The sequence below is a fragment of the Crocuta crocuta genome, unplaced genomic scaffold, assembly GCF_008692635.1.
Source record: "Crocuta crocuta isolate KB4526 unplaced genomic scaffold, BGI_CrCroc_1.0 scaffold42, whole genome shotgun sequence".
Classification (NCBI taxonomy): domain Eukaryota; kingdom Metazoa; phylum Chordata; class Mammalia; order Carnivora; family Hyaenidae; genus Crocuta; species Crocuta crocuta.
In genome coordinates, this window is record NW_027528744.1 from 2,384,087 (window position 1) to 2,456,175 (window position 72,089).

The window sequence follows — 72,089 nt, forward strand, 5'->3', positions numbered from 1 at the left end:
TCAGAAAACACAAAAAACAAAAGTCTAGGACCAGACAGCTACATAGGTGAATTCTACCGAACATTAAAGAAGAGTCAATACCCATTCTTCTCAAACAATTCCAAAAAAAAAGAGGAAAAAAAAACTTTCAAATTTATTCTATGAGGATAGCATTACCCTAATACTCAAACCAGGTAAGAACACCACACAAAATAAGAGAACTATAGGTCAATATCTCTGATGAACGTAAGATACAAAAATCCTCAACAAAGTATTACAAATCAAATCTAACATTAAAAAGATCATTCACCAGAATCAAGGGGTATATATACCCAGGATACAAGGGTGGTTCAATATCTGTATATTAATCAACATGATACCTAATGTCCATAAGACAACGGATAAAAACATGTATCACTATAGATGCATAAAAACCGTTTTACGAAGTACAACATCCATTCATGATTAAAAAAAAGAAAACCTCAACAAAGTAGGTTCAGAGGGAACATACCTCAACATAATAAAGGCCACATATGAAATGCTCACAGTGAACATCATACTCAATGAGGAAAAAACTGAGAACCTTTCCTCTAAAGTCAAGAACAAGACAAGGATGTCCACTCTCACAACCTTTTTAAAAAAATGTTTTGTTTGTTTGCTTGTTTATTGAGAGAGAGAGAGAGGGACAGAGAGAGAGAAGGGACAGAGAGAGAGAGGAGAGAGAGAGAATCCCAAGGAGATTCCATGCTGTCATTGGTTTCTATCCCATAAACCATGAGATCATGACCTGAGCCAAAATCAAGAGTCAGAAGCTTAACCAACTGAATCACCCAGGTGCCCCTCACAACTTTTACTCAACATAGTACTGGAAGTCCTAGCCACAGCAATCAGACAATAACAACAAAAAGGCATTTGAAATAGTCAAGAAGTAAAACTTTCACTATCTGCAGGTGATATGATTCTATATATATAAAACCCTAAAGAATCCACCAAAAAATTATTAGAACTAACAAATGAATTCAGTAAAGGAACAGGATACCAAATCAATATACAGAAATCTGTTGCATTTCTAGAGATTAATAATGAAGCAGCAGAAAGAGAAATTAGGAAAACAATCCCACTTACAATTGCAACAAAAAATAATAAAATACCCAGGAATAAACTTAACCAGTAATCACACTACTGGGTATTTACCTGAAAATTCAAATTCAAAAACACTAATTCAATAGGATGCATGCACCCCTATGTTTACTGCAGCAATATTTACAACAGCCAAATTAAAAATCAGCTCAAGTGTCCACTGACTAGATGGATATTATCTGTCCATGGACAAATTAAGAAGTGTGTATACACACACACAGGAATATTATTCAATCATGGAAAGAATGAAATTATGCCATTTGCAACAACATGGATGGAGCGAGAGAGTACAATGCTAGGTGAAATAAGTCAATTAGAGAGATTTCACTCATATGTGGAATTTAACCAAAAAAAAAAAAGAGCAATGGAAAAAAGTAGGAAACAAACCGGGAAACAGTCTCTTAACTACAGAGAACAAAATGATGTTTAGCAAATTGGACATGGGTAGGGGGAACTGGTGAAATAGATGATGAGTACTAAAAAGTATACTTATTATGATGATCACTGAGTAATGTCCACAATTGTTGAATCACCATCTTGTATATCTGAAATATAACACTATATGTTAACTATACTGGAATTAAAATACAAAACCTTAAAAAATAGTATGCCTTTGAATCTAACACATAATATCACTGTGTCATTAACATCACAGTGTTGTAAATTGCTGCTGCACTGAAAAAAAGGGCACTATATGTATTTTAGGTAAGACTGTACATGATCATTATTTTAAAGAAAGAGCACTTTTTTGGCATTTAGAAAAACGAATTGGTAAGTTTAAGGAGTGGAGTGAAACCATCACACAGTGATTCTCAATATAGATGAGACACATTTCCCTGGAGTGACATAAAGGAAACTTTATGTCCAGGAATTGGTTACTTTATGTCCAGGAATTGGCCAATTCATCCCTTATTTCCTTTTTATTCCAACCCCTATTTCCAATTACATTTTCCTATCTTCATAATAGTAGATAAGAAAATAATATTTTTCTTAACTGGTATTTCTTGAAACAAGGGGTAGACATATGTCAGTTTAGGCCATTAAGCATAAATATCACTCTACCCAAGACTTCTGGGAAGGATTTCTCTGTTAAAGGTACATAGTGTTAATGCTTCCCCCCACCCATTCTATCTGCCTCTAATAATGAGGTAATTACTGAAGTAACATGACCACTGTGTGTCTATAATCTCCAAGAAAACTGCTGACAGCTGATAGCTTTCAGTTGTCCATAGCAGCCCTTCTCCAGGATTCTTAGACTGAAAACAAAATGAAAACTATTTATTAAAGTTACTGGATGTTGAGTTCATTGTTCTTTGCATTCAAATGGAGATGTTTCTAAATATGAAAGTGGGACTTCAAAATATAAGAAATTCCCATCTGTGAGTGTTCTGATACATTCCTTTCCATACCAGTGAGGTAACCCACTGTTATTGATGGGAGCATATTCTGTCTTTCAGTAGTGTTGGAATATGGGGGGGGGGGGACAGGAAGAAGGCTCAGCAGTAATTTGTTGAAAGGCTATTAAAATAATTCAGGTAAAACGGAAAAGAACAACTCTGTAGCATTAGCAGTGAGAATGCAAACAATGGAAATGTAGAGAAAAAATGATGTTCAGTCATCTTTGGGAAATAGATGCTGAAACTCTTGGAAGAAAACAGATACTCAATGCTGTTATGAAAATCGTTGTTATTTAGGTCAGGAACATTTAGCTGACAATCCATGGTCTAAATAACTTACAAATGATTCCACAATTTAATTTTAAAATATTAGAAAAATTGAGTAGATTGACACTTATAGACACTCACCTACCAATACAGAGTTTTAGAACTGGTTATAAACATGGAAACATCCAGTTCGCTTGCCATAAATACAACATTTATAATAAAATGGGAGTATCCTCTCTAATCTATCTGGATAAAAGAGATATTATTTGTTCTCACCATCACCCTATTTGATCTAGGAAACATATAAACTAGTTTCATACATCTATTCATATATTTACTTAACAAATAAGCTTATAGTCAGAGAGTAAATACAAATACTAATCACATTATCGCCCAATATAAAATTAAAACTATGTTAATCATGAAGGAGCCAATTTAGAAATACAGTGCTATAAAATAAAAGTGTATATTATTAAGTAATTTGACCTCTGTAAGAGGGGAGATCGCGCATCACTGAGAAATTTTTAAAAAATGGCCAAGATGTGAAAGTTAGGTAAGAGTTATAGAGCTGCGGTGGGATGCAGATAATTTTAGGCATAGAAAACATACTTGCAAATACCTTGCAGTGGAAAGGAACAGGGAAATAAAAGAAATACAGAAAGCCACTAGGATTGCCTGGCAATAAAGGCGAGAGAAGTTAGTAATGACCAGGATTATTGGTTCAGGATTTAGGGAGCCTGTGAGAGAATTTGTGCTTATCTTATACCATTGGGGAAACCACTAAAGATTTATATACATGAAACTGTGGATAACTTAATCAAGATTGAATTCCCCTGTGTTCCTGCCCTTCATTATTCTTAACTTGTGAATAACAACTCTATCAAAATATTATTAAGTTTATTAAGAGCTCCTACTATTTATTAACTATATACAAATATATTCAAGACTTATATAAGGAGGAACAAAAATAATTATTTCAATGAACATATTGATAAGTTACAGGAATCAATTAAGCATATAAAATAAGTGTTAGCAATATTAAAAGGTTAAAAATAAAGTTAAAAAGGGAACTAACAATAAAAGATATCCAAACCCAAACTGAAATGAGGAATAAAGTCAAGATTATCACACCAACACATCAGAAGATATAGACGGGTAAAACCAGAATGAATTAATTGAAGAAATAGGGATATCTACTTCTATATTCTGATCCTAAATAGCAGAAGCATTGCTTCTTTGCACCTTTGGTTTGGTGAGCTAAAACTGAAAAGATTTCAATTAAATTTTAATTGAAAGTCTTATATCACAACATTTCAGTGAGCTCTATTCTAAGAAGGAACTACTACAAATGCCCAACTTCTACACAAGCTTAAGTGTAATGGAAGATAAGATTTTGGAAAATGATAAAGAAAATGGAAAGAAATGAAGTCCCAGTTATAGTAGATGTATCATGAACATGAATTATTATTTAAGTGACAGTGTTTTTATTCATGAAACATTATTTAAGAAATGTGAATTACTATCTCTTTAATCAATAGATCCTAATTTTAAAAATGTACAGATCATATTCTTATAAAAAGTACACATGGAATTTGGGTGAAAAATGTCTGAAATATTTGGTTGTTTGTCCATACTCTCTATACTTAGAGTCTAGTTTTTAATGGGAATGTTTGTCCATACTCTCTTTCATGAAAATGGTGAGAAATAGTCCTGTAACAAATGATAACTACACTTAGAGTCTGATTTTAAGATACATCTAAATTGAGATACATCCCTCAATAAAGGTTAAGACTATCTGTTAAAATACTATTGCATTGTATCAAATTACTTACTGACTACCAGAAGACTCTTTACGTCTCTATATATGCACACACACACAAAAAATAGTTCAATTTATTTACCATTTTCTATGTGACATTATCTCCTATAATTTTAATAACTGTACTTTAAAGTATGATTTCCAGAGGCACCTGGGTGGTTCAGTCAGATAAGCGTCTGACTTCGGCTCAGGTCACGATCTCACGGTTCGTGGGTCCAGCCCCATGTGAGGCTCTGTGCGGACAGCTCAGATCCTGGAGCCTGTTTCTGATTCTGTGTCTCCCTCTCTTTCTGCCCCTCCCCCACTCATGCTCTGTCTCTCTCTGTCTCAAAAATAAACTATAAAAAAAAAAACTAAAAAAAAGTATGATTTTCATTTTACAGAAGGAAATGAGACTTAGAAAGGAGAAATACTTGTCCATGTTTACAGACCTGGTAAGCCTTTCACACAAATGAATTTGCTTAAAGCTTATTTTTAAGTTGTTTTTGAACTATTGCTTTAACGGGGCCCTGATTTGACATGGTCTGAATCATGATGAGTAAATTTCTCTTTAAATACTAGCTGCTACTGTAAATCAAGAAACAATATTCAGAAAGTGGTCATTTAAAAGAAAATCCTACTTTGTAACTAAGTTTTTGGTTGTAATTAAGGTTATAATTTCATTCTGCAATGCCATCATAATATTGGAAGATTGGATACTTATAGAAGGACACTTTGAAATATGAATTTTAAGAAGTACCCTAAGTTGGCATTAATGTTTTCAGATAAGTGTATCATAATGGAAGTTGTCTTAATTATAGACATAGAACCCAAATTTTCCAAGAGAGCTCTAAAGGTGCAAATGCTAGGCAGCCTCAAGCTATCCTCATGAGGTCAAACAGAAGGCAGAACCTAATTAGCTAATTATTCCTTGGCGGGCATCTAGTACACTAAGAAATTAAATACATATGTATTGAGTATGTGTGGAAGGCTCCAGGTCCTGAAGTACATCCAGATATGACCAAGTTTTGCAAAGAAGACCTTGTCTCAACTATAAACTATTCAACTACTACCAGTCATAATCCCTTTGAACAGGCACATACATGCACGCCCACCTACACATCTACACAAGTATGCCTGCACATGTACACACACCTCTGTCCCCAACCCTTGTTCTCTGCACCCATTTACCTGTCTCCTATAGGTCCGTATGTCCAGGTGATTTCTGGTTCTCACAAAAGAATCTCATATTCTATTCCCACAACAAGGGAGTGATTGAGACCAGAATTAGCTGCATTTTAAATCCTAGCGAAGCAGCAGTGATAACTAGCCCACTTGCCTCAGTTTCTCACAGCAATCCCAAGTTAGAAGTGCAAATATGGGGATCCTTTGTGCTGCTGTCTTTATTACTGCTCATCAAAATGTATGAGACTTCCCTGAAAGATTCAGGTAACTGAGGGACTACTCTAATTCAATAAATCATTTATATTAAGAGCCCTTAACGTCAAATTATAGTCATTGGTTTAGCTTGTAGGAGGACAATTTATAGGTCAAATTTGTTTTGTAAGTTAATTTGTTTTACAGTTTCTTACCCAGCTTCAGTATTTACCCAAAAGATCTGAATCTTTTAGTGTTGTGTGAAGTTTTTCTTTTTTTTTTTTTTTAAAGAACTTTTAGAGTATGTTTGGAAGTATTAGTTGAAATAATGAGCCCTGGATCAGAAACATTAATTTAAATTTTACTAATAAAGAAACAAAACCCGAAACTACTTTTACAAGATTAATCATGTAACATTACTAGAATTTAGAAGACTTCTTCTAAGAGGGTACTGTTGTATATTAATAATCTAAATAATTCACAAGTCTGTCACAGACTTTAGAATATATAACACATTAAGGAATTCACTACTATTTGAAATATTTATCAAAACCATATACTCTAATGGATAAATTAATAAAACTGTTCATGGTGATATATCTTATTAAAATGGTCAATAGATAAGAGAAACAGTTATTTACAAAGATATCCCCCTCTCCATTTCCAAAACTCTTTTATTCAAATGTTTTAATTGGGCAGAGAAAAAGCTGTCAGTAAAGAATGCCCATCAAAAGCTTTCTAATGTTGAAAAAGCATAGTATGGGCATTAAACTTCAACATAAATATCTAAATGAAAATAAACTGACAATCCTTTCAACTTCTCCAATCAAAACTGAGTGCTTTATTCTTTGCCAATAGTAGCTATACCGTACAGACAGAAAATTTAATCAGGCAAAAATAATCTTTAATTCCATAGTTCCTGGACTTTTCACTGCATTTTTCTAAACATGTATAGAATGTATTCTCTCAAACTTACCAAATTCTATATTTCTGAATATATGTAAAGAGAAATTACTCAATTCCTTTTATGAGGTTACAAAAATGTTGATATCAAAACCTGAAAAGGGGGTGCCTGGCTGACTCAGTGTCTTGATCTCAGGGGCCTGAACCTGAGAAGGAGCACAAATCAATCAAGATCTTTTTGTTTTTTAATTTTGTATTTACTTTCATTTAAGCAAATTTAAGTCATGAAATTAGAAAATTGCTGAATAAAATGTAAGCAAATAAATTCATTATGTCGATCAATATGGTAAAAGCATGTGACAAAATTCTACCCCATCCCTACTAAAAATAATTAACAAACTAGGAATGGATAGCATCCTTAACATGTAAAAGTGTGTCTGTAGAAACATCCAGAGCAAATATTTTACTTATTTGCCATCATTCTCTTAAAATCAGGTAAAATAATACTGTGTGCTGCAGGTTCCAGAATATCTAAGAGAAGTTTAAACTATTACTTTTTGGGCGCTTGGGTGGCTTAGTCAGTAAGCATCCTACTTTGCCTCAGGTCATGATCTTATGGTTCATGGGTTCCAGCCCCGTGTTGGGCTCTGTGCTGACAGCTTGGAGCCTTAAGCCTGCTTCGGATTCTGTGCCTCCCTCTCTACCTGCCTCTCCCCACTCGCACTCTCTCTGTTTCTTTCTCTCTCAAAAATAAACAAACATTATTTTTTTTTTAATTTTACTTTATGGGTAGCTAAGTATATACAGTAAGACATTTTTAGCCAGGGTGAATATGTATGTGTTCATATACAAATATTAAGTATATATATTAAAGCATATAGTATGATATATGTAATATGTATATACGTTTGTTGAAGTATGTTATAAAAGATATACTAAGTGTAGTACTTATCCATATTTTTTGTATAGTACAACCTGTAAATTGCCATTCACACAGAAAATTCAAATCTCTGCATTTGAGATAATGAACAATTGTTTAAAGCTAAGTGTTGATAATGAACAATTGTGCTTAAAGGGATAGTTGATACAATTTAAAAGTATAAAGCTGTTGAATTTCCCTGGAACAAATATTGATTGATGAGGAACAATAGGCAAGTGATGTATAGAAGATAAATTCATTTATTTTTATTTTTCCTCTTCTGATTTGTTCTGATATATGGTTTATGTACCACCTGTCCAAGATTTCCTGAAAGGCTAACAAACTTCTTTGTCTCTTTATGGCTTATGAAGTAGTCCCTGCACCAAAAAACTCATCATGTATTTTTTCTTCTCATCCTACTCAACCTTCTACCTTAGTTGCATTGCTTTGGGTCATACCTCCCAGGTAAGTATTAGTGCTTAAATTTTACTTCATGCTGAGTTTTCTAGGAAGCCAAAACTACCTCAGTTAGTACCAGAAATAGCTTGACAATTTTGGAAGTTTTGGACAAAACAAAAAGAAGGAGGCTATATATAAATTGTTACTTTAATCTGTGGTCTGAAAAGTGAAGGGCATCAACAGCAGTTTTAAAGAGGCTCTTATCTCACAGCAATGTGGGGGCAACATAGTGAAAATCAAGCACAGAATATGCTTTTGAGTTTAAGTGAATATCAGAGGAGTCTAAACACTCACCCTAAGATATTCCTATGTCCACATCAGATCTTAATAGGAAAACAGGTGAACTTGACACTAGGCATTACACACATAGGTAAATAAGACTAAGACTATTGAGTGTTCAGATCCTTATAAATTTCCCAGGCTAACAAAAGAAATTTTCTTTTACTTGATACAACAGAGAAGTCTTTCCCCACATGAAAACTGTTTAAATACCTCAAGTTATATGTTATCTTGGACAATGGTGTTTGTCCTCATGATCTGCCTATGCCTTCCCTCATTACCATCATTAGATATATAATAATTAGCTTTATATCACAACATATTTTAAGTAGAGAAATATAGTTAGTGCCTAAATAGAAATAGTTATGTAATCAAATAATTGAAATAGTTAATATAAACAAGGAGTCCTTTGAAGTGAATGTATACAATAGTATCTTGAAGGTTTTAGACCAAGCAAAGTAAAATAAAAGGAAGAGTTCATTGACATGAAAGAATTCTTATGTAATTTGTACCAAAAATACCTAGAGCTGGTTTTATTATACTGCTAGGATGGACACGATAACTACTTCAGATTAAAGTAAATTCATTTCATGCAGTAATGGCCTAGTAACTTGAATGCACATATAAAATAAAGAATGTTGACAAAGGTAACTACAGAGGTGAATATAAAAGACAATATAAATGCTATATTTTTTTTGCAATGCACTTTTTTCTCCAAACTGATTTTTTCAAAACAACTAGATAGTTACAAATCTATGTTGATGGGCTTACCATTTAGGAAAATGTAATCTCATTCATACATAAAAGCAAAAAGATGGAAGAGAAAAGGGAAATGTAGATGTACAATTTTTCCCACTGCTGTGATTCAGTTGGTTTTAATATGAACTAGACTATAATGTATTTAAATTAATAAACTTTATTTTTAATACAGTTTGATTTACCAAACAAGTGAGAAGTAAGAGAGTTTCTCTTACCCCTCCCATATACAATTTCTCCTATTACTAACATTTTGCATTAGTGTACTGCAGTTGCTAAAAGTGATGAATCAATATGGATATATTATTAACTATAGTAAACAATTCATTTTAGTATTCACATTTTGTGTCATACACATCTATGAGTTTTGACAAACACATAATGTCAGGGATCCACCATTATAGTAACACACAAAATAGTTTTACTGACCTAACATTCCCTAACATTTAACCTTTTGTCCCTGAACCTCTGGCAACCACTGATCTTGACAATGTCTTCATAGTTGTTCCTCTTTTACAGGTCATATAACTATAATGGAGATCATATAGACTTTCTCAGTTTGGCTTCTTAAACTTAATATGCATTTAAATGTCCTCCATGCCTTTCATGGCTCGATACCTCCTTTCCTTTTACAGGTGGACAATATTCCATTATATGAGTATACCACAGAATGTTTATCTGTTCACCTACTGGAAAACATTTTGGTTATTTCCAATTCCAGGCCATTATAAATAATGGTGTTATCAACATCTGTATTCAAAAAGCAAAAGATGAAGTAATACTTCACAATTCATTATGTGAAAAAAGTATTACTCAAATACCAAATCCAGACCAAGAGAGCACAAGAAAACTATAGACCAATATATAGCTTCCCCCCAATAATTAGAGAATTAAAAGGATTATAGGACTACTATAAAAATCAGATGCTAACAGATTGGACAACTCAGAATAAAGTAATTCCTAGAAACATATAATCTTTTTTTAAAATTTTTAAAATTTATTTCTGAGAGAGAGAGACAGTGTGAGCAGGGGAGGGTCAGAGAGAAAGGGAGATACAGAATCTGAAACAGGCTCCAGGCTCTGAGCTAGCTGTCAGCACAGAGCCCGATGCAGGGCTTAAACCCACTAACCCTGAGGTTGTGACCTGAACTGAAGTTGAATGCTCAACAGACTGAGCCACCCAGGTGCCCTGAAGCATATAATCTTCTAAAACCAAATATGGAAGAAATAAAAAACTTAAACAGACCAATTACTTGTAGCAAAATTGAATCAGTAATCAAAACACTCTGAACAAACAAAAGCCCAGGCCCAGATGAATTCAGAGGTAAATTTAAACAACACTTAAAAAAGAGTTAATACCTATTTTCATCCCAATATTCAAAAAAATGTAAGATGTGGGAAAACTTCAAATTTCATTCTATGAGTTCAGCATTACCCTGATACCTAAATAAAAGAGACACTACAAAAAAAGGTAGCTATAGGCCAATATATCAGATGAATATAAATTAAAGTATCCTCAATAAAATATTTTTTAAAAAACCATTAAATACTACATTAAAAGGGTCATTCACCATGATCAAGTGCAAGGGAATGCAAGGATGGTTTGTTATTTGCAAATCAATAAATGTGAAACACCATACCAGCAAAATGGAGGATAATAATCATATAAACATCTCAATGGACACAGAAAAGACATTTGACAAAGACAGCATCCATTCATCATAAAAAATTCTCAACAAAGTGGATCTCGAAGGAATATACTTCTATATAATAAAGGCTATATATGACAAACCCACAGCTAACATCATATTCATTGGTGAAAAATCAGGAGCTTTTTCTCTAAAATCAGGAACAAGACAGGGATGTCCATTCTTGCCACTTTTAATCAACAACTACTGGAAGTTCTAGCCCTAGCAATTAGACAACAAAATTAATAAAAAGCATAAAAATTGGTAAAGAAGAAGTAAAATGTTCACTATTTTCAGATGACATAACATGATATATGGAAAACCCTGAAGACTCCACCAAAAACTTGTTAGAATAAATGAATTCAGGAAAGTTGCACAATACAAAGTTAATGACCAGAAATATATTGCAGTTTATATATTAATGAAAAGGTAGGAGAAAGAGAAACTAAGAAAACAACCCCATTTACAATCCTGCCAAAAAGAATAAAATATCTAAAAATAAACTTAGTCAAGGAGATGAAAAACTTGTACTCTGGAAACAATAAAACACTGATGAAAAAAGTGGCTATAACACAAACAAATAAAAAGACATTTCATGCTTATGGATTGGAAGAATTAATGTTAAAATGCCCATACACCCTAAGAAATATACAGATTTAATGCAATCCAGTTTTCAAACCACTATAACAAATAATCTTACATTTTGTGTGGAACCACAAAAGACCCTGAATAGACAATCTTAAGAAAGACAAACAGAGCTGGAGTTATCACAATTACAGATTTCAGCATACAGCACAAAACAATAGCAATTAAAATAGTATGATATTGGCACAAAAACAGATACAGAGATGAAGAGAACAAACAGAGAACCCAGAAAGAAACTCAGTTAATATATGGTAAAAGAGACCAGAATATACAATGGGGAAAAGAAAGTCTCTTCAATAAATGGTTGTGGGGAAATTGAAACTGAACCACTTTCTTACAAAATATACAAAAATAAACTCAAAATAGATTAAACACCTAAATGTGAGACATGAAAGCATAAAACTTCTAGTTGAGAACATAGGTCATAGTCTCTTTGACATTAGTCTTAGCAAGCAACATTTTTCTATATATGTCTTCTGAAACAAGAAGGAAAAAAAAAGCCAAAACAAACTATTGGAACTACATTAAACTTAAAAAAAATAAAATAAAAAAAGACAACCCCCCAAAAATAATGAAAACAAACCAAAAAACCCTTTCTGCACAGTGAAGGAAACGGATAGAATGAAAGGACTATCTACTGAATGGGAGAAGATATTCACAAATATTTCCCGTAAAGGGTTAATATCTCAAATATGGGAAGAACTTATAACACACACATATACATACACACTTACACAAACACCACCACCACAACCACCAATAACAACAAAGTAATAATCTGATTTAAATATGGGCAGAGGACCTGAATAGATGTCTTCCCAAAGAAGACATACAGATGATCAATACACACACACACACACACACACACACACACACACACGAAAAGATGCTCAATATCATTCATTATTAGGTAAATGCAAATCAAAACCACAATGAGTCTATCACCTTACTCCTGTCAGAATTGCTAGTGTCAATAAGACAAGAAATAACAAGAGTTGGTAGAGATATGCATAAAAAGGAACCCTCATGCACTGTCATTAGGGATGTAAATTGGTTTAGTCACTATGAAAAACAATATGGAAGTTCCTCAAAAATTAAAAATATAAATATAATATAATCCAGTAAATTCAGAAATTCAGGGCTGGCTACCGACCCAAAGGAAATGAAAATATTAATTTGAAAACATATGTACTCCTTATTTACTTAAGTATTATTTATAATAGTCAAGATATGGAAGCAACCCAAGTGTACAATGCTTATGAATGAAGATGTAGTATATATACATACATACATGTATACACACACACACACACACACACACACACACACACAATGGAGTATTACTCAGCCATAAAAAAGAATGAGATCTTGCCATTTCCAATGAAATGGATGAACATAGACAGTATTATGCTAAGTAAAATAACTCAGATAGAGAAAGGGAAATACCATATGATTTCATTTATACATACAATCTAAAACAAAACACAAGTGAACAAACAACGAGCAGAAATAGACCTATAAATACAAAGAACTAATAGGTGCCACAGGAAAACGAAGGAGCATGGACAAAATGCGTGAAGGGGAGTGAGGTACAGGGTTTCAGATATGGAATAGGTAAATCACAGGGATAAAAATTACAGCACAGGGAATACAATACAATCCCTGGTATTGTAATAATTTTGCATGGTAACAGATGGCAGCTAAACTTGTGGTAATCATAGCATAATGTATAATCACTATACTATACATCTGAAAATAATGTAACATTGTGTGTCAACCAAACTTCAGTTACAAAATTTTTGACGAGTGCCTAGGTAAATCAATGAAAAAAATAATTTTTTCAATGTACACTGTGAAGCCAATTGTATAGTCACATGTAAATGAAAGTTGCCATCTTTCATAATAGTATATACAAAAATTAACTCACAATGGATCAAAGATCTAAATGTAGAGGTTAAAATCATAAAACTCTCAGAATATAACATCTGTATACACATTTATAAATTTTGATCAAGCAGTGGATTCTTAAATAGGACACCAAAAATAAAAGCAACCAAGAAATAAATAGATAAATTTGGTTTCATAAGATTTTAATACTTTTATTCTTCAGAGTACACTCCAATGGATGTGAAAATAAAATTCACACAATAGAAAATAGTTTCAAGTCCTTTATATGATAAGTCTAGTATCCAAAATATGTAAATAACTATTAGAATCACAGGAGAAAGTTCAATAGCTCTACTATAAAATGGACAAAATATTTTAACATATTTTTTCAAAGAAGATGTGAAAATGGATGATAAATATACTCATCATTAAGGGTAATGCAAATCAAAACCATGGTGAGATACCACTTTGTAAATACTACAGTGTTTACAATCAAAGGGACAAACAATAACAAGTGTTGGCAATCATGGAAAAATAGGAACTTTCATAAATTGCTGGTCAGAAAATAAAATATTGCAGCTACTTGGACACTGCTCATAAAGCTAAACATAAAATTACCATATGACCCCCAGAATTTCTACTCCTACTTACGTATCCAAGAAAAGTGAAAACACATGTCCATATACAGACTAGTTTAATGTTTATAACACTAGAATTCATAAAAGCCAGAGAAGTGAACACAACCCAAAGGGACATCAACTGATAAAAGAATAAATAAAATGTAGTATCTCCATACAATAAAATATTTCTTAGTCAAAAGAAAAAATAATAATCCAGGCTACAACATGATGGCCCTCTAAAACACTATGCTAAGTGAAAGAAGCCAGATACATAAGACCACATATTGCATATTTTTTGTATGAAATGTTTAAAATAGGTAAATCCGTAGGTATAGAAAGGAGATTATTGGTACAAAGGCCTGGAGGGATGAGTAGTAAATGCTAATAGGTATGGGATTCATTTTTGAGGTGATAAAAATATTCTGGAATTTGATAGCTGTGACAACTACACACTTTGTGAATATGCTATAATCCACTGAACTGTATGCTTTAAAAGGGTGAATATTTTAGTATGTGAATTATATTTCAGTTTAAAAATACTTCAGGTATTGGTGCCATTACTAAGGAAGTCAGTAAGAATGCAGTTCTGGGGATGTATACATAAGCAATCACGGAAGCAATGGATTATTTTGAAATTAACTCAATAAAGGGAAACAAATAATGCCAAAGTTGGGAAAATTATGGTTTACAATCATTCCCTTCTCTTGGCTAAATTAGCAGAGTCATTCTTGAATGAGAAATAAATGAATCCTCTTCATCTACTCTATATAATTGTTTATATTAAAATATTTAATAAAACAAAATAACCTGTCTTCAATGCTGAGTGACAAGAACACAGCTTGGTCCTATCTTTCCAAAATCTTACAGCCTAAAAGGTAAGGCAGATTGTGTTTAACACAAACATTTTACACCCTTTGCATAACTGTTTGCGTCATTATTCTGCCATTTATAGCAACGTTCTGAGTCTGTCATGAAGTAAATGTGTACTTTGCATTAATCAGTTTCCATAACAGTATTTATCTCAAAGCTCAGAATGGAGGAGAAATAAGCCACCAGAGAAATTCGTCAATAACTAATGTTTAGATGGTTTGTGATGGTTACATTGATACAAAGAATATAACATTGTGGAAAAGTCTCCCCATGAATTGTGGGGATCAGGAGCTGAATTCCAGTACTGAGAAACACTTGAAAGGGAACACGTTCAAAATGATCCCCAGAATATGGAAGTCAATGGCTCAAAGATAAGACTCAAAGACAAGACAGCAAGAGGCTGACACAACTATTTGAATCTGCGTACAAGGTCAATATGAGCTCACTATTAAATTGGATTCTCTGAAACTACTAGTGCTGAGATACATGAAGAATCACATCTCATTCACTATTTGTCACTCCTTCTTCATCTGTGAGGCTTGTCACAAAGTGACCAGTCAATAACTATTTATTGAATAAATAAAATGACCTCAGCAGTGATACCGGGATATGAGGGCAAAAAACTAAGTCCACCACTAAACTATCTTTACATAGACAGTCCTTTGAATAATATTGGTAGTGTTCATGAAGCCAATAAATATAGTTTAGAAAACTATTCCTTAATTTTTGCAATTTACTATTAAGAATCAAGTCATTCAATGATCCTTCAATGTGGCCTGAGGCTTCACTGTAATTCTAGAAGTATTAGACAAAGCTAAGGCAAACAATCTGGCCAAGATTCCTCCTTCCACAGAGCATTCTAAATGCTGCTCACCTGCATGCATCGATTATTAACAGAATGGCACCAAAGTAAAATTCACCCTATTGTGTTATGCCCGATTCCTTACATTTCCAATATTATACCAACTGTCAGTAGTCAAATAGTTACTTGGGTATTTATTAAAATATTTCTATCACATTGATGGTGTCATTTGTGTTTTGAAAACCTAACACCCCGTATATTGTGATTTTCTTAGATTAACATTTGTTGAGTAGAGCCCCTAGGGTATGAAGCTATTAGATAATGAGCCATAGTTCAACAAAGTCAGGAAGGGAAAGTGAGATAGAGAAGGTTTTTTATTTTGTTTTGTATTGTTTTTGGACACAGGTCCAAGTGGTATTCCATGGCATGCCTCAAAAGGCCACATGGGGAGAGCAAGAAAGAGGGCAGGCAGAGTGAGCCTCAGGACCCAGAATTCATGCCTTTATGGGGATCCTGGGATTTTTCCTGGGTTAGAGACATATTGGTCAATTCAATTTAAAACATGCTGGGTTTTACTAAATTTCACAGTGATCTTATTTAAGCTGTACACAAAGGGAAGGAGATGGGAGACAATTTATGCAGTAGAAACTGTTTGTGTTCAGAGTGTTATAGAAGTCATACCAGGAATTTCTATTTCCCTGTGATTCTGCTGGTTGTTATCTAGGGCATGCACTTGAGGGAGGGGTAGTTAGTGTCAGTTCGAGGTTTCTGCAGACTCTTTAGTCACACAAGATGGATGCTGAGACACCAATACTATCCAGTGGTTTAGCTAGACTCTCACAATGTAGACGCTTTTTTCAGTTGTGGCAGCCGTCTAAATAACAAGAGAAGATGATCTATATGAAAGTGCAATTTGCAGTTCATCTAAATTTTACTACCACAACATCAGTTTCTTAGTATTTTTTTGTTTGAATCACAAAGGTCAAGGACACAGTTAAAATGCATTGCTCAATTATTATTAAGACGCTCCTTGGTATTTTGATCAAACTTCTTTGACTAAGTGATTAAACTGATATGAGAAAATCCATGGACGTTATGGCTACCAAGCAAATGATATCCTGGTTTCTATGTGCAGTGTAACATCCATAATAAACAGGAGATAATAAAATTGTGATTACTATAGTTCTTGGAAAGAATTTATTCCTCTAATAAAATGTTTACAGACCAAGAAATTAAATAATTCTCTTTGATATATTAAAATTATTTCTACCTTGAAAATTACCACATATTTATGTATTTATTCAACAAATTTGTATTGTGTCTATGAGTGACAGGCACTTAGTGGCATATATACGAGAGAAAAAACTGTGAATCTATTATCCAGAATAGTGTATTTTCAACAATGTTTAACATTGAACACCATGGATGTTAAGAAATGATTAACAGATTTTGGAAGAAGCACTGTAAAAGAAAATCTCATATTTTTCCTATGTTTTCCATACTGTACTAGTATTTTACAAGGCATGTAGGTAAACAAAAATGTTTTAATATTTTCGTTTTTAATGTCTTATCTCCTGACTAACCAACACTGTCAGAAACCTAAGCACGTTTGACCCAATCCTTCCCTAGGCTTGCTTTCCTTATGTTAGAACTTGGGTGATAGCTTTCAGGAAGTTCTCTATATCTCCACTCAAAATTAAATGCTATAAATACTGCAATTTTTTTTTTTTTATGAAATAGTATGTTGGTTGAAGATAGCTATAGTAATGTTACCAGAGCACTAATCAAGTTTTCTTTTGTATTATCTCTCCATTAATATGTTGAAAATCTATCACAGCACAAATAACTCAAATAATTCAAAGGCAGTTCATGAGTTACAGTTTTTGCTATAAAAGTATAGTGTCATGAATATAGTACAAATCAATAAAAATCTTCAAAAAACTAATGGTTTACTGATTAAAGAAAGCTTTCAGTGAATCCTTTGCAAAGATAAAAAAAATCACTAACATTTGGGATCCCTAGGTGGCTCAGTGGGTTGAACAGCCAACTCTTGATTTCAGCTCAGGTCATGATCCCAGGGTCATGGGATCAAGCCCTGCATTGAGATTCTCTCTCTCTCTCTCTGTCTCTGTCTCTGTCTCTGCCTCTCCCCCTTTCAGTACCCCTCTCCCACTCATGCACACTTTCTCTCTAAAACATTATTTTTAATCACAGACATTTAATCAAGTATATAAACAGGGACTTTCTTATATTAGGTTTTCTTAATATGATATATGCTCACAAGTTTCCCAAAACCTTATGACTCTGTATATAGTGTTATTGTTTATGTTGTCAACTTCCCTGGGTAAAAGACAAATAGCTAGTAAAACATTACTTCTGGGTGTGTCTCTGATGGGGTTTCTGATGAGATTAACATTTGAATTAGAGAAATAAGCAAAGGGCCCTCTCCAATTTGCATGGGCATCATCTAATTCCTTGAGGGCTCAAAGAGAAGAAAAAGGTAGAGAAATGGTGAATTCTCCCACAATCTCTCTATTTTAACTGGGACATCCATCTTCTCCTGCCCTTGGACATCAATGATTTTCAAGCCTTTGGACTCAGACTGGATTTACGCCATCTCCTCCACTCCCCTTAGTTCTTAGCACTTCGAACTCAGACTTAATTGCAATACCTGTTTTCCTGGTTCTCAGCTTGCAAAGGGAATATTATGGGACTTCTCAGCCTTCATAATCATATAAACCAATTATGATAAATCACTTTCTTTCAGCGATTTATATGTGTGTATATGTGTATATATGTACACACACACACACACATATAGGCATATCTCAATTTTTTTGTGCTTCATTTAACAGCATTTACAGATATTGCATTTTAACAAACTAAAGGTATGTGTCAGCCCTCCATTAAACAATCTTTGGTGCTGTTTTTCCAACAGCATTTGCTCACTTCATGTTTCTGTGTCACATTTTGATAATTCTCGCAATATTTCAAACTATTTTATTTGTTATAATCATCTGTGATCAATGATTATGACTCAGTGAAAGCTCAGATTGTTGTGCCCAAATTGCGAGTCCCCAGAGACCACCAAGGAGCCAACCCTGATGCAAGTACAAAAGGGTCTTTATTACAAGCTCGAGCAGGGGCTCACCCGTTAACCGGTGCAGCGGCAGCAGGATGAAGCCCCGAACAATAGCAAGCAGGGTTTTTATGGGGTAAGGGATGGGGGTGTTACAGTGCACACGCTGTACACATAGCATCATCACATAAGCACTAATCATAATTGTACAGCACCCATGGTAACAGTTTTGACCATTCAGTATCTGTGAGGTGTTCGTTTTACTTTTGGTGGGACCCAATCATGACCTTTGAGAACCCTTTGAAAATGACCAATTATGAGGTGAGTTCAAAGGACCCACATGGGGTTTTAGGCAAGTGGTGAGTGATTAGCTAGTTTGTACAAAGCAACTATCTATAATCCTCAGTTCCTAAAACCACAGGAATGTTTTTAACTTCTTTTGATTGGCTGATCAAGGGTGGTCCCAGGGTGGCTTCAGCCTTGAGCAATCTGAGGCTTTCCTGGAACTGGGGCTACGTGCAGCCCGAGGTTGCTCTTAATGGAGGCCTTAATCTCAAAATGACATTACTTAGGCTCCTCAAGATGATGGTATTTTTTTTTGCAGTAAGCTATTTTATTTATTTTTAATGTTTTTATTTATTTTTGAGAGAGACAGAGAGAGAGAGAACGCGTGCATAAGCAGGGGAGTGGCAGAGAGAGAGGGAAACAGAATATCAACCAGCCTCTAGGCTCTGAGCTGTCAGCGCAGAGCCTCACAGGAAGCTTGAATTCATGAATTGCGAGATCATGACCTGAGCTGAAGTCAATGCTTAACGGACTGAGTCACCCAGACACCCCAACAATAAAGTATTTTTAAATTAAGGTATGTATATTGTTTTTTGGACATAATGCTATTACATACTTAAGAGACTACAGTACAGTATAAACTTAAATTTTATATGTTCTGGGAAACTAAAACTTTATGTAACTTGCTTTATTATGATATTTGCTTTATTGCAATGGTCTGGAACTGAACCTGTAATATCTCCAAGGTATGCCTATACATCCTGTTGGTTCCATTTCTATACAGAACCCAGACTAATACATAGTCCAAAGAAATTGTACTAGAAGCGTACTCAAGTTCCTTCCAATTCTAAAATTTGATGTTACATCATGATGCAACAGCCACTTCCTTTACGTTAGGAGCTTCTAATCAATACCTACAGCATAAAGGTACCAATCACTAAAATTAATCATCTATTTGCCTCTTGAGGTGGTGTAAGCTATGTGTAGCATACATTTCTAGTCTCTGTCATGTGCAGAGTCACATGCAAACTCTAAACAGAGTTTTTCTAAGTGTTCAGATATTCAGAGGACTTCAGTAACATGAGGTCTGTCAATGCTACCTGGACTGCAATTTTGTCATCAATATTCCAGCCTGCTTTTTGAGGATTTCACAATAAACCAAAGCTATTTTCTCTCATCTCATTAAAAGCGATTACAAAACTAAAGTTTAACTTGAAGGGTAAATATACTCTTCTTTTAAAGAGAAAACAATATTATATTCTAATTATTGAGATACTTATCATGTTTGCTATCCCTATTGATTTTTTTTACATCATTTTGTCAAAAAAACTTGTCAGTCATGACCCAGTGGAAGATGAAGTCTAAACATGAAATTAAAAGTTCATAGGTACAGGGCGCCTGGGTGGCTTAGTCGGTTAAGCGTCCGACTTTCGCTTAGGTCATGATCTCGCGGTTCGTGGGTTCGGGCCCCGCGTCGGGCTCTGTGCTAACTGCCAGCTCAGAGCCTGGAGCCTGTTTCAGTCTGTGACTCCCTCTCTCTCTGACCCTCCCCTGCTCATGCTCTCTCTCTCTCTCTCCTAGAAATAAATAAAACATAAAAAAAAAAAGTCCATAGGTACTTTTGGGATGCTATAGCACTCAACCTGATGTAGATTGACAGCCTTGGATAACTGGAAGCACATTCACATTAGAAAGTTTCTGAAAGATTCTGACCACTGAAATTACCTGAGAAGTTACTGCAAAAAGTAACTCTACATGATTCAGGATAATTACCTGATTCATATCAATGGAGCTAGCATGGAATCACTTTAGAAGACAAAATGTTATAACTGTCTGTGCTGAAATCATATTATATTCCACCTACTCGAGAGATTGGCATGGTTATTGACTATCTCAATACTAGTATCAGTGTTCTCCCAAATACCATGGCATTTAAGATTTCATAATTGAACTGTTTTCTATTGCTTATATTTCTGTCAAAGTGCTTTCTACTCCTAGAGTTCTCAGCATGCTCTCCCAGCCTAAAATCTTCTGCTGTCTACATATCCTTCACGTACCTTCTGATTTTACTTCTCCGCCCATACCTGCAAGTGAGATTGTACTCTCTTATTTGTCTTCCCCTTTCTCCTCATTAGCAGCAAAATCACAGCACTTGCAGTACCTTACTGCACTTATTAGGCACCTGCCTTCCTTTTTATAATGGCAGTCTCCCAATCTATAAAAGCAACAAACGCTTTTTAGTAACCCAAACCTACCTTAAAAGCTGGACATGACGAACATGTAAGTAATTTTTTTAAGTTTATTTAACTTGAGAGAGAGAGAGAGAGAGAGAGAGCGAGCACGCAGGGTAGAGGGAGAGAGAATCCAAGTAGGCTCCACTGCTGTCAGTACAGAGCTCAATGCAGTGCTCAAACTCACAAACCAGAAGATTATAACCTAAGCCAAAATCAAAACTGAGAGGCTTGACTGAGCCACTCAGGACCTCCCTGAGTGTTTCTGAATCACATTATTCTATACATGGGAAAACTGAGTCTTGAAAAGATGTAAATAACTTTTCTAAAGCCATTCAGCTGATCTGTCTGCAGAACACAGAGTCCCCATTCTTCTAAGTTTATCAGTCTTCTACATTACTATAAAACATTAGGGAATGCAAGTGGTCTATGTAGATCCTAGTTATTTTACTTATTCCTTTTTTTCTCTCTTTTATAGAATAACATTCTGGACAGACTTGCTCTTTAAATTCCTGAAAACCAAAACTTTCAAGCCCCTGTAAATATACTCTTTGGTTTGCTCATATCCACACTCTGGAATTTTGCCTATGCTCTCAGAGCTAAGAAATCTCCCTGTTCTAATTGCCTGAGTATCTGCCCCACCTCCATTAACCATATAATCCCAAAGCAGCCAGAAAGCAAAAGTTCACTTACTACGTATTTTATCTTTATTGATACACAGTGTGATTATACCTCTGGAGAGGTAATGCTCCAGAAATATTAGGCATGTTCATTTGAGATCCATGAGCCATTTCAGATGATAAAAAAAGTACCACGTTATGGAATTTGAACCAGCCCATTAACTTTGCATTGCATAAAACTATCAGGTTAGGTTTTTTAATTGAACAGGCTTGAACTTTCTTAGTGGCTATTTCTTCCTTTCTATATTAAAATCTCATTCTTATTGCCTCTGAGTATACAAACATGCATATACATATACAAACACTGCACTTAATTAAAACCAGAAAGCCCATTTACTTAATTAGTTAGTGTGAATAAAGCACCCTTTGGAAAAGATACTACCAACTTTTGCCCCTCTAGGAAAGCTATAAAACAAACAGAGAATCTCTGAGTTTCTTTGACTCTCTATAAATTGTGTTCAGAAATATGCCAACATTTACATACATACATACTTCAGATGCCACAACAGGATATTTAAACAAGTTCACAGCAACTGTAATCAGAAAACATTGCTATTTTCAAGAAAATAAAAACTAGAAAACTACTCGATTCTTCTTTTCAAATTTTCTCTGTAGTTTAATAAAACCTATAGAGCAATGAACATGTTTCTAAATACTTCACATGAACTATTTTATGCCAGTTTTTTCAAGACCATTATCGGTGAGTATTATAGTTGCCTTCACATACAGTTGAGGAAACCTAGGCATGTATAGATTACATAATTTTGTCAAGTCTTCATACCTAGTAAATGGTAGTGCTTGCATCTGCATCCAGGAAATCTTGACTCCAAAGTCTATGCAATTAATCATTGAACTATAAAAACCTGTTAATCAAAACAAGTGCAAATTGTATATCTTACCTGAAAACATATTTGCCTAGTTACTCTCAGATACTTGTGAATATTCTAGGTGTCTGTCACTGTTCATAAGTGAAACTTTTGAAATTTATAATTTGATTGGATATTATGTAACACATCTAAAATCTTTAGTCTGAGGTGCCTGGGTGTCTCAGTTGCTTGGGTATCTCACTCTTGAGTTTGGCTCAGGTCATGATCCCAGGGTAGTGGGATCATGCCACATGTTGGGCTCCATGCTTAACGTGGAGCCTGATTAGGATTCTCTCTGTCCCTCTGCTCCTCTCCTTCACTCATGCATTTTTTCTCTCTCTCTCTAAAATAAAAAATAACAATTAATAAATAAAATGAAATATTTAGTCTGTTATACATTGATTTCTACTTTCTCATCTGTATTAAGGTAAACTGCTTCCTAAAATTACTCCAATAATCTCTTGTATTACTCATTTCCTTGCCTGCTTTTTTTAAGTTTTTATTTTAATTCTGGCTAACATACAGGGTTATATTAGTTTCAGTTATTCAATATAGTGATTCACCAATTTCTTACATCACTCAGTGCTCACCACAACCAAAGCCCTCCTTAATTCTCATCACTTAAGGTTTCACTCATTTCCCAAACCTCTCCTGATTAGAAACCATCAGTTTGTTCCCTGTAGTTAAGAGTCTGTTTCCTGGTTTGACTCTTTTTTTTAACCCTTTGCTAATTTGTTTCAATTCTTAGATTCCGCATAGGAATGAAATCATGTGGTATTTGTCTTTCTGACTTATTTTGCTTTGTATTATACTCTCTGTCTCCATTCATATCCTGGAAAATATATACCACATCTCCTTTACCCATTCATCAATGGACACTTGGGCTGCTTCCATATCATGGCTATTGCAAATAGTGCTGCAATAAATATAAGAATACATGCATGCCTTTGTATTAGTGTTTCAATATCCTTTGAGTAAATACTCTGTAGTGCTGTTAAGGAATCCATTGTTTTTGTGTGTCTTTCTTCAATACTTTAATACTATGAACGTTTTGTAATTTCCTCCAAATTTGGAAATTGGTGCACTAGGTATATGAGAAAATCATATATAGGGACCCGCTGAGCTGAAGCTATATGTTAAATTTGTTATGACCACTCTTAGGAATTTATTAACTACAATATTATTCAAAGATTAAGCAGGATACTGGATTTTCTAGTTCATCATGCATTAAGGACAGAAACCAGAAAGAAAATGATAAGTAAAAGTAACCATTCAGTATTAAAGAAGAAAGCCTAGACACACAAAAACTTACATGGATGTGTGTTAATGCTTAAATGTTATATGTTTAATGATGAATATTCCAGGAATGCAAATTATTAGTAAAAGGATAAAATGTGTTCAATCTTAGTTTAGAAAAGAATATATTGTATAAAGCCATATACTATGCAAAAATGTCTTTTAAATTGAATGGCTTTTTGGGGCACCTGGGTGGCTGTCCGTTGGGCATCTGACTTCGGTTCAGGTCATGATCTCACGGTTTGTGGGTTCAAGCCCCGCATAGGGCTCTGTGCTGACAGCCAGCTCAGAGCCTGGAGCCTGTTTCAGATTCTGTGTCTCCCTCTCTCTCTGACCCTCCTGTGCTCACGCTGTCTCTCTCTCTCTCTCTCTCTCAGAAATAAGTAAAACATTAAAAAAATTTAAATTGAATGACCTTTTGAAAATAAATATTTTAACTTTGAAGAGAAAGTTTTTTGTAAATACTAAATATACGACATATGTAAAATAAATTTATCTAGATAAGACAGTTTTATAGTTCCATATGGTCAGATAAATTGCTGTTTCTGTGTTGTATATTGATTATAAATGAATTTTATAAACACAGCACTCTGCCTTTTAAATATTATTATTTTTTAATGTTTCATTTGTTTTTTAGAGAAAGAAAGAGGCAGAGTATGAGCAGGAAGGAGCTAAGAGATGGGGAGACACAGAATCCAAAGAAAGCTCTGAACTGTCAGTACAGAACCCCACTGGGGCTTGAACTCGTGAACCGCGAGATCATGACCTGAAAAGAAGTTGGACACTCAACCGACTGAGCCACACAGGTGCCCCAGTTTAATTATTTTTATTTCCCTCATAGACTGTAAAATTATTCAGTGTATATAAGCACAGCTATCACAACTTTTATGGCCTTCTCTTCTACTACCATGACTTTCATCCATTCTATCACCTGAAGTCAAACTGATCTAATTTGCAAGTTATTCATTTGGAACACGTTTTTGTTACATTCTTAAGTACTATGATCTTCTTTGCTCATTTATCTAACAGGTTTTGATTACTTTCTTAAACTCTCCAGGAATGTTGTCATAAATACTAGGGGTAAAAGGAGGACCCAAATTCTAATGGCTATGAATTAAGCATCTACTGTGATAAAACTTTCCGATGAAATGTTGAGGATTTATATGTTATGAAAACACCTTAGTATTAGAAATATATGAAAGTGGCACAAGAAACCCTGAATGATATCATCTTCTACCACTGAACAATTTCTACTGGATAAAAATCTGATTCTACTATTAACAAATACAAAATTAAAGCAAGCATTCAATCTTTGGAAATTGTCAAGTAATTAAGTTAATTTATAGCATGTTATTAAAATATGGACACATGAATAAATATTTCAGTCACTTTAATTGCTAATGTGGAAATGCTATAAAAGTACAAGGATGCTCCCTAAATGTCCAGGCAATAAAAATACACAAAAACAAAAGGCAGGGGAATGATAAAAGGCAAGATGAAGAGGAAAGGAACTCAGGTAAGAAGACTGAGTGAAAAAATTTGAGAAAGGAACAGGAGAATAGAATGAGTCAAAGACAATCTGAGTGGAGAGGAATTATTAGCTTTAGGTAAAGGTAAATTCCAAGATATTCATTTTGACTATTTACAATTCCATTTTGGGTGGGTTTAAACAAATGGCAAATGTCCACCATAGAACCTTGAGTATTTTAATATTTTAGATCTAATAAGGTCAGGGAATAGTAAACTTATCTTAATTTTTGTTTGTTTGAAAAATGTATTATTAGTATACAAGTGTAACTTAGACATATACTAATGTGGTTTTTCTCATATGCACTTCAGGGTACATAACTTTCTCCTTTGTTACTTAAAATCACCTGAGTGTTAAGAGGATGCATTTTAAAAACTATGATGCAAATAATAATAGCAATACCAATAACAAAATAACCTGTTTAAATAATTCTTAAAATTACTCTGTGCCGCTTATTGTCTTTAATGCTTTGCATATGTAATGGATACTATCAATCAGCATATTCAATATCTATTTCAACTTCCTCCTTGGGTGCTTCCCTGTATGCTGGGAAGTTAAAAATTCTATTTTCAGAATCTCTTGTAGTCAGGATTCCAGATTTGATTTAGCATCCATCCATCATATGTTGTCATACATATTTGAATTTGGAACCGTGCAAAGTGGAAAGAGATGCAGAATATGAGGCTTATTTTGTTGATGTCAACAGCAATATGGCCCTATGTTTAATGACCATTTGATTTGGAGACTCCCTTAGTAAAACTAGCAGTTTCTTGTAGTGGCAGAGGAGAATTAATTTGTGGTTATCAATGCCCAGATTTTGAGCCCTGGAGCTGACTTCTGCAGTGTGATTCTAAAGATTAAGAGTTGTTCTGAAGTTTGGCCAGAAGCCAGTTCTTTCAACGATATTTTTAGTCAGTGAATATCTGGCAACAAATCATTTTCTTTGTAGGTTTGGGGAAGTTGTTTGTGTTGTCTGCAACTAACCCCTATCCAAATACATCATATCAAGAAAACAAGAGTTAAGATGTATTCTCTGACAACCAAAGCAGGATTTTTAAGTTCACAGCAAAATAGTAAGCTTGACAGTTAGACTTTCTGAAGATAAAAAAAAAAATACTATTCGGATTTTTTTTAACTCTCCAATATAAGATGGGGTTTAGAACATAACCCAAATATGGCATTATGTTATGCTGAAAATCTTAAACTTAAGGAGTCTGAAACAATGGCAGAATCAGGAGGCCACTCTGACTTCCCTGATTCACCCTTTTTCCAATGAAAGCAAGATTATAAATTTCCCAAGTAAAAGGTACACTCCTTGTACCAGGTGGAAATAAAACATTCTGCTCACCAGAGAAAGGGAATTTGGGGACCAAAAAATCTGTATAGACAAATTTTGTTAAATTAACTTTTCTCTTCCTAGTTACTTCTTCACCATTTACTGCCCCAAACCCAAACTCCTTTGTTGTCCTGTCAATTTTTCACAAATTTATTATTATTTATCTAAAAGGCTTAAAAGCTTCAGGGTCCCAGGGTGGTTTGGTCAGTTAAATGTCTGACTCTTGATTTTGGCTCAGGATATGACCTCATGGCTTGTGGGTTCAAGCCCCACATTGGGCTCTATCTATGCTGACAGTACAGAACCTGATTGGGATTCTCTCTCTCCATCTTTCTCTGCCCTTTCCCCACTTACTGGTGCATATTCCCATGCTCTCTTTCTCTCAAAATAAATAAAATAAGCATTCATAAACAAACAAATAAACAAATAAATAAAAAGTTTATAAATAAGAGGTTTTTAAATAAAAACTTCTCACTCTGGTGACTTCTCTGGGTCTTTACTCTCTTTTGAAGGCTCTAATATAGGTATAAAATTTGTATGCTTTCCTCCTGTTTATCTGTCTTTGTCAGCTTAATTTTCAGACCCAGCTAAGAACCCTCAAAGACTCAAGGAAAATGTTTTCCTCTCCTACATTTACAAGAAATAAATTAGACAATTTCTTGATAGAAAGTATATTGAAGAGGGGAAGAATGTAGTGTCTACAAAATCACTATGATTGATGGAATAAGAGAAAAAGACCCAAGTGAGAAACATGGGTTAAAATACGTGTTTTGATCTCCTATGTCCATGTTTGGCATTTGGCATTCCCAGACTGGAGAAACAGTTAAGATCATGAAATGTAAAGGAGAAGATCGGTCTCACATTGAGGGACACACCCTTGAAGGGTGCTCCAAAAGAGAATGTTGGGAGTGGCCATGTCAAAGAGAGTCTTAATGAAAAGGTCATTAAATTAGAAGGGAGCCAATACTGTTACTTTTCTGATCATATTTGATATTGTGATTTACAATGAAAAATATATTTTTGGTCCTTGTCCCTCTGCCTTGCACAAAATTCCTGAAACCTTTGAAATTTCCTAAGTGATAGGAGCAATAAAGATGTCTGTGGTTATTAAAGAAGCCCCTTTTAACAACACTAAAGTTTATGTTAATGAGGTGACTTTTAGAAAGCTCCTAAGAATGGGAGCTGGTTGCCAGGGGAACAAAACACTTGATTTGAAGGTTGGAAATTTCAGCTCCAACTCCCCCACCCCTTACATCAAGGGAGAGAAGAGAAGCTGGAGGTTGATTCAATCACCAGCTGCCAATAATTTAATCAGCCATGCCTACATAATGAAGCCTCCTTAATGACCCAAAAGGACAAGGTTAGGAGAGCTTCTGAGTTAGTGAACAAGTGGACATGCAGGAAGAGTAGCAAACCCTGGAGTAGGTATGGAAGCTCTTGCTCCTTTCTCCCATGCCTTGCCCTATGCATATCTTCTATCTGGCTATTTTTGAGTTATATGCTTTTGTAATCAACCAATAATATAGGAAGTAAAATGTTTTCTGGAGTTGTTCAAGCTGTTGTAGGAAATTAATGGAACTTAAGTTTGAGGATGAAGAACCTCCAATATATAGCTAGTCAGAAGTACAGGTAATATCCTGAACGTGGTGACATTTGGTGATCAGAATTGGAGTACTGAGAGTAGAGAAAGCACACAGAAGAGTGTTCTTCCCTTATAGCACTTCTTAAGTCCTGCATGGTGTGTATGAGACCAAATGTTCTTGTGTATCAGAGAGTGGGATGATATAAGGGAATGGAGCTGAGCATGCCACGAGGGTGACTATAGCAAAGAATGAGGTGAGATTATAGCAGAAGCTATGATATGGAATGGAGAAGCATGAGCCAGATGAACGAACATGGCAGATGCTCAAGGGAATTTCATATCCAATGAGATTCTAACGGAAACAAATCAGACTGCAGCATGTCAGTGTCCTAGCCAAACTAACAAATAGCAGATCAAAAGTTAGGCTAGGAGTACAGTCACAATAGCATCAGATACCAATTGTGTCTACTGATAAATCAGAGATGGTAAATTTAGATCTCACATGTTACCAGTCTAGAGAGAAAACCAGACCAATTATTCCACAGAAGAAATGTGATGACCCAAAGGGCACAAGAGGGCATCAAATATACTATTTCCTTCAATCCCCACAAGGTGACGAAAAATACATGTCATCCCTATACAGCTAGAGAGCACTAGAAAAAAATAAAGAAGGGGAAAAAACACAGATAATCAAATCCTCAAACTGTCCCATTTGATCTCACTGTGCTAGTCCGGCTACTTTACCTCATAAAAGTTTAAGAAAGCAATGTAAAATAGCAAAAGAAAAAGACAATTGAAAAATGAAGGGTTAATCCACCTTTAGTTACTTACTTAAACAATGACCCCAAGAAACCCATGTCTTACAAACTCAGTTACAGCATTTTTTGACATGGCTTATTCTTAATCAGGATGCCTCCAATTGATGAAAAGTGGCTCCTGGAACTGCCAGGTAAAATGTTACCAGTGTGACAGATAAAGTGTTCTTCTTTTACAAGGCTTCTGACAAAGTCTAGGGCCTCTTTTTGGACCAGTCACTCTTATCTCAATTGGTCAATTTTGGATCATGTGATCATGTAGTGGTAAGGGTTATCTTAAAGAAATTCATAAGATATGCCAGAGTATGCTATCAAAAACAGATATCTTCCACATTAGCTTTCTTCACGATACTGCTAGATTTCTGCTAGTTCACTTGTTTACTTCTCTATTTTCAGTTTATTTTATTAGTTCTCTCTTTGCCTTTGATCTCCCTGCATTTCATCAAAAGTGATGTTCTTACATCCAGTTTTTTTTTTAACATTATAGTTTCTTTCTAGATTATCTTGATTATTCTCTTTGATAGTCTTCATGTTGGTAACTGACTCAAAATTCATATTGCCTAAGTCATAGTCCTGAGTTCTAAGCTTTCATTTCTAATTTTCCTCTGTATTTTCTGTTTATATTCACTACATTCCCTACCTCAGTTACTGAGTATATCTACGCATACACGTAAGTTAAAACTTCATATCACATATTGAATCTGTCACTCATTGTTTTCCTTAAACACTTATTATTTTAAAGCAGTTTTGGGTTCACAGCAAAATTAAGAGAAAGGTGCAGAAATCTCCCACATACCCCCTTCACATACATGAGCAACAGATTCCTCCATCATCAACATTCCCTACCAGAGTAGTACATTTGTTACAATTGAGGAACATACATTGACACATCATAATTGTACAGTGTCCATAAGTTATGTTAGGGTTAATTCTTGATGTGTATTTTATGAGTTCTGAAAAATGTATCCATCATTATTGTGCCATTAAGAATGTATTTAAAAATCCTATGATCTACCTACTCATCTCACTTGCACTTTCTACCCCTGACAACCAGTCTTTTTCCTGTCCCCAGAGTTTTGGTTTATCAAGACAACCATATAACTGGAATTTTACCATATATCACCTACCTCTTCAAGTTGGCTTCTTTCACTTGATATTACAAACTTAAGTTTCTTCTGTGTCTTTTCATGTCTTCAGAGTTCATTTCTTTCTAGCTCTAAATATTTTTCAATGTATGGATGCACCATAGTTATCTATCCATTTAACCACTGAGGACATCTTAGTTGCTTCCAAGTGTGACAATTATGAATAAAACAGCTGTAAACATCCATATGCAGATTTCTGATTGAACATAAGGTTTTCACTACTTGAGTAAATAGCATAAAGTGGGATGGTTGGATCATACGGTAAGAATTAGTTTAGTCTTTCAAGAAACTGTCAAACTGTCTTCAAAAGTGGGGATACCATTTTGCATTTATCAGCCATGACTGAGAGTGGTGTTGCTCCACATGCTCACCAACATTTGGTGTTTTCAGTGTTTGAGATTTTGGTCATTCTAATAAGTGACGGTGGGTGGCTTGTTGTTTTAATTTGCAATACCTGGATAGCATATGACATGGAGCACCTCTTCACATGCTTGTTTGCCATCAATAGCTCTTCTTTGGTGACATACTTGTTAAGGTCTTTGGCCAATTTTTTGTTGTTGAGCTGTTTGTTTTCTTATTGTTGAATTTTAAGAGTTCTTCATAAATATTTAATAACAGTCTTTTATCAGAAAGGAGAAAAAATTTTCTTTTGCAAGTATTTTGCAAATGTCTGTGACTTATTTTCATATACTCTCAACATTTTTGTGTCTTAAATTTAAGTCCATGATCTATTTTGAATTAATTTTTGTGATGTGTGTAAGGTCTGTGTCAAGATTTATTTATTTACTTTTGCATATGGATGTCTAGCTGTTCTTGGCATCATTTGCTGAAGATACTATCCTTGCTCCATTTTATAACCTTTGTCTCTTTGTCACAAAGGCTACATTTCTATTTCTTAGCTTTCTATTCTGTTCCATTTTTTGGTTTATTTTTTCAACAATACCACACTCTCTTGATAATTGTTCTTTATAATAAGTCTTGAAGTCAGGCAGTGTCAGTCCTCAAACTTTGTTCTCTTTTAGTATTGTGTTAGCTATTCTGGGTCTTTCTGTTTTTATATTAATTCTAGAGTCACTGTAATATCCACAAAATAACTTGCTGTGATTTTGATTGGGATTTCATTGAGTCTATAGATCAAGTCAGGATGTCTTAACAATAGTGAATCTTCCTATCGATGAACATGGAATATTTTTCCATTGTTTAGTTCTTTGACTTTACCAGAGTTTTGTAGTTTTCCTCATTCATTTCCTCATTTATCACTTCTTGGCCTTTTGGCTAAGATAAAGTGTAGCTTTCCTTGTTCAAATCTTGTACATATTTTGTTAGACTTACATCTCTTTCAATTTTGTTAATGAAAATGGTATTGTGTTTTTAATTTTAAATCCCAATGATGGTTGTTAGTATACGGGAAATCAATTAACTTTTACATATCAACCATTATCTTGCAACCTTGCTGTGATTACTTATTAGCTCTTGTCACTTCTTTTCAATTTTCTACATAGATAATCATGTCATCTGTGAACAAAGAGTTTTATCTTTTCTTACCAATCCACACACTTTTTATTTCCTCTGCTTGTCTTACTGCATTAGATAAAACTTCTAATGTCAGGTTTTCCTGATTAAGTTTGATATTAGCTGTAGCTTGTTTGTTCATGTTCTTTTACCATTTGAAGAAGCCTCCATCTATCCCTAGTTTACAGGCAGTTTTTATCATAAATAGATGTTAATTTTATCAACTGTTTTTTCTGAATTTATTCATTTTTCTTTTTCTTTTTCCTTTCTCTTTTTTTGTCTAATTATGTGATGATTACATATATTGACTTTTGAATATTGAAACAGCTTTGCCCACCTGAGATAACCCCATTTGGATGTATTGTGTAATACTTTTTATACACTGTTGAATTCCAGTTGCCATTTTTTTGTTGAGAATGTTTGCATTTAGATTCATCAAGGAAATTGGTGTGTAGTTTTCTTGTTATTTTTCTGTCTGGTTTTTGTATTGAGTTAATGTTAGCCTTATAGAATGAATTAGGAAGTATTCCCACTTCTTTTACCTTCTGAAAGAGATTGTGAAAAAAATCATATAATTTATTTATTAAATGGTAAAATTTGGTAAAATTCACCAATGAACCCATGTGGGCCTTGTGCTTTCTGTTTTAGAAAGTTATTAATTTATTGATTCAATCTCTCTGACAGATATAGCTCTATTCAGATTGTGTATTTCTTCTTTGTGACTTTAGCAGCTTATGTCTCTCAAGAAATTGGTCCATTTCAAGTAGGTTATCAAATTTAACAACTCTATAGAGTTGTTCAGAGTATTACTCTGTGATTCTTTTAATTTCCATAGCCTCTTTAATGATGTCTGCTCTTTGATTTTCTGTCTGCTCTTTTTTCTTAGTTAACCTGGCTACTGGGTTAGTTACCATATCAATCCTTTCTAAGAACCAGCTCTTAATTTCATTGATTTTTATCAATTATGTACTTTTAATTTCATTTTATTCTGCTGTAATTATTTCTTTTCTTCTGCTTAGATTTAATGTGTTCTTCTTTTTATAGTTTCCTTAGGTGAAAGCCTAGACTATTTTCTTCTTTTCTACTCCATGCATTAATGGTGTAAGTTTCCCTATGTACACTTTCACTACACCCCACAAATTTTAATAAGTTGTGTTTTATTTTTATTTAATTCAAAATATTTCAAAATTTCTCTTGAGATTTTTCCTTTGCCACATGTATGATCTAGAAATGTGGATTTTGGCATATTTCAGTTATCTGTATATTAATTTTATATAGATTAATACCCTTGTTGTTTGGGAGCAGGCATTGTCTGAGGCTTTTTTATTCTTTCAATTTCTTAAGGTGAATTTTATGCTGCAGAATGTTTATCTTGGTAAATGTTACATATATGTTTAAGAAAGTTGTGTATTCTGTTGTTCCTGGATAAAATGGTCAGAAGACAATTATATCCAATTGATTCATTATGTTGTTGAGTTCAACTATGCACTTACTAATTTTCTGCCTGATGGATATGTTCTTTTCTGAGTGGAGTATGAAGTCTCCAACTATGATATAGTAGATTCATCTATTTCTCCTTGTAATTACATTAGTTTTTGCCTCATGTATTCTGAGAGTCCACTGTTAGGGACATACATAGTAAAGATTATTATGTCTTCTTAAATAATTGACTTCCTTATTATTTTGTAATAATTTTTTGTTCTGATAATTCTCCTTGGTTTGAAATCTTTTAAATTTGATATTAATAAAATGAATCCTGTTTACTTGTCATTAATTTTAATATGGTTTTCTTCATCTATTTGCTTTTGATCTATATATGATCTAATATTTAAAGTGGGTTTCTTGTAAACAACATAAAGTCAGGTCTTGTTTTTGAGCCATGAAAATATGAATTTAATTGGTATTTAGAATATTTGACATTCAAAGTAATTATTGAATTTGGATTTATATCTACTATAATTATTACATTTTCCTATTTTTTACTTTGTTCTTTGTTCCTACTTCTGTAATTTTTTGTTCTTTTGTGGTTTTACTTTAATTTTTATTTTAAATCCATTTAGTTAACATACAATGTTATATTTGTTTCAAATGTATGATATGGTAATTTAATACATCCATAAAGCACCTGATGCTCAAGACAAGTGCCCCCCTTAATCTCCATCATGTATTTAACTAATCCCCCACTCACCCACCTCTCCTCTGTTAACCATCAGTTTGTTCTCTATAGTTAAGACTCTATTTATGGGTTTGCTTCTCTCTTTTTTGGTCATTTTGATCTTTTTGTTTTTAAATTTCATTTATGGGTAAAATCCTATGGTATTTGTTTTTCTCTGATTTATTTCATTTAGTATAATACTCTCTAGCTCCATCCACGCTATTACAAATGACAAGATTTTACTTTTAATGGCTGAGTAATATTCCACTGTGTGTATGTATGTGTGTGTGTGTGTGTGTGTGTGTGTGTGTATATATATGTATGTGTATATATATATATGTATATGTATATATATATATATATATGTATATATATATCACCTCTTCTTTATCCAATCATCTGTTCATCTGTCAATGGAGATTTGGGCTCTCTGCATATTATTATCAACAATGCTATTGACGTTGGGATGCATGTATTCCTTTGAATTAGTACTTTTGTATCCTTTAGGCAAAAACCTGGTAGTACAAAGTTAGATTGCAGGGCAGTTATACATTTAAGTTCTTAAGGAAATTCCATACTGTTTTCCAGAGTGGCTGCATCCGTTTGCATTCCCACTAACAGTGCAAGAGGGTTCTCATTTCCCCATTCTTCATCAACACCTGTTCTTTCTTGTGTTGTTGATTTTAGCATTTCGTATAGGTGTGAGGTAGTATCTCACTATAGTTTTGATTTGTATTTTTTTTTAATATTTTTATTTATTTCTAGGAGAGAGAGAGAGAGAGAGAGAGAGAGAGAGAGAGACAGCGTGAGCAGGGGAGGGTCAGAGAGAGAGGGAGACACAGACTCCAAAACAGGCTCCAGGCTCTGAGTTGGCAGTCAGCACAGAGCCTGATGCGGGGCTCGAACCCACGAGCCGCGAGATCATGACCTAAGTGAAAGTCGGACGCTTAACCGACTAAGCCACCCAGGCGCCCCATTGATTTGTATTTTTTGATGATCACTGATATTGAGCATCTTTTCATGTTCATGAAAACGTTTCATGGCTATCTGTCTTCTTTGTCTACTCATGTCTTCTGCCCATTTTTTAAATGGTTTATTCATTTTTGGGTGTTGCATTTTGTCAGTTCTTCACGTATTTTGGATACTAACTCTGTATCAGATATGTCATTTTCAAATATCCTCTCTCATTCCATAGATTGTCCCATTGTTTCCTTCACTGTGCAGAAGTATTTGTTTGTTTTGATGAAGTCCTATCAGTTCATTTTTGCTTTCATTTCTCTTTCTACAGGAGACATTTCTAAGAAAAAGTTGGCTATGGCTGATGTTAAAGATGTTACTGCCTGTGTTCTCCAGTAGGATTTTGATGGTTTCCAGTCTCACACTTAGGTCTTTCATGCGTTTTTAATTTACTTTTGTATATGGTGTAAGAAAGTGGTCCAGTTTCATTCTTTTCAAGTTGCTGTCCAGTTTTCCCAGCACCATTTTATAAAGACACTTTCTCCCACTCGATATTCCTTCCTGCTTTGCTGAATATTGATTGACCATATATTGTGCGCTCATTTCTGGGTTTTTAATTCTGTTCTCTTGACCCATGTGTCTATTCCTGTGATAGTAGCATACGGTTTTGACCACTACAACTTTGTGGTACAACTCAAACTCCAGAATTGTGATCGTTTATTTTCTTATTCAAGATTTCTTTGGCTATTCAGGGTATTTGTGGCTCCATACAAGTTTTTAGAATTTTTTGCCTAGTTCTGTAAAAAGTGTTATTGGTATTTTGATAGGTTACATTAAATATATGCTTTGGATGGTAGAATCATTTTGACAATATTTATTCTTCCAATTCATGAGCATGGAATGTCTTTCCATTTCTTTGTGTCCTATTCAATTTCTTTCATCAGTATTTTATACTTTTCATAGTATAGGTCTTTCACTTCCTTGGTTAGGTTTATTGTGCTTTTTGGTCCAATTGTAAATGGGGTTGATTCCTTAATCTCTCTTTCTGCGGCTTCATTGTTGGTGTGTAGAAATGCAACAGATTTCTCTACATTGATTTCACATCCTGCAACTTTACTAAATTTATTTATCAGTTCTAGCAGTTTTTTTGTGAAGTCTTCAGATTATCTATATAGAGTATCATGTCATCTATAAGTAGTGAAAGTTTTACTTCTTCCTTGTTGATGTGGATGCCTTTTATTCTTTTTATTTTCTGATTGGTCAGGCAAGGACTTCCAGTACTATGTTAAATAATAGTGATGAGAGTGGGCACTCCTGTCTTGTCCTGACCATAGAAGAAAAGCTATCAGTTTTTCCCCATTCAGAATGATATTAGTTGTGGGTTTTTCATGTATGGCCTTTATTATGTTAAAGTATGTTCCCTCTAAATCTACTTTGTTGAAAGTTCTTTTTTTATTAATGAGGTCAGTTTAGAATTATTTTCATTTACATCCAACACTAATTTATAACTTAAACCTTATATAACAGTTTCCATCTTTTATTTTTTTTTTTACCACAATGTTCATACAATGGAATACTTTGTTGAATATTCTTATCATGAATGGATGCTGTAATTCGTCAAAAGCTTTTTTTTTTACATCTAATGAAATGATCATATGGCTCTTATCCTTTCTTTTATTACTGTGGTGTATAATGTTGTTTGATTTGTGACTAGCAAACCAAACTTGTAACCCAGGATTAGGTCCCATGTGATCATGGTGAATGATTTTTTAAAATTATTGTTGGTTTTGATTTGCCAGTATTTTATTGAGAATTTTTACACCAATGCTCAGTAAGGATATTGGCCTATAGCTTCTTTGGTGGGGGGGTGTCTTTGTCTGGTTTTGGATTCAGGGTAATGCTAGCCTCATAGAATCACACAGCAAGTTGTCCTTTTTACATCTTTTAGAATACTTTGAGAACAATAAGTATTCGCTTGTGTTTGATAGAATTTGCCTGTGGAGCTATCTGGCCCTGGATTTTTGTTGGTTGGGAGTTATTTGATTACTGATTCAATTTCTTTGCTGGTTATTGATTTGGTCAAGTTTTCTATTTCTTACTGTTTTAGTTTTAGTAGTTTATATCTCTAGAAATTTATTCATTTCTTCTAGATTTTAACAATTTGTTGGCATATAGTTTTTAATAATATTCTCTTATTTATGTTTATATTTTTGTGTTGTTGGTTGTTATTTCTCCTAATCTGTGATTTTATTGATTTGTATCCTTTCTTCCTTTATGAGTCTGGCTGGAAGTTTATAAATGTTATTAATATTTTCAAAGAATGAGCTCCTAGTTCATTGATCTGTTCTATTATTTGGAGGAGGGTTCTTTTTAGTTTCCCTATCATTTATTTCTGCTCTTATCTTTATTATTTTTTCCTTCTGCTGGCTTTAGGCTTTGTTTATTGTTCTTTTTGCAGCTCCTTTAGGTTTAAGATTAAGCTGTTTACTTGAGATTTCTTGCTGCTTGAGATAGGCCTGTATTGCTATAGATTTCCCTCTTATGACCACTTCTGCTGCATCCTAAAGGTTTTGGACCACTCTTTTTCCTTTTTTATTTGTTTCCATGTATTTCTTTTTATTTCTTCTTTGATTTCCTGGTTGACCCATTCATTCTTTACTAGCATGTTATTTAACTTTCATGTATTGTTGTTCTGTTCCAGTTTTGTTGTGGTGGTGGTGGTGGTTGACTTCAAGTTTCATAACACTGAGGTCAGAAAAGATGCATGATACAATTTCATTCTTTCGTATTTGTTGAAGCCTGTTTTGAGACCCAGTGTATGATTTATTCTGGAGAATGCTCTGTGTGCACTTGAAAAGAATGTGTTTTCTGTTGTTTTAGGATGGAATATTATGAATATATCTGTTAAGTCCATTTGGTCCATTATGTCATTCAAAACCACGGTTTCCTTGTTGATTTTCTTTTTAGATCATCACCCTATAGATGTAAGTGGGGTGTTAAAGTCTCCTACTATTGTTATTATCAACTAGGTCCTTTATATTTCTTATTATTTTATATAGTTGAATGCTTCAATATTGGTTTCAAAAAGATTTGCAATTGTTATATTTTCTTGTTGGATTGTCTCCTTAATGCTTATATACTGCCCTTCTTTGTCTTTTTTTATATTTATTTTAAAGTTCAGTTTTTCTAATACAAGTACTGCTACTCCAGATTTCTTTCAAAAAAAGAAAGCATGTGCATAATAGTTGTTCCTCCATCCTCTCTCTTTCATTATGCAGATGTCTTCAGGTCTAAAATCAGTTTTTTGTCTCTTGCAGACGGTATATAGATGGTTCTTATTTTTATTATCCATTCTGACACTCTAAGTCTCAGCTGGAGAGTTTAATACATTTACATTCAAAGTAATTATTGATAGATATGTATTTATTGCCATTTTATTGGTAGTTTTATCACTGTGGAGATTTTTCTCTGAAACTTCTTTGTCTTGGTCACCTTTGGTCTCTCCTTTGCATTCAAAGAGTCATCTTTCATATTTTTTTGCAGGGCTAGTTTAGCAGTCACAAATTCTTTTAGTTTTTGTTTGTTTGGGAAACTCTTTATCTCTTCTTCGATTCTGAATGATACAGCATTGCTGGATAGAGTTTTCTTGGCTGCAGATTTTTCCCATTCAGCATTCTCAATATATCATGCCACTCCCTTCTGGCTTTCCACACTTTTATGTTTATTTTTGAGAGAGACAGACAGACGGACAGAACACAATTGGGGAAGGGGCAGAGAGAGGGGGAGATGCAGTATCTGAAGCAGTCTCCAGGTTCCGAGCCATCAGCAGAGAGCCTGACGCAGAGCTTGAACTCACAAACCATGAGATGGTGACCTGAGCCAAACCCCTCCATATTTTTATACGGAAATATCTAGCTAGCTTTATGAGTTTTCATTTCTAAGCTAAGGATTTCTATTGTCTTGCTGCTACCGAGATTTTTTAAATTTATCTCTATCTTTTGCTATTTTAATTAAAATATGTCTTAGTGTTGGCCTGCTTTTGTGGATTTTGGTGGGAGTTCTCTGTGCTTCCTGGGTATGTTTCTTGGTTTCCTTCCCAAGGTTAGGGAAGTTTTCTGCTATTATTTCTTGAAATAAATTTTCTTACCCCTTTTCTCTCTCTGCTTTTTTCTGGGACTTCTATAATACAAATGTTAGTATGTTTGATGGAGTTACTGAGTTCACTAAATTTATTCTTGTGTTGAATAATTCTTCTTTCTCTCTTTGTTCAGCTTCATTATTTTCCCTTTTTTTGTCATCTAGGTCACTTAATTATTCCTCTGCTTATTCCAGCCTACTGTTCATTGCATCCAGTTTGTTTCCTATCTTGCTATTCTTTTTTCAAATCTAGTGAATATCCTTGATTGTTGCTTTACATTCTCCATCAGACATGTTACTTCCATCTGTTTCACTTACATCTCTGGCCATGGCTTTATCTTGTTATTTCATTTTGAATAAATTCCTACATCTTGGCAATTTTTTCTAGTTGTCTGTATTCTTCTCTGTGTTAGAAAAGCCAGTTACACATCCTACTCCTGAAAGAAATGGCCTTTCAAAGTACAGGTCATGTAGTGCTTACGGTTTGGTGCTTCAGGAAATGTCTCTGGTGTGTGCTGCATGCACTGTGCTGTTATTTTGGCTACCCTAAACACAACAGGCCAGTCATCTGCAGAGGCTCTCCTTGCCTGCTGCAGGTAGTATTTGGTTTCTGGCCTGAATGTAGTGTGTTTTGACTACTAAGTGTACTCTGGTTTGCTTGTACAATGAGACCTGACATCACTTCCACCAGAAGTGAGGTCCTGCAGAACTCTCTGATTAGGAGACATGGTGTGGGCAAAGATTTGTGCTTGTCTTCTGGGGGAGAGGCATTCCATGCCACGACTGAGGCAAGCTTGACTGAGAAGGGCAGTCCTGCCAGAATCAGAGATGTGGGGTTTGGTGTAAGCAAGTTAGGCAGCCAGTGTTGGTGCTGTGATGCTTTCCATTGGTGGCTCTGTGTTTATGCTAATGAGTAGGGGATCAAAATGGCACCAGCCAGCTCCTTTTTTTTTTCTTTCCCAGAGAAGCAACTCTGTGAATACTGCATCTCAGGGACACACTCAGAGAAGAGTCAACAGTCTCCCCACTGTGTACCCCAAGCATTCCCCAGATCATCATTTTCATGCTGTCCTTCCCTGATGTCATTTGCCAGCTCTCTTTCAGGAGCAGGGAAGTACCCTCCAGGCTCTATCCAAGCCAAGCCTGCTGACCTTTAAAACTCCAGGCATTAGGTGCCCCACTGTTCCAAGAACTCATGAAATTTAGTCCCTCAGTTTCCAAGGAATGGCTTTGGGGAAAGATCTCCTTGTGTGTTCCCCTATATGCTCCTCTCTTTCTCATCCTTCTCTGTGACCATAGCTCCTTTCCCTCTCTAGTAATTATAATCTGATTCTTCCCTAAACCTTGTCTCTGCACTTCCTATCTTCTTCAGTGTGGCCTCTTCTTTCCTTTTAGTGGTCGAGTTTTTTTCTGTTAGGCTTCAGGTTGAATTCTGGGAATTTAGGATGATTTGATAGTTATCTATTTGTGTTAGTAGGATAAGATAAGGCTAGAGTCCTCCTTTTCCCCAGCCATTTCCTCTCCCACCAGTGTTTTATGGTTTTAGTTGAGACTATTATATGATTCTGTCTTCTTCCTTCTTAGTATATTTGTTATATTTGTGATTTTTAGTATAGGACTAGATTTTGATATATATATTTACAACTAATCCACATTTTCCTTCACATAACACTACATCACTTCAAGGGTAATACAAGTATCCTAAGTAACAAAATATTCTTAATTTTACCTTTCATCTCTTATGTATACTGGCATTCATTTCACTAAGTATAAGCATATATAAGCATATGTATATGTGTTAGATACATATATGTATAATAGTATAATTAAATATATTATTATTTTGAATAAACTATCTGCTAGATCAACTAAGAGTAGGAAAATAATTTTAATTTTACTGTTATTTATTAATCCTTCATTGTTTATCTTTTTGTCATGTACATTCTAAGTTTGATCTGTATATTTTCTTTCTTTCGGGAAAACTTTTAACATTTCTTGCAAGGCAAGTCTCCTGATAACAAATTCTCTTAATTTGTTTGCTTGAGAAAGTCTATTTTTCACTTTTACTTTGGAAGGATAATTTTACAGGCTACTTAATTCTACGTTGTTGTTTTTGTCCCCTCAAATTTAAAATGTTTCATTCCACGTATTCTTTATATTCTGAGTATAAATATGAAGTAATTTTTATCTTTGTTTCTCTAGAGATAGGATGTTTCTTCCTCTTGTTTAAAGAACTTTTAATCTTTGTTTTGTTGTTGTTTAAAAGTGGTATGTATGTGTGTAGNTATGTCTGGGTGTAGTGTTTTTTCTTGTTGCTATTTGTTCTATGCTTATTATTTATCCTGCTTTGTATTCTCACACTCTCCAAGAGCTATAGTTTGCTTTTTGACATTAATTTGAATAAATTCTAAGTCACTTTTGTTTCAAATATTTCTTCTGGTATTTTCTCTCTTCTACTTTTTGTATTCCCATTATGCTTATGTTATACCTTTTGTAGTTGCCCCACAGTTCTTTGATATTCTGGGATTTTTTTTTTTACTTTGTTCTTTGCTTTTGGTTTTCCAAGACTCTGGTAAATAAATCACTAGGTCAAATATTCTTTCTTCAGCTCTGTCATCTATTGATAAGTCCATCAAAGGCAGTCTTCATTTGTTACATTATTTTTTTCCCTCCATCATTTCTTTGTGTTTCTTTTGAAGGATTTCTCTCTGCTTACATTGCCCACTTCTTTTTCATGCTGTCTACTTTATTGAGTTCTTAGCATATTAATAACGGTTCCTTTAAATTCTTGTTCTACTAATTTCAACTTCTTTCCCATGGCTAATTCTAACACTTTCTCTGTGTCTTCAGATTCTATTTTTGTTTGTTTGTTTTTGTCTTTTGGTATACCTTGTAATTTTCTGTTGATAGGCAGACGTGATATACTAGGTAAAATAAAGTTCTCTGCATAGGATTTTGTAATATGGTGGTGAGGTAATGAGGGGGAAGGGTAGTGTTCCAAACTCTTATGATTAGATCCCCGTCCCTTAGTAAAACTGAGTCCCTGGATTGTAATTTCACAGAAGTTTCCTAGGATTTTCCCCCTGTGTTAGAAGGGACAGTATAGCTAAAGCCCACTAGAGTTGGGGATTTCTCCTCCCTCAGGCCAGTGGCTAAGAAAATGAAATAGCAGGTTAGGGTCTTTTTAAATGATCTCTTCTGAGGGAAGGGCCTTGTTAAGAACAAAGTGCTCTAGCATTATTAAAAATGTTTCCTCCTCCCCTCCTCTTCCCAGAAGCAAGAGGGATTTTTTTCTCTGACTTCTACTGTGGGAATCTGGATGAGCTGGAAATAAATCTCATAATATTGGGGTCCTCACTTGTGTAAGCCCTCTGGAATTTTTAGTTCTTCAAGTTGTCAACCCTGCACCTCCAATAGTCTGTCATTTAGTTAGAGTTTTCTTACACTAGCATAGGTTTCTTTCTGTAAGTCTCTGTTCCTGTCTCTGTCCAGATCCCTGGTATTTGCCTCTCTGTCGCTCCAGTAGGGAAAGTAGTGGTTTGCACTGTGTCCTCCATCTCTTTAGGATCCCACAAGAGTTGATGGTTTTCAGCATATTTTTTTTTACTTCTTAGGATGGAACAAAGACTCTCAAGCTTATTATATGTGAAATCAGAAAGTGGAAGTCATTAATTCCCTTTAATTAAACTCTTTTAACATCTCAAGAACCCATTTCCTCTTCCTATTTGCACAAAAATCTCCATAACTATATATGTCACCATGAGTCATTCACATTATTTTAGCTTATTTACTTCTCCATTTCAATTCATATGGCTGTTAAGTTTTTAGTCAATGACCTCATCATATTCTATATTTATAAATCTCTTTAAGATACAGAAAATCTCCTTGTATAGGAATAAAGTCTATCACATATGAATGTACTTAATATGTTGAGGGAGGAGTTAAGATGGCATAATAGTAAGGGGACCCCGGGCTTCTCTCATCCCCTAAACATCGAACCATTTTGAGCATCTCAGAAATCAATCTAAGGATTAAGAGAACAATCTGCATAATTTGAAGGAGAGAACATGGCAGGTACATAGTGTGGAGAGGTGAATTAAGGGAGAGAAGAGCTGCAGTGCTGCAGAGGAGAGGGAGTCCTTTTCACAAAAAGGAGAAAGAGAGTGGGGAGGAGGGCAGCATGTTGGGTTCCTGCAAGAAAAGCACTCCCCCTGAAAGTGTCTAGAGAGAAAGAGTGAAAACACATGCAGGGGACTACAAAGAAAACTCTTCCCCAAAATCACTGATGGGTAAAAGGGAGGGTTTCAATACTACCAGATTTTTTTTTTAAATAAACAGAAGAATATAGAGTCTGAAGTTTCAGAGGTCATTACCCAATAGTACTCTAACAAGGAAGCAGGGTGGAGCCCTAGGAGTGGCAGCATGGTCTGAGGGTTCCCTGGGTCACATGGGGAGAGAGGGTTCCTCTGCTTGGGATGTATTTGGTCTAGGTGATGTAACCTTGCCATGGGCAAATGACCCTAAAGGGGCCATAGAACTGCCTCATTCACTGTATAGGAACAAAGATACCAGCTGAGGGCAGAAAACCCTGGCACTGACAGTGTATTGTGATCCATAAACTCCAACCAACTGTTGGGTCACACTATCATTTTTTCGGTGAGACCCTTCCTCAGAGGATTAGTGCAAGTCCAAGCTGTGAGGGTCTCTAAAGTGTAGGATTTTGAAACATAGCTGTGCCTGAGAGAAAATTCAGCAGGGCAGTGACACCTGAAAGGCAGATACCAGAGCTTGGACATATATGGGGTGAACGTGGGGAGCTTACAGAAATTAGGGACACAGAAGGGGTGAAAGGTTGTGCATCAAGGAGGAAGAAATCTTCCCACTTCTGAGAATAGAGAACAAGGTGAAGTAATTTTCACCATTAGCCCACAAGCACTTCTTGATCTCAGTGAGCTAAAAAGTGCCACCAAGTGGAGAACAGAGCTGTTACACCAATCCCCAACCCCTCTCCCTCAAGGCACATCTCCACTAGGGCAAGTCCTGATTGAAGATCAGAGCAACAGGTCACTCCAATGGAAGGACAGCACAAATCCATTCCATGAGCTAAGTCTACTACTCATAGAGTGGTACAAAGTTTCAGCTCTAGGGGAAACTACATCTACCTTCATTTATTTATTTATTTTTCTTTTGCTTCTGTTTTGTTTTCACTTTTGTTTTTTCCTGGATACAGAAAGAACAAATTTTGTTTTATTTTATTTTATTTTTAATATTTTTGTTTTTTGTTTTTGTTTTTATCTTTTTTCTATCCAGCTTCTCTTAAGTAGACCAAACACACTAGGATCTAGCTTCCTTTATTTAATTTTTTAATTTTGTTTTATGTTATTATTATTTTTTCCTGCAAATGACAAGACAGAGGAATTCACCCCAAAGTAATAACAGAAAGAAAGAATGGCCAGGGATTTAATCACTATAGATAGTAGAGATGTAAGTAATATGTATGAACTAGAATTTCAAACAGTAATTATAAGGATTGTAACTGGGCTTTATAAAAACACAGAGGACACTAGAGAATCCCTTACAAAAGAGAAAAAAGAGCTAAAATTTAGTCAGGTGAAATTAAAAATACTAAAACCAAGATGCAAACCTGAATGAATGCCATGACAGTGAGGATGGACAAAGTATAGGAACGAATTAGTGATAATGAAAATAAACTTATAGAAAATAATGAAGATGAAGAGAAGAGGGAAACATAGGTAATGGATCACAACGGTAGACTTAGAAACCTCAATATCTCAGTAAAATGAAATAATATATATATCATAGGAGTCCCAGAAGATAAAGAGAGAAAAAAAGGAACAGAGGTTTATGTGAATAAATTATAGCTAAAAACTTCCCTAGTCTGGGGAAGGATAAAGACATAAAACTACAAGAAGCACAGAGAACTCTTATTAAATTCAACAAAATACAGTCATTGCCTTGGCATATCATAGTCAAATTCACAAAATACACAGATAAGGAAAGAATCCTGAAAGCAGCAAGAGGAAAAAAAAAAAAAGTCTTTAAGTTACAAAGTAAGATAGATCAGGTTCTCAGCAGTCCAGAACAGAGTGGCAAGATATATTCAACATGCTGACTGGAATAATATGCAGCCAAGAATATCCAGCAAGATTGTCATTCAGAATAGAAGGGGAGGTAAAGAGTTTCCTAGGCAAACAAAAAATAAAGGAGTTCATGACCACTAAACCAGCTCTGCAAGAAATAGTAAGGTGAACTCTTTGAGGGGTGGCAGGAAGGCAAAAAGTGACAGATTAGAAAGGGACAGAGAAGGTAACCAGAAACAGCAACTTTGCAGGTAATACACAATGCTACTAAACTCATATCTTTCAATAATCATTTTGAATGTAAATGGACTAAATTCTCTAATCAAAAGCCACAGGGTATCAGAAGGGATTAAAAAAAAAGACTCATTTATACATTACCTACAGGAGACTCATTTGAAACCTAAAGACATCAGGAGATTAAAAGTGAGAGGATGGAATCATCTATCATGATAATGGATGCCAAAAGAAAGCTATAATAGCCATACTTATGTCAGACAAACTAGATTTCAAAACAGACTTTAACAAGAGATCAAGAAGTGCATTATATGATAATTAAGGGGTCTATGCATTAAGTGTTTCTAACAATTGTAAATATTTAAGCCTCCAACTTGAAAACACTCAAATATATAAATCAATTGATTACAAATATAAAGAAGCTCACTGACAATAATACAATAATCACAGGGGACTGTAACACCCCACTTAACAAAAATGGACAAATGATCCAAGCAGAAAAGCAACAAGGAAACAGTGGCTTTGAATGACACACTGGAACGAATGAACTTAATAGATATTTTCAGAATATTACATCCTAAGTCAACAAAATACACATTCTTTTTGAATGCACACAGAACATTCTCCAAGAGAGACCATATACAGGGTCACAAATTAGCCCTCAACAAGTACAAAAATATTCAGATCATACCTTGCATATTTTCAAACCACAACACTATGAAACTTAAAGTTGACAACAAGAAAACTTTTGAAAAGACCACAAACACTTGAAGGGTAAAAAGTATCTGACTAGGGAATGAATGGGTTAACCAAGATATACAGGAAATATAAAAGTACATGACAGTAAATGAAAATAAAAACACGACAATCCAAAACCTTTCAGATGCAACAAAGGCAGCCCGAAGAAGGAAATATATTGCAATACAGGCCTTTCTCAGGAAGCAAGAAAGGTCTCAAATACACAACCTAATTTTACACCTAAACGAGCTAGAAAATAAACAGCAAATAAAGCCTAAGGTAGCAGAATATGGGAAAAATAAACACTAAAGCACAAATAAATAACACAGAAACAAACAAAAACCTGTAGAAGAGATCAATGAAACTAAGAGCTGGGTCTTTGAAAGAATTAATAAAACTGATAAACACCTAGTAAGATTTATCAAAAAGAAAAAAAAATAGGATCCAAATAAATAAAAGCACAAATGAAAGGGGAGAGATCACAGCTAACATCACAAAAATGCAAACAATTGTAAGAGAATAGTATAAAAAATATATATACCAACAAACTGAACAACCTGCAACAAATGAGTAAATTCTTAGGTACATAAAACTCCCAAAACTCAAACAGGAAGAAATAGTAAATTTGAACAGACCCATAATCACCAAAGAAATTGAACCAATAATAAAAAATAGCCTTATAAACAAATGCTCAGGGCTAGATGGCTTTCAAGGAGAATTCTACCAGAGATTTAAAGAAGAGTTAATACATATCCTTCTGAAACTATTCCAAAATATAAAAATGGAAAGAAAACTTCCAAAATCATTCTATAAGGCCAGCATTATCTTGACTCCAAAATCAGACAAAGACCCCACTAGAAAGAAGAGTTACAGGACAATATCCGTGATGAGCATGGATGCAAACATACTCAACAAGATACTAGCAAATCAAATTCAACAGTACATTAAAGGAATTATTCACCATGATGAAGTGGGATGTTTTCCTGGGCTACAGAGCTGGTTCAATATTCACAAATCAATCAACATGATACACCACATTAATATAAGAAAGGATTAAGTATGATATGATCTTCTCAATAGATGCAAAAAAAAAAAAAGCACTGATAAAATACAGTATCCATTCATGATAAAAACTCCCAACAAAGTAGGGACAGATGAAGCATACCTCAACATCAAGGTCATAAACTAAAGACTCATAGCTAATATCATCCTCAATGGGAAAAAACTGAGAGCCTTTCCCCTACGGTCAGGAACAAGCCAAGGATGTCCACTCTCACCATTATCATTTAACATGTTTAGCCTCAGCAATCATTAAACAAAAAGAAATAAAAGACATCCAAATTGGCAAGGAAGAAGTCAAACTTTCACTATTTGCAGGGGGCATGATACTATACTTAGAAAACCCAAAAGACTCCACTGAAAAATTGCTGAAACTAAAACATGAATTCAGCAAAGTCAGAGGATATAAAATCAATGTTCAGAATTGGTTGCATTTCTATACACCAATAATGATGCAGCAGAAAAACAAATAAAGGAATTGATCCCATTTGCAACTGCACCAAAACCAATTAGATACCAAGGAATAAACCTAACTAAAGAGATAAAAGAACTGCACTCTGAAAATTATAGAATACTTATGAATGACATCAAAGAGGACACAAAAAATGGGGGAAAAAATCTTTGTTCGTGGATCAGAAGAACTAACATTGTTAAAATGTCTATACTAACCAAAGCAATCTACACATTTAATGCAATTCGTATCAAAATGCCACCAGCATTTTTAATAGAACTAGAATAAACAATCTTAAAATTTGTATGGAACCACAAAAGACCACAAGTAAGTGAAGAAATCTTGAGGAAGAAAAAAAAAAAAAAGCAAAGCTGGAGACATCTCAATTCTGGAGTTCAAGTTATATGACAAAGCTGTGGTCCTCAAAAGAGTATGGTCTGGCACAAAAATGGACACATAGATCCATGGTACAGAATAGAAAACCAACAAATGGATGTACAACTATATGGTCAACTAATTCTTGACAAAGCAGGAAAGAATGCACAAGGGATAAAAAGACAGTGTCTTCAACAAATGGTCCTGGAACAAGTGGACGGCAACGTGCAAAAGAATGAAAATCACAACTTTCTTACGTCATACACAAAAATAAATTCAAAATGGAGGAAATACCTAAATGTGAGGCAGGAAACCATCAAAATCCTAGAGGAGAACGCAGGCAGTAAATCTTTTGACATCACCTGTAGCAATTTCTTACTGGATATATCACTGGACAAAGGAAACAAAAGTAAAATCAAACTGTTGGGACTTCAGGAAGAGAAAAATTTTCTGCAGAGAGAAGGAAACAATCAACAAAACTAAAAGGCAACCTTCTTCTCCAAAGAAGACATCCAGTTAGCTAATAGACACATGAAAAGATGCTCAACATCACTAATTATCAGGGAAATGGAAATCAAAACCATAAAGAGATATGACCTCACACTTGTCAGAAGGCTAAAATTAACAACACAAGAAACAACAGGTGTTGGTGAGGATGTGGAGAAAGGGGAACCTTTTGCACTGTTGGTGGGAATGCAGTCTTGCAGCCACTCTGGAGAACAATATGGAGGTTCCTCAAAAAAGTTAAAAGTAGAACTACCATAAGATCCAGCAATTGCACTACTAGGTATTATCCAAAGATATGAAAATACAAAGGAGTTACATGCACCCCAATATTTACAGCTGCACTATCAACAGTAGCCAAGCTATGGAGAGAGCCCACATGTCCATCAACTGATGAATGGATAAAAAAGATGTAATATATATATGTGTGTGTGTGTGTGTGTGTACATATATGTGTATATATTATATACATATAGGTGTATAAATGAATATATATTATATATATATAATGAAATATTAGTCAGCCATTAAAAAGAATGGAATTTTGTGGTTCTGGGTGGCTCAGTAGGTTAAGCATCTGACTCTTGATTTTAGCTCAGGTCATGATCTCATGGTACATGAGTTCNATAAGATCCAGCAATTGCACTACTAGGTATTATCCAAAGATATGAAAATACAAAGGAGTTACATGCACCCCAATATTTACAGCTGCACTATCAACAGTAGCCAAGCTATGGAGAGAGCCCACATGTCCATCAACTGATGAATGGATAAAAAAGATGTAATATATATATGTGTGTGTGTGTGTGTGTGTACATATATGTGTATATATTATATACATATAGGTGTATAAATGAATATATATTATATATATATAATGAAATATTAGTCAGCCATTAAAAAGAATGGAATTTTGTGGTTCTGGGTGGCTCAGTAGGTTAAGCATCTGACTCTTGATTTTAGCTCAGGTCATGATCTCATGGTACATGAGTTCAAGTCCAATGTCAGCCTCCACACTGACAGCGCAGAGCCTGCTTAGGATCCTCTCCCTCCCTTTCCTTCTGCCTCTCTCCTGCTCATTCTCCCTCTCTCTCTCTTTCAAAATAAATAAATCAACTTAAAGACAAAACAATGAAATCTTTCCATTTGCAATGAATTGAATGAGCTAGAGTGAACTATGCTAAGTAAATCAGAGAAAGAAAAGACCATATAAATTCACGCATACATGGAGTTTAAGGAACAAAATAGATGAACATACTGGAGGCCAAAAAAAGAAAGAGGGAAACCAACCATGAGAATCTGTAAACACAAAGAACAAACTGAGGGTTGATGGGTGGAGGAGGATAGGAGATGGGCTAGGTGGTTGATGTGTACTAAAGAGGGCACTTGTTATGACAAGCACTAGGTGTTGTATATAAATAATGAATCACTAAATTCTATTCCTAAAACCAATATTGCACTGTGTTAACTAAATAGAATTTAAATAAAAATTTAAAAAAATAAAATGAGATAGCACCTCATTAATCACCATGGCTAAAATTAAAAAAAAAAAAAGCCACAAGAAGCAGTAATTATTTGTAAGGATGAGGAGAAAGAGAAACCCTCATGAACTTTTGGTAGGAATGCAAACTGGTGCAGACACAGTGAAAAACAGTAAGGAATTTCCCCCCATGTGATCCAATAATTTTACTAGTGTGCATTTACCCAAAGAATATATGTACACTAATTTTAAAAATATATGCACCCCTATGTTTATTGCAGCATTATTGATAATAGCCAAATTATGGAAGTATCCTGAGCGTCCGGCAATAGATGAATGGCTAAAGAATAAATGGTATGTATATATTCCATGGAATATTACTCAGCCAAAAAAAAGAATATGAAACCTTGCCATTTGCAGCAACATGGATTAAAGAGACTAAAATGCTAAATGAAATGTTAGAGAAAGACAAATACTATATGATTTCACAGTATCTGGAATTTAAGAAACCAAAACAAAAAACAAAAAAGGAGAAACTAAGAAACAGACTCAATTATAGAGAACAAACAAACAAACTCACTGATGGTAGATGGGAGGGATTGGGTGAAATAAGCGGAGGGGATTAAGAATACATTCATCATGATGAGCACTGAGCAATGTATACAATTGTTGAATTGCTATACTGTACACCCGAAACTAATATAACACCGTATGTCAATTACTAGAGTTATACTGGAATTAAAATTTCAAAAAACTTAAAAAGAGTGTTTTGGGACAGTAGGACATGCTAGCATGTGTACTGTATGGCTTCTGGGAAAAGCAAAGCAAATAAGAATTGTGAAACTAAGAATCTATTTAACTGAGAATTACGGCTCTTTTTAATTGTTTTGTTTAGTAACTAATATAAATCTGAAATTTAGTAAACTGATGAGAAAAATTAACATGTAAAATGTTATAGTCACATTTTCTTAAAAAATGAAAATGAAGAAAACTACAATTCCTCAAAATTAAGTAATTTAAAATTTTATTACAGTGTCACATTAAACAAAGTAACCTGATTTGTGTTCCCCATAAAATAACATTTAGGTTTTCCTCTTCTGTCTCTCTCCTCTCTTTCTCTCTCTGTATATGATATGATATGTATGTGTGTGTGTGTGTATGTGTGTGTGTGTGTGTGTATATATATATATATATATATATACATACATATATAGATATATGCACATACCTTGAGTGGAAGATCAGGAAACGAGATTATCAAGTACTTTTCTTAGCCAGAAATGTGTCTACTTCTTAATACCATGCTCTCTGTTTCACACTGACAATTGTACCATTAAAAAGTGTTTTTAATAACAAGAAAAATATTTGGGGTGCCTGGGTGGGTCAGACAGTTAAGCAACTAGTTACATTTTGGCTAAGGTCATGATCTCACAGTTCATGGGATCAAGCCCCATATCCAGATCTATGCTGACAGCACAGAGCTGGCTTGAGATTGTCTCTCTCCCTGTCTCTCTGCCACCCCGTTACCCACAGCTCACTTGCGCTCTCTCCCAAAATAAATGAATAAACTTGAAAAAATACTATTTTGTGTTTATTAGTTACCCTCTTAGACTGAACTGCCAATACTTTCACATTTATTTTCATCAGTCTTACAAAGAATAAATGTTCTCTCTGTAAATTGAAATGCATTATTTACAAATGCAGAGTAGAGAGGTATACATAAATCTGGTGAGGAAACGATTATTTAAGTTCAGTTTATATGTGGAATATTATGGATATGCAGTTGAAACAGAGGGAAACTATGGAGGTTTTTCAGGTATTAAAATCTGAGTAAATTTCAGAACCATCCACGAAAGGAAATCTCCTATAAGCAGAAAGCGTCAGCCAGGCCGTAACTACCGCTTTCCAACATTCACCCTTCTTCCTAGACCTCATGATTTTTTTTTTTTTTTTGCATATGCATGTTTTGGTTAAATCACTGACAAGGAAACTACCAGCCTTATGTTTCCACTAATGTTAAGAACAGCACATAGAATTTGTAATGTTAAGCATAACAGCTGATCATACTATAGAGGAGTAGAAAAGGAGAAAAAAATGATGCCATTAACCATGCAAATGTGTTCCACATCTGTACTAAATTGTCATTTGCATGAATACGGCTAAGGCAAGCAGGATTACTGTCATTAGAGCAATGCTGTTTGCATTGCTATATTGTACTTAAGGTTGTGTGGGTGTTTCCATTTATAATGCCCCCCTTCCTTTTAGGAGTTCATAATTTGGTTGTAATAATCTGCTTTTGGATGAAACATTACTGCAAGTTCACAGAGGGAGAGCAATTTTTAATTACAAAATTGGATTCAAATTGGTTCAGCCATATTTTAGCTGTAGAAAAGCATTTAAACATACTAAGAAAAAATGAGGTTTCCTTTTAAAATACAAGTCTTGAATTGAATTTGCAAGAATGTGTTGGTGTTGGTTTAAGATAGAGAACTGGTTTATTGCAACATTTTATATTTGTGAATTTTGTGTGGTCTCCTACCAGAAGACCAATAGTATATATATGATTTTTCCATTTGAATTCTTGACAAACTTTTAAAAAACTACTTCAAGTAAATGTGGTATTAATAGTTTTACCATGCCCACTCTCAATAAACTGCACACTGCATGTTAATATCAGGTGTCTGTGTCTTCTAACAAGATACTAGGTAGTGTACACATACTAAAGAACAATTTTACAATCAGTGTTGCTTACATATGGATGAATAATAAATTATTTCAGCCACTTTAGGGTAGCAATCAGTGTAAGGGATATGAAAGTTTTGTTTTGTTTTGACTTTTTACATCAAAGATACAAATATGTTTCAGGACTGTGAATTTGAACAAGCATTCTCTTGACTTTATATAGGTATTAATTGGAAATAGACATTGGCTGTGCAGAGGTTATGAATAGTCCTAGTAACTGTATCCTGAAAAGGACAAATATTGATACACACTTGTTTTCTTTGTTACATAATAATGGCTAAAAGCCAACTTAAACTAATGTTAACACATTTGATAGAGTTATTGGTGACTGAATTAATTCAGATTGTTTTTACAAATCTCTTGATAAAAGATAGTCATCTGTTAGTTTATCTAAGTCTCCATGGCTGTTGAGAATGACCATTTTGTAGATATGCAAAGGGTGTGTCCCAGAAATACATGCACATTTGTAGACCTATCACTCAGAATCCTTTCAGAAAACAGATGATTCCATTAAATAGGAAAATTTGAAGACTGTTTACTTTAAGGATTGCCCATGGCATCAGTGTAAGGGGAGAGACCACAAGAAACACTTCAGTCTCTTGCTATCAGTATCAGATATTAAGTACCACACTAGGTATAAAGTGCAGGAGGAGGAGGGTGTTTTGGATCCTGGAGAAAGAGCTTGGGAGAGTCTTAACAATGAGAGCTATGAGCTCTGAGCAAAAGAAACAACTATGCAATTTACTACTTTATTCAAACATTGACTAATTCTTTAATTCTCAAAGAACCTGTGTGGCTTATTTTACTTGGCAAATAGGCAGTTTTGTAAGATAAAGTTAGATATGACATGGTTTGTACTACAGGAGGGAGCAAAATGTGAAGAGAGGGTAGCACCTATATACAGATATCTGTAATTCTGGTGTAAATGATACAAACAAAGCACTAAGAGGAGATGAGCAATAGAAGATCAATTCAGAGCAGATGTAGAGAAAAACTTATAGAACTTATGCTGATTGATGTAGGCCTTAAATGGTGGATACATTTCCTTAGGCAAGGTACAGATATTTTTTTCTAGTAAAATTATCTTTGTAAACAAGAGTCCAAAAGGACACAAGTAGTTCAAGGAATGTTTCACATAGCAGCAATGTTAGTTAAAAAACAAACAACAACAACAAAACTCCTAAAAATGAAAGAAAGAATGAAAAGAAAGAAAGAAAGAAAGAAAGAAAGAAAGAAAGAAAGAAAGAAAGAAAGAAAGAAAGAAAGAGAAGGCCAATATCTTCTAGGAGGGGAACTTAAATGCCAGTGTATGACATCTGTTTTGTTTAATATGAGAGCAAAGTTTCTAAGTTTCAGAATAAGAAAGTAATGCAATCATAGCAGCCCATTACAAAGATCGGTCTGATCTCCCCAATTCATACGGACCATTTTGGAGAGGTTGTGAGAGTTGGACAATTACTTAGGAACCATTACCAGTACACCAATATTTAGATGACAAGAATTGAAATAGAATATAGGCAAGAAATTAGAAAAAAGAATGCAGTCATATGAAGAGACTTAACAATGTATTTTAATGGTATATTTCAATTTGAAATCACTTGCTCAGATCATCATAATAAAAAAAGAAATATTTATACTATCAAGTTTATCACTGTCTAGCATCATGTCCTCCTGAATGTAAGTTTCTTCCCAGTATGCTTTTACAAAGCCAAGGGAGGCCGATCACTTTCTCCTCTGCCTCCCTGCCGTTCCAACAAGTATCATTATCTCTAATCCCAGCCTTGCTCATCCTGCTGAGCATCCAATAGCTATTAAAGATAGCTTTTTGCAGCACTAACTGAAGCCCTCAGTTCAGTGGAAGCATGTGGATATTTTGGCATATTTTAAACTATGCTTTTTTGAACAGCTTATTGGAATTTATCTAAGATACTTGGATCTAAAAAACTTATTCACCTTGGTGGCTTGAAACTTAGAGCGAGGAAGTTGTATGCTGTTCTTATTTGGGAATTCATATTGATTAAGGCAATGTGTTTACTGTGTTTGTATGTAAAATGTGTTGTGAAATCAAAATTTTCTAATGTTATAAGATAACAAAGGCATCAACGGCACTGTTTAAAATTTATCAGTAAAGTCAAAGCAAGACATTATTAGAAAGAATAACATGCGACCCCTTCTTAAAAGGTCATATACATATGAAATTCTTAGTGCCAACTTTTTAAACTGAAATCCTTTTCCCTTTCTGTCAGGATACCATCCTCTCAAGTAAAGATGCTAGGTTAAGAATCCATGAGTCAGGCCTAACTTTGAAAGAGCTGGATGGAAATGAGCAAGTCACTCTATGTGCCCGTCTTACTTTTCATTTTTCATTCTCTTAAATTTAAGAGCTTGGCTTATTGATCTTTAAGCATTCTCCCAGATGACTGATGTGATCCCTGATTCACCTTCAAATATGAATAGCTTGATAATGTGAGGTACCTACCAATATAACATGTTCAAAAAGTAAATGTGTTACAGCATTATGAGGTAAGTTCAGGAAATCATTATGCTTCAAAATGATAAAATGTGAACATAAAGGTTTCATCTTCATGATACCAAGTAGTGACACAAAGGATCACACACACACACACTCACATACACAAATACACATCATTCAGTGAGCATATTTTCAAACATCTGGATCTTTTACATTATGGAGACCAAAACATCCAGATGTTTTCACTGAGTTTTAGTGCTAGGCATATTGTCAATACATCCCCTGAGGATCTCCGTATTACTAAGCCCAAAGAAGAGTATAGGCATGGTGTCTGTGTGTGTGTCAGTGTGTGTGTGAGACAGAGAGAAAGAGAGAGAGAGAGAGAGAAAAGGGGGAAACATTCCTACTCTCCCACTCCACAGAGTATAACATAGTGTATCTTACAAACACTTGTGGAAAAAAAATGAGCAAGATTTTTCATTTCTCCAGCTTAATGTCATCTTGACTTTGATCTCAGACTTAAAGTCTTTACCATGACCTCATCCCTACACTAGCAAAGAATATTCATTTCAAACATCTTTCTGTCTGTAGTTTGTGTGCATGTCTTTCACAGTGTCTAGTGACCTACCCTGCATTTTATTCCATTTGAATTCTTACCCTTGAATATACGTAAACTCGCACTATCCTTTCATTCCTCGCTGTGTTTGTGTTGGAAACAGGTGGGGAAAACTCATTCAGTGAGCCGCATGACTACTTGGGTCACCAAAGAAGTCTGCTTTCCTGACTTGTCAGTTCAAGTTACTGTAAAAAGAACAGCTCTTAAAAATGCATGAATTCATGTGGTCAAATGTGTCAAAAATGGTTTAAAATAATACAATCCTAAGAACCATAGGGGGTGGGAGGGAACAGCAAAAGGAATTACTGGTATTTTCTTCCCCCATAGCTCTTATTTATAGCCAGTGCCATAAAGGCATACCAAGAACACATGGGAGATGCAGTCATTTTCTCCAAATAAGTTTTGCCAAAATTACTGCACTTACTACTGATACACTTATTAATTATCTCAATATGTATTGCTGGAGTGTTTGTCTCTAAATGTCCATGTGTTTTGACCTGGAGGCAATTCTGGCTTTAATCGTCCAATGATGAAGGACACTGTGGAACGACACAACTTGTGGATGCTTCAGTGTAACCCTTTGGGGATAATCCTAACAGAATCCACATTCCTGAGGGGGGGATCATTTACAAGTTTTAAGACAACCCTATTGTTTTACCTTACATGAAAAGAAGTAAGTCATAGTACTAAATATAGTATATTATGGTACTAAATAATTAACAGCATTTTCTAATTTTCAAAATTGTATCAATGCACATATTACTGGGATGCTATAAGCCACACATAGTTTTAAGGCAAATTGTTGTGAGATAGAAAATAATTTTAGTTTTCTAATATATAGTTGAGTTATTGTGTATAGTATGCACCCAATTATGAAGAAAATAGCCTTTATTATTAATACTCTAAGGAGCTCAGTAGTTAAAACATTTTTTCTCTTTAAAGATATTGATTTTGTATTTTGAAAGTCACATTCTATATCTTATACTCTATTCACTGATGCTACCAAATTCAGCAACAAAGTGTGCATAGATTAACATTGACAAAGCTATCTTTACTCACGCAAATTCAAGAAATTGATGTACAGTACCATAACCTCTGCCCTCCAAAGCATCTCCGTGTGTCAGTGTAGATTTTGTTCAAAAGCTGGTGCACTGCAAGTTTGCAGGTGCAAATTTGGAATCACTTTAAAAACTATGGCACATTATTTCATTCCTGAAAAATGCTTGGTGTATTAGCCTTAAAATTTCAGAGCACAAATGATATTTCATTCTAGAAATTCATGAAAACCTAAACTTAAGTAGACTGTAATTATTTTCTTAGCCTAAAAGCAAAGAAGGGACTAAATATATTTTAAGGTATTTTTCTTTGTAATTTCAGGCCTGCAATAGCTGTTCAGGATAAACAAACAGTTGGCAAGGAACTCCCTCTTGTGGTCAAACATTCTTAATTTAAAAAAAAAAAAGATTTGTACTCAACTGATGGTCTGGATTATTAAAATGTGGGTTGCTTGTAACCATTAAGATTAACAATACTGATATAAGTGGTTTTACTGAAGCAATTCATTGCAAATTAGAGCTAAATTCTGGAACATATGCTCTTAATTTTTCCTAAAAAACACATCTTTGCATTGCTGTTAGGAAAACCCACCTAGAATTTCATTTTCTGAGGTTTCTTATTACTTTTAAAATATTATGACATTCTTTTAAAATTATATGCACACACACACTTATATATGCATGTATGTGTGTATACATGAGTATGTATATATGTATATGTATATATGCATGTATATATATGTGTTTGTATATATATATATGTATATATATATACACACACACACACACACACACACACATTGTCACAGAGTAGGAGACATTTATGAATTAAGTATTGTAAGAAGTTTACAGGCTCTTTGTTTTGATCTCAGCACTTTTATTTCTCGTAGTTTCTAAGACTGTAGTACTGCTAAATGTTTCTTTAAGCAGGAGAAACAGTTCCCATATGCTGTTAACTAGTGCTTTCCCAGAATATACAGGCATCCGAGTCTGGTGTCAGAGGCAATAAATGCCTGACATCCAATCAAAAATGTCCTAAACACTTATTATGAATGAGGTAAATTATCAGACACATAATGAAGCTGACAAATTATAATTTTTTCTCTGATTGTTCAACTTAAGCAATGCTTCCAACCACTTCACAAGATCAGTAATAGACACTATCTGTCCTAGTAGTGAGTATGCAATTCATTTCCACAATATCAAATTAAAACCTGATGCCAAGAAGCCGGGGATTTAACTTATCTTCTGACAGCACATCAAAGGTTGGGAAGAAGGCCCTGTGCTCAGATCAGGTCACTGCTGTCAGTTCAAATACTAACGATACAATCTGAACCAACTTCTTTTGGGAATGACTTTCACTGTGAGCAAAAGAAGCCTTCAAATTTCAATCAAGTCATTATTTAGGGAGAAAGAGAGGAAAGAAAAAGAAGGGAGACAGAAAGAGAGATGCTGATCACATAAGTTCTACAGTTTGTGCAAAGAATGTCTACATGTAGAGAGAGCTATTTTTATACATGTGATACTTCCAACATCCGTTTGCCTGCCTAAAGTTAAGCATTCAATTAATCATCAGCCAAATGATGCACTTACACTTTCTTTATACAAGCTAGGGAAGAATATGCATGACAGGACAAAATTGTTTGTCTTTATATTTTTGTTCATATTTCCTAGCTGTGCCTATTGTTAGTTTTGTTGGCTATGGTATATTTCAGATTTCATTTTTATTGGTATAACACCAGATACGTTTACTATAGAAAAATCAGAACTGCACAAATTTTTTAAAATGTTAGAAATATAATATTTGTATTTCCCAACACATGGGTAGCTTTCTAAAAATTTATATAATACCATTTAATAGATACTGACTGATTTCTATTACATATATAAGGTTTGTTTTTTAATAATCTAATTTTTAACATCAGTATACTCTCTACTCTCTGTTGTATGAATGAACTATAATGTATTTACTCAAGTCACCACAATGGAAGACATTTAAATATCTAACTTTTTTAATATTAAGAAAAAAGAATGTTCACATTCATGTCATTATATACATGCCTAATTATCTAACAATACAGTGTATTCTCAAATTAGTAAATTATAACAGATAAAATGACATGACTTTTTGATCAATGTTTTGTACTTTTATTTTTAAATGTATATATCATAATTTTTTAAATGTTTTATTTATTTCTGAGAGAGAGAAAGACAGCATGAGCGTTAGGGTGGGGGGTGGCCAGAGAGAGAGGGAGACACAGAATCTGAAGCAGACTCCAGGCTTTGAGCTAGCTGTCAGCACAGAGCCCGACACGGGGCTTGAACCCACAAACTGTAAGATCATAACCTGAGCCGAAGTTGGACCCTTAACCAACTAAGCCACCCAGGCATCCCTAAATGTGTATTTTAATCAAATTGTAAATAGACTTCATGGATTCATTTTCAATTAAATCAAATTTGAAATTTATTAAGTACTGCCAAAAGAGTATAATTTACTTACTATTCTTCTAAAAAAATCTAAGTTTCTTCTAAGAAAATTAATATCTAAGCTCAGTTTCTTGCAAAGAAAATATTGTTAATGATCAATAAAATAACTGATACTATCAACTCCATATGCATTCCTTTATTTGATATTTTCTCTCACTAAATAATGTCAAGATCCCTGTAATACTTTTGGAATTAAAAGGATGCCTTCAAAATAGTAACTGAGCTCTTTGGACTGTTAGATAGAAACTGAACATAATACAGCTTTTCTTACAGGTAATTTTATTGATTTGTAATATATTGTCCTATGATATGTTTTTGAGAAGGTTGGTTTATCTGATAAGAAAAAAGAGTATGGTAACAGGCACCTACGTATACAAAACCAATCAATCTATATTTTATCTACATTTATGTCTACCATTCTATTCCATTACATTAAATCAAAGATTCCATTCATTGTACAATTATTTTTGGTACCACTGGGCAAGAATTATCCCTGCCAATTAGAAGTTGTTTTTGGTTATAAGAAAACTTATTTTAAAAAGCTTAAAATTTAAATGAATGTCTCAAAAATTAATGTTTATGTAGTGAGAGTTATATAATATACAAAGGTATGTAAATAATTATACAACTGACCCTTGAATAACATGGTTTTGAAATATGTGGTCCACTTATATGTGTATTTGTTTACAGCACAGTCATGTGAATATATTTTCTCTTCCTTATGATTTTTCTCTAGCTTTCTTTATTATAAGATTATAGTATATAATTAATACATATAACATACAAAATATGTGTTAATATACAGTTTATATTATCAGTAGGACTTCTAGTCAGCAGATGGCTATTTGTAATTAAGTTTTGGAGAGTCAAAAGTTATATGTGAAGTTTTAACTAGATGGGGGTTGAAGCCCTTAACCTTGCATGTTGTACAAGGGTCAACTGGGTATAACTGTAATAACATATACCAGTAAATCTCTACAGCTATAGATACAGACCACAGGATGTTGGCCATGATTTTTATGATACATTAAACTAAATTACTTACTTTAACTTATTTTAATGTAATGATATTACACTTCACACTTGGTCACTTTATTCTGGAATGTATGTTTAACCCATTTTAAGTTATAAAATAATCTATAAATGCATGAAGTGCACACAAGTAAGAAAAACAAAACAATACACAGTAAAGCAATGACTCCTACAAATATTTCAAAAACCTGGGGAAGTTTTATTTCAAATATTGCAGCAAAACAGACGGCTTATCTATTGTGTATCTTCTGTGCCTACGGCAGACGTTTCTACCACGTTTCACCTACTCAAAAATGCTTTCAATGATTAGACACACCATTATTTTGTGTTCAATTAACAAAGAAAAAAATACTGCCAATTAGACTGTGATGTTTTACTGACAGTTAAACACATCTCAAGTCCAGAGAAGGAAAAGTATTAACCATAGCATATATAAAAACACTGTAGTCAATTATGATACTCTTTTCTACTAAATCTGAATACAGCCTCAGATTATTTGGAAGTGCAACATATCACAGGCATATCAAAGAAGGGTAATTTTGAGATGGGAATGATTGGATATTGAGAACCCACTGTGATGACAGAGGGAAAATGAAAAACTCTAGTCATTAAAGAGGTGCAAGTCTTGTGATAGGATAAACCTAGAATGTTGTGTGCCAATCTGATCTTGTCTTTTGAAAAAATTAATTTTCCTGACCATTTTTATAGATAAGGAAACTGTGGTTGGGGTTAGTGAATGGCTTATCCAAATCCACTCAGGATTGCAATTATTGAGATTAATTTCCATCTGACTTCAAAACTTCTATTTTCTCCACTACCTCTGAACACCACTCGGAAATTTACTTTTCAGCCAATATGGCTCTACAAATTATTCAGTTAATGAAAGCATACCTGTATACAATCAGAACTGGAATCTCCTGACATGGCCAGATGTTAATTTATATTTAATTTTATGTGATATATTTTGATTTATCTACTTTCTGGCCACTTCCATACAGAAAAACTTGATACTGACACATGCCCACACTCGACTTCCCAGGAAAATTCACACTCCTTCTTCTTCACCTTTGACAGTAGACTTTTGTAGCTAATGACTCACATCAAGATACTGGAGCTGACGTTTCTCAAGGTTCCCTGCTACCTCCTTTGGTCTGACTCAAATCTCTCTCTCACACACACACATTTGAGATGGAAATACTCCTGTGTTCCTAGCCCACCCTACAATATCCTTTATAGAACTATGTCTTATCTTTTAAAAGAGAATATAACTTAGCTCAATGAATAAAGTTTTCTATTTTTAAAATTACTGAAAGACTTCTCATAATGTCACTGCATGTCAAGGCAGACAGGATTTAGGACAAAGAGAAGTGGAAATAGGTCAGTTAACCACAATATTTTTGGAGAAAACTGTCTGTAGGTTTAATAAAAGCAACTTACATGTTCATTCCAAGGAGACATTTTGTTCTTTGTGGAACGTGCTACTTCGTTTTAAAGCTTTTCTCTGTAAAGCTGTTCCCTCTGGTGCCTGAAAACTACTGCATAAGCGTATTGTGATTTTTTTTTTGGTGGAAACCATGACTCTCTCGGGTGTATAACTCTGGTTTAAAGTGGCCCCTCAATTGTAAGTGATCAAATTGCTACATGGATCATTTATACAGAGGTATTTCTTTCTGAAGCAAGAGTGAAATCAACTGTTTTTGTGCCACACCGGGGACCCAACATGCTCCAGTAGATAAGCCACTGGCCTAAGGATGTAAAATCCCTCACACTTTCATTTTGCTTATATGCTTTGTTATCTATTTAGAGCCATGTAGTTAAATCTTGTTCATTTGAATTCACAGACATTAAAAACACCAAAGGAAAGGATTCAAAAAATTTGATATTTCATGTTATCTGAAAATGAGCAAGTACTTATACAACTTCTTTGACTTACAAAAAATGGAAATAGTTTATATTTTTCAAGGGAGGGTATCATGAGAACAGAAAATGAATAAAATTTCCTTTATAAAAGTGGTCTACTTTGGGATTCCAGTAGTCTTTGAATGGTGAAACAGATAACTGAGGTCTCCAAGTTTCTGTCTGGAGTTTAAAATATTTAATGAAAATCAGAGATAAGGCTATACAGCAGATTAAAATGTTAACTTCCCTGATTTTAACTGAAATTATCAGGACAATATTTTTCATTATCATGGCACTGTTTTTCATAATGTTCAAAAGTTTTTATTGGTGTTTATAGTATTTACTTTTTTTTTTTAAATGATTTTTTTTAATGTTTTATTTATTTCTAGGAGAGAGAGAGAGAGACAGCGTGAGCAGGGGAGGGTCGGAGAGAGAGGGAGTCACAGACTGAAACAGGCTCCAGGCTCTGAGCTGGCAGTCTGCACAGAGCCCGACGCGGGGCTCGAACCCACGAACCGCGAGATCATGACCTGGGCGAAAGTCGGACGCTTAGCCGACTAAGCCACCCAGGCGCCCCTAGTATTTACTTTTTAAAATAGGAAAAATATTAATCAATGCAGGTTGATAGGCAAAGATATTTTTATACACAGGATCCATCAAGGGAAAACAGTTAAGAGGGTTAATTTATAATAACATGTTTGAGTTTCAAAGATCTATAATTCACTTTCTTTGATATTAAGCACATAAGATTATACTATCCCTTGGCAAAAAGTCAAAGATCAATATGTTTATAATTTAAGGAATCAAATACTAGTGTAATCAGCATTTCAATGTATAAATATTAAAACTTCTATGATCACAAAGATAAAAATAGGATTTTCCTTTGTTATTTTGCTTTCTATAATGGATGTAGTTTCTTTCCTTGAACACTTTATATAGAATGGGTATAATAAAAATTGACTACTGAGTCAAGCTCACACACTGTTAAATCACTGAACAGAAATCCCTGAGTTACTTCTTGGTATAAAGAAGTGAAGAGACAACTTTCGTGATAAAATGTCCAGAACAGTCACTGTCAGCCAGGACCCAAATAAGAAATTTACTCTGCTTATGAAAAGTAATGAATTGTAATTATCCCCATTCCAATAGCATGAGAGAATGCAGTGGAGCTAAGGGAGAGAACCAGGGGCCAAGATTAGTGAGCCAAACGAATCTTGTGTTAAGAAGCAATTAAAAAATAAAAAGTTTTAGGTGGGAGAATTTGTCAAACTGACCTGGTGGGTTTAGTTGTCATTTTCACCTTGATCACTTGAGCTTACATAAACATTATTTAAGTATATACATGAGGCCCTGGATAAAGGTGACCCTTTGTACTACATACAGTGCATAACAATTTTAAGAGCCGGAAGAGGAGGAATTCATCCCATTATATCTCCGATAAAGAGAAACCTATACTCATATTTAGCTTTAAAGTCTAATTCTTCTAATTCCCTTATGTATATTTGAGATAATTAGTAAATCAAATATTGCTTATATTCTGGAAAATTGGGTCTGTTCTGCTCTTGAATTGTCAGCTACATAAAGAGCTTAGTTAAAGATCCTTTAAAGGAACCGTCATTTATGTTTTCCTGGGCTAGCTACAACTCTCTTGAATTTTATTAATAATGATTATGTTTCTCAGGTAGAAGAAAGAAAATGCAACCAGAACTTCATTTATAACGTTGTTTTAGTTTAGTTTTCTATTTACCTGAGGAGGTTAGATATAAGGTACAGCTGGATATCAGAGAAAGAGTGTTGAATTCAAATTTAAAGATACGTAATACTGCATAGCACTTAGAGGACAGAATTCAGAGATAGATAGTTCATTTCTCCAACTGGCCAGCTATAAGACCCTAAATGAAGTCAGTGTGTTCAGTTTTCACATTTGGAAAATGGGTATGATACTATGATAACGGTGCTTGTTAGGAAGAGTGCATATATTACTCACTACTGTTAGTAAAATCATGTAAATTGGAGCCACAATTTCTTCATCAATAAAATGGAATTTGCATAAAGGCTATTTCTGACTACATTTTAGAAATTTTGTATTACATTTAATTATATATTAAAGGAAAAACTTTAAAAATAGTTTTATATGTTACATGCAAGACAGATGAATTACACTCATGGAAGAATATTTACTTTCTCCTAGCATAAAGTTAAGATCTTAATTAGAATGGACCTTCACATACTTGAAAATGGTATTTAATGTGTCTCAGGATGTACACATGACAAATCTTGGGGTCAGTTATATTCTGTGTAAGATAAAATACAGGGAAAAAAGTGTATATTTCTCAGAAAACATCTTTAGAAAGAAATTACCGGAAAATAAAAAAGAAAATGAAACAGGAAGATGAGTAAAAAAATAGTTATTAGTGAAATGTTCTTCCAGATATCTACTACTGATAAGTCTGAACATCTCAATTTATAATGAATAATGAGTGAATGCATGAATGAATAGCAAGAATCACCAATTATACCAAATAAAAAATACAGCTTTTGTATGTAACTTAAGGTAGGTTTTTAACAGCTTAAAATACTCTTTTAATTATGTTTTATGTAAGCCTCATGGAAACTATGAAACACAAACCTGTGAAAGATACATAAAAGATAAAAGAATCAAAGCAGTAAATCAGTAATTCAAAAAAATAACAATACATAAATGGATAGCAGAAAGAAATAAAGGAACAAAAGATCTATGAAACACTCATAAAACAATTAAGAGAATGGCAAAATAAGCCCTTACCTATCAATAATCACTTCAAATTTCAACTGATTAAACTCTCCAGTCAAAAGACTGGAGTGACTTTTGAATGAATCTGAGTAATGAATGATTTAAAAAAAAAAAAGCCCCTAACTATATGTGGTGTATAAAATACTCATTTCAGCCTTAAAAAGGATATAGGTTGAAGGTGAAGAGATGGAAGATATTTCACACAACGCAAACCAAAAGATAAAAGTTATAGTTATACTTATATCAGACAAAATTGATTTTATTTACTTATTTCATTTTAAAGTTTACTTTTCTTTTAAAAGAGAGAGAGTAAGAGCAGGGAAGGGGCACAGAGAAAGAGAGAGAGAATACTATGCAGGCTCCGTGCTGTCACTGCAGAGGCTGATGCTGGGCTCAAGCTCATGAACTGTGGGAACATGACCTAAGCTGAAGTCAAGAGCTGGAGGCTCAACCAACTGAGCCACCCAGGCTCCCCCAGACAAAATAGATTTTAAGCCAAACACTGTAACAAGAGAAAAAGGAGGCCATTATATAATGAGCACATGAAGGTATATTTATATACATTCATATTCAGACCATCTGAATGTATAAAAAAAATTCCAGTACACTGGACGGGAGAAATAGGAAATGACAGAGCTATAGTAGGAGACTTCAAAATTCCACTTTCAGCAATGAAAAGATCATCCAGCCAAACTACCAAAAAGAAAACAAAGTACTTGAACTACTTTTTAGACCAAATATATCTAAAAGACAGAGAATATGTCATCCAATAGTAGCACAATTCATATTCTTTTCAAGTTCACTCAAAATATTCACCAAGATAGATCATATGTTAGGCAAAGAAGTGTTAATAAATTTAAGATGACGGAAATAATATCAAGCATCTTTTCCAACCATAAAAGTATGAAACTATAATTCAATAACAGGAGGAAAGTTGCAAAATTTGCAAATATGTGAACATTAAAAAAATGCTCCTGAACAACTAATGGTTCAAATAAAAAAATCAAAAGAAATCAAAATATAACTTGAGACAAATTAAAATGGAAATACAACATACCAAAACTTACAATAGGCAGCAAAAGCAGTTTTAAGAAAAAACTTCATTGTAATGAACACTTAGTTTAGGGAACAAGGAAATCTCAAACAACCTAACTGTATATATCAAGAAAATAAAAAAGGAAAAGAAACTGAGCTCAAAGTTTGTAGAAGGGAGGAAATAAGATCAATGCAGATATAAATGCAATAGAGTGTATGAAAATAATAGAAAAATTTAATAAAACTAAGAGGTTTTTTTTAGGTATTTGAGGTTTGGGGTTTTTTTTGTTTTTGCTTTTAAACTTATGCAGTATTAGCAAACCTTTAGCTAGAGTAACTAAGAAAAAAAGGCTGCAATACTTTTAATTACAGCGAACAAACTGATGGTTACTAGAGAGGAGGTGGGTGAGGAAGTGGGGGAATGGGTAAAATAGGTGATAGATATTAAGGAGTACATTTGTGATAAGCACTGGGTGGTCTATGTAAGTGATAAATCACTAAATTCTACACCTGAAACTAATATTACACCATATGTTGACTAACTGGAATTTAAATAAAAACTTGGAGGAAAAAATAAAACCTCTAGGCATTTTCCTAAAAAGAAAGAGAGACCTCAAATAAATAAAATCAGAAATGAAAGAGGACATGTTACAACTGAGAGCACTAATACAAAGGATCTTACGAAATTATTATGAATAGTTATACACCAACAAATTTGATAACCTAAAATAAATGGATAAATTCCTACAAACAAGCAAACTACTAAGACTGAATTATGAAGATATAGAAAATTTGGACCAATCACTAGTAAGGAGATTGAATCAGTAATCAAAAAATCTCCCAACAATATCCAAGACAAGATGGCTTCACAGGTGACATCTACCAAACATTAATATTTTTATTTTTTAAAAATATTTATTTTTAGAGAGAGAGACAGAGACAAAGTGTGAATGGGGGAGGGGCATAGAGAGGAGGCAGGATCAGAAGCAGGCTCCAGGCTCTGAACTGTCAGCACAGAGCCAGACGCGTGGCTTACACCCAACAACTGTGAAATGATAACCTGAGCCGAAGTTGGCACTTAACTGACTGAGCCACCCAGGTGCCCCTGAGTCTACCAAATATTTAAAGAGAATTGGCATTAGGCACCTTGGGTGGCTTAGTTGGTTAAGCATTTGACTTCAGCTCAGGTTATGATCTCATAGTTGGTGAGTTCATACACCCACATCAGGTTCATTGCTGAAAGTTTAGAGCCTGGAGCCTGCTTCAGATTCTAGGTCTCCCCCACTCTCTGTCCCTCACCTTAATCTCAAAAATAAACATTAAAAAATTATTAAAATTTTGTAAAGAGGATTAGTGTCAAATGTTTTTAAACTCCTACAAAAAATTTAAGAGAGAACACATCAAAATTCATTTTAATATGTCTCAAATTACAGGTACCAAATCCAGAGAACACTATGTGAAAAGAAAATCACAAGCAAATAATCTTAGTGAACATAGATGCAAATATTCTCAATAGAATATTATTAAGCCAAACTCAGAGCACATTAAAAAGATCAGAGACCATGATCAAGTAGGATTTCACCTTGGGAAATCATTCTTATAAGAATGATTAAACATCTGTACATCAATCAATGTGATACATGATATTAACAAAATGAAATATAAAAATCATGATTATTTATTTCAGTGAGTGCACAAAAAGCACTTGACAAAATTTAATATCCTTTAATGATTAAAACACTCAATAAATTAGGTATAGAATAAATATATCTGTCTATATAAAAATATAATAAATTATGGGGCGCCCGGGTGGCTTAGTCGGTTAAGCGTCCGACTTTCGCTTAGGTCACGATCTCGCGGTTCGTGGGTTCGAGCCCCGCATCAGGCTCTGTGCTGACTGCCAGCTCAGAGCCTGGAGCCTGTTTCAGTCTGTGACTCCCTCTCTCTCTGACCCTCCCCTGCTCACACTGTCTCTCTCTCTCTCTCTCTCCTAGAAATAAATAAATAAATAAAAACATTAAAAAATATGTATATAATAAATTAGGTATAGAATCCATATATCTCTATATAAAAGGTTGTATATTACAAGCCCATCAGTAACATCATACTAAATGGTGAAAAGCTGTTAGCTCTTCCTCTAAGATTAAGAAGAAGATAAGGCTGTTCACTCTTACTACTTGTTATTCACCAGTACTGGGAGTTCTACTGAGAGCAATTATCAAGTAGAGCAAATAAAAGCCATTCAAATCAGAATGGAAAGAAGTCAAAATGTCTGTTTACAGACATCACTTATATAACAAAAGCCCTCAATAGTCTACAAAAATAAAGAAAAAAGAAGGAAGGAAGGAAGGAAGGAAGGAAGGAAGGAAGGAAGGAAGGAAAAGAAAGAAAGGAAGGAAAGAAAGAAGCTGTTAGAATTGATAAACAAATTCAACAGTTGTAGGATACAAAATCAAAATAGAAAAATCTGTGCCATTTCTGCATAATATCGGCAAAGTATCAGAAAAAAATGTTAAGAAAACCATGTCATATGGGGCGCCTGGGTGGCTTAGTCGGTTAAGCGTCCGACTTTCGCTTAGGTCATGATCTCGCGGTTCGTGGGTTCGAGCCCCGCGTCGGGCCCTGTGCTGACTGCCAGCTCAGAGCCTGGAGCCTGTTTCAGAGTCTGTATCTCCCTCTCTCTCTGACCCTCCCCTGCTCATGCTGTCTCTCTCTCTCCTAGAGATAAATAAAAATATTTAAAAAAAAAAAAACCATGTCATTTATAACAGCATCAAAAAATACTTAGCAATAAATTTATTAAGTAAAACATTGATATCACAAAGTATGAAACACAGATAACAGAAATTAAAGACACAATGAAAAGATATTCCATGTTCATTAACTGGAAGAAATTTCATTGTTAAAATGTCAATGTTGTCAAAAGAAATCTACAGATTCAGTGGAATCCCTCCCAAAATTCCCATGGAATTTTTCACAAAAATTGGAGGGAAAATCCTAAAATTTGCATCAAACATTAAACACCCCCAAAGTTTATTTAATCTTGAGCAAGATGAACAAAGCTAGATGCATGAGACTTTCTGATTTCAATATATTATATAGCTAAAGTAATCAAAACGGTATGATACTAGCATAAAAACAGATAAAGAGTTCAGTGGAATGGAATAGATATCCCTGAAATAAATCTATGCATTTATAGTCAACTCATCTTTGACAAAGTTGTCTAGAGCAAGGAGCACACAATGGGAAAAGAAATGTGTCTTCAACAAATGTTTGTAAAACTGGATTTCTACATGTAGAAGAAAGAAATTGGACCGTTACCTCATTCTATATATAAAAACAACTCAAAATGGAATAAAGATTTAAATGTGAAACGATACAAAAGCACAATTAGAAGAAAACCCAGGGAAAATTTTTTCTGACATTGTTCTGGAATGACAGAAATTTTTTTGGGTATGAACCCAAAAGTAGAATCAAGTAAAATAAAAAAGAGACAAATGGGACTATAGCCAACTAAGAAGTCTCTGCACAGCAAAGGGAAATCCTCACCAAAATGAAAATGTAACCCACAGAATGGAAAAAAATGTTTCCATACCATTACCTGATAAGGCATTAATATCCTAAAGATATAAGGGACTTTTACAATTCAATAGCCAATAAAATAAAACAACCCAATTTTTAAAAAAGGACAAAAGACATGAATAGACTTTAAGGAAAAAAAAACATACAAATGACTGAGAATGATCAGAAATGGTGCTCAACATCACTAACCATCATGGAACTGCAAACAAAACCACAATGAGATGAGATCTAACAGGTCTCTTAGGATGTCTGTTATCAGAAAGACAAGAGAAAAGAATATTGGCAGGGATGTGGAAAGGAGGGAATTCTTCACACTACACTGAGGTTGTAAGTTGGGTACAGCCATTATGATAAAGATTATGGATCTTCCTCAAAAAGTTAAATATGATACAGCAATCCTACTCCTGTATATCTATCTGAATTAAATAAAATTAATACCTGGAAGAGAGAGCTGCACTTCTAGGTTCACTCCACCATTATTCTTGAAAGGCAGAAATATAGAAACAATTCTCCATTGATGGATCAATGAATAAATAAAATGTGATTATATCACGTGATATATACACACACAAAATGTATGTATATACTATTTATATACATCTTTATACACATTTGTGCATCTGTGCATGATACACACACACACACACACACACACACACACGCACGCGCAGACACAATGGAATATTTTTTGACCTTAGAAAAAGTAGGAAACATTAATGAACCTGGAGGATATTAGTAAGTGAATAAGTCAGTCACAAACAAAGGCAGCACTGTATCATTTATTCGTGTATCTTAATGAAAAATAAACTCATAGAAACACAGAGTAGAATGGTGGTTGCCAGGGGGATGAGAATAATCAGTAAATGTTACTCGGAAGGTACAAACCTTCAATTATAAGATGGGTAAGCTCTGGATATCCAATGTACAGCATTTTAGCTGCTGTTAACAATACTGTATTTTACTTTTAAAAGATGCAATCCACCAAAACTAATACATGGAGAAATTAATAATTTGAGTAAGTCCATATCCAATATTTTGAAACAAAATTAATAACCTTGCAATAGAAACCAACAAGCAAACATAGTTTCACCTCTGAATTCTAGAGTGTTTAAGAAAAAAATGATAATTCTCTATAATCTCTTCCAAAAAACAGAGGCAGAGAAGAAACTTCCTAACTGATTCAATGAGGTGAAACTTATTCTAAAACCAAAACTAGATAAAGACATTACAAGAAAAGGCAGACTATAAGTCAGTATCTCTCAGGCACATAGATGTAAAAATCTTCAACAAAATGTAAGCAAACAATCCAACCATGTATAGAAAGAATTATATACACCACAGACAAGTGAGGCTCCTTTCAGATATACAAGGATGGCTCAATACTAGAAAATAAATTAATGTAATCCATCATATCCATAGGCTAAAAAAATCATGATTATGTTCACAGATATAGAAAAAGTATTTGACAAAAATCTAACATCCGTACACCAATACATGATAAAAACTCCCAGCAAACTGAATACTGAGTAATTTCCTCAACTTGATGAAGAACATCTATAAAAACTTACAGGTAACCTCCTACTTAATTCCAAGACAGTAGATGATTTTCTACTAACATCAGGAACATAGTAATAATTTTTCTCACTATTCTTATTAAACAATGTACTAAAAATAGTAGCTCATGCAATAGGACAAGAAAAAGAAATTCCTAAGAACACAGATTGGGAAGGAAGAAATAAGACTCTTTTTTTTTTTTTTAATGTTTTGTTTATTTTTGAGAGAGAGACAGCTTGAGCAGGGGAGGGTCAGAGAGAGGGAGACACAGAATCTGAAACAGGTTCCAGGCTCTCAGCTGTCAGCACAGAGCCCAACGCGGGGCTCGAACCCATGAACCATGAGATCATGACCTGAGCCAAAGTTGGATGCTTAACCGAGTGAGCCACCCAGGCTCCCTGAAATAAGACTGTTTTTGTTCATAGGTAATTCAACTGTCTACGTCAAACAAAATACCAAACAACTGACCAAAAAATTAATAAATGAGTATAGCAAGTTTCCAAGGTATA